Source organism: Schistocerca gregaria, chromosome 10 (genome assembly GCF_023897955.1).
Source record: "Schistocerca gregaria isolate iqSchGreg1 chromosome 10, iqSchGreg1.2, whole genome shotgun sequence".
Taxonomy (NCBI): domain Eukaryota; kingdom Metazoa; phylum Arthropoda; class Insecta; order Orthoptera; family Acrididae; genus Schistocerca; species Schistocerca gregaria.
The window spans coordinates 148,678,069-148,750,157 of NC_064929.1; the positions used below are offsets into that span (position 1 = coordinate 148,678,069).

The following is a 72,089-nucleotide window of genomic DNA, read 5'->3' on the forward strand; positions in this document are numbered from 1 at the left end:
CCTCGTTTTGCTTTTGTTGACGTTCATCTTATATCTTCCTTTCAAGACACTATCTATTCCGTTCAACTGCTCTTTCTAGTCCTTTTTCTGTCTCTGACAGAATTACAATGTCATTGGTGAACCTCAAAGTTTTTATTTCTTCTCCATGGATTTTAATGCCTACTCCAAACTTTGCTTTTGTTTCCTTTACTGCTTGCTCAATATACAGATTGAATAACATCGGGGAAAGGCTACAACCCTGTCTTACTCCCTTCCCAACCACTGCTTCCCTTTCATGTCCCTCGACTCTTATAATTGCCCTCTGGTTTCTGTACAAATTGTAAATAGCCTATAGCTCCCTGTATTTTACCCCTGCCACCTTCAGAATTTGAGAGAGTATTCCAATCAACATTGTCAAAAGCTTTCTCTAAGTCTACAAATGCTAGAAACGTAGGTTTGCCTTTCCTTAATCTAGCTTCTAAGATAAGTCATAGGGTCAGAATTGCCTCACATGTTCCAATATTTCTATGGAATCCAAACTGATCTTCCCTGGCTTCTACTATTCATTGTTTTAATGTGGTGCTCCTGTCTTGAGAACACAAGAATAACATCATATATAGCTTCCGTCATTAAAGTTGGTAGTCACGTTTTCTTGGTACTTCATATAAAAACACAAGAAGCACAAACTTTTGTGAACACAGTTATTTGTTCTGGAACTTTGCAGTCTGTGAACAAATTTTCAACTTTTGTTACAAGCTACTTGGGCTTCTTTTGCTGGGGCATCTTCGACTGATAGATACTTCAGAAATCATCTGTGTTGGCCTGACATGGGTCCAACGTATCTGCTGTCGACTTAGTTCAGTGGGCTTTTTTGAATGGGTGTGAGCAAATGTGGGACAAAGAGAACGGCAATATGTATCATGTTTAAATCAGTGATGAGAAGCTGAAAACTGAACTGTGGCAAATTTTGCTTTTTCCAGAGTATCCTGGTGATAGTGCATTGTTGCTGTACACTTCCACCAATTCAGCACAGTTTGTTGCAGTGTTGTTCGCATATCACACAATACTTTAATTTTATCAGTGGATTACGTTATTTTGTGTTGACTCCTCTATTTGCTTGCTACGGTAATGTGGTAATTGTGTACGACAACTGGAGGCGTGTAGGGCTACCTGAAAACAAACACAATATGAATTATTTGACTTTATTTTTTAAGTTGATAATTAAAACTTTATGACTACCCCTTTTTGTTTGTTAAATTGAGAAGTGGCAAATGAACTCATTATTTGTTTTCCTTCCAGAAGTAAGAATTACTGAAGAAACTTATAAGTTCGACAACATACCTGGGATGCCTTTTCAGAGATGTAAATCTTAGTACTGCAGACAGAGTGGTTAACGATACTAGTGACTGCAGTGTACCTGAGTTGTTTTAAAAAGTAAATGTGTTTTGAAATATGGACACTGTATATGAGTTGTCTTTGTGGTACCAGAACAGCAGTACTTACAGATTTGTGACAGTTTTGCGGTGAGTACTGTTGAAGCTGGTATCACTTGTATTAGACAGATTGACTCTGACTGATGTATCATTTACATAGTTGAAAATAAAGTGCTTTCATGTTACCATAGAAGGATTTGCTTTGAGAATTAATGTTAATGTTTTACATTTACTACAGTTTTACCATAGCCAGATGTTGGAGAAAATACTATGAATGCAATGTTATGAACAGATTTCTGCAGCAGGTGCTGGATTTCTGATTTATCTACAGGATGTATCATAATAGTGAAAACTGATGTAGGTGAAAGCGTATGTTTCTAGAAACAAAAACATTTCAGTGAACATCGGTCCTTGAAGGAGCCATATGCGAGAAAATTGCAAGTGTTGTTAAGAGCCATCACTGACTTCAGTATGAAAAATTGTCCTAGTTAGTACGTATGTACCTGAAATGTTAACATACAAATAAATGCTCAAAAAAATTGACCATGGAAACACAAAATGCGTATACATCGTAACAGGAGATGAAACTGACTTATTTGTTAGTGCCGGAAGCCAAGCAGCAATCAATTGTTTGCATAACCCGAGATGAACAGAAACCACCAAAAGTTCGACATTCATGAAACACTTCCAAGAAAATCATCACTTGTTTCTGAGGTTAAGCTGGATGTGTCTCGACCATTCATTTGGAAAATGGAAGGAAAATTAACTGGAATGCTATACTAGCATCTAGTATAAATTCATAGCATTTTTCCACAAGTTTAATAAACACAATAAATAAATGCAGCCGAGGCTTTACCCATCAATAACATATCCTCCTTCACTATTTATAACAGTCTGTCAACATTGGGGTAACTTTTCAATTCCACTACTATTTAAATCACATGGTTTTGAGACAAAGCACTTGTCAAGCCATTTTGGAGTGCATTTTCATGGGGAAAGGAAGTTCCTTGAAGATTGTTCAGTAGAGAGTGGAAAAGGTGTAAATCTGAGGGCACAAGATCAGGTGAATAAGATGAGTGCGGAATGACTTTCCAACCTAACTCTTGTATAGTGTTTTTTGTCAGTCTAGCTTAATGCAGATGGGCATTATCATGGAGTAGCATCATTTCAAACTATCTTCCTGGTCATTGTTCTCAAATTTTGTCTGGAAGACCTCTCAGTTGCTCACAGTAAATGCCACAGTGATGGACACACCTCGGGGAAGCAATTCGTTGTACACCACATTGTCTCTGTTCCACCGGGTGCCTAACATTATGTTTTGTGGAAGTGCACAGGTTTTTGTACTGGGAGTTGCTGCTTTGTCTGGGCTCAACAATTTCTTTCTTTTCCTTATGTTAGCATAAAGACACCATTTCTCACGGCCAGTAGTGATATAGGATAGGAATGGCTGGTGGTGTTCATGAGCCAACTGATGAGCAAGCTGAGATTCACATATGGCCCCCGCTGATTTTTGTGATTTTTGCCTTAGATCATTTGATACCCATATACCTAATTCTTGAACCTTCCCCATTGCTTGTAACTTTAGCATGATGGTGGAATGCTAACAGTTCATCACATTTGCCAATTCTCAAGTACACTGATGTGGACCATTGTAGATTAAAGTGTTTAGGCAGCCTTCATCAAATCCTAAGGTCTTCCTGAACATTGAAAGTAATTAATATCAAAATGATCCTCCATAAAAAGATAAAACCATTTTCTTGCCGTGCTCTCTTGATTGGCATTTTCTCCATGATGACATATGTTTCTAGCAGCCTCCTCTGTTGTCACCCCTCTGTTTAACTCAAACAGATGACAATATTGCAGTGGCTGTGTTATTCCGAATTACAGTGTAAAGTCCCTTCCAGCATGCATGTCCTAATGAACGGAGTCTGCAGTGACTGCAACTGTCATGAAATACATTCTCAATTGTGAATATGGACTACCATCAGCTGTATAATGGCATGATGAAAATGGAAACTTGTGCTGGATGGGACTCAAACTTAGATTTCTCACTTATCATGAGTGGTCATATTGCTATTCGGCTATTGGAACATGACGCACTGCTAGACCAAAACTTCCATGTGTCGTCAACCCTGTGTCTATATCCTGTACTCGTACATCCATTATGTATATTCCCATAGAGAGGAGGCATTATACTTGGAAATCATGTGCTGGGTGTAGGTAGCTAAATGTGATACTGCAGTATCTGTGTGATTCAGATATGCACGCATGTCCAAAGGAACAGGAACTGTGATGGCTACAGCCGTCATGAAGTACATGAAATGTACTCACTGTTGCAATTATGGATTATCATCAGCTGTATAATGGATTCTCAGTCCAACACACGTTTTCATTGTTGCCATTCTATTATACAGCCGATGACAGTCCATATTCACCACTGGGAATACATTTCATATCAAACAGAACAATATGTCGGAAATGATCTGATTTCTCCACAGCTCCATTCACTATCTCCAAGTGAGAAAATGACAATATGTAAACTCAGATAGCAACAGTGAACTACAAATAAAAAGTGACAGTCAGTAAATAAACTCATAGCAATCAGAATACCAATATGCAAAACATAAATGCAACGAACTTATGTTCAGCCTAATACAACTCATTGGTGCACATGTCCACTGTAGTGGACACTTGTCGCTCCTTTGGCATTTTCAATCGGCCATGAGGGTGCAAATCCCCCAGGCCACTCTAGTGGTGCAGCCTGCATGCATTTGCAGCCTCAGGACTGATTGAAAATGCCAAAGAAGTGACCATTAACAGCTGTCCTGTGCAGTGCACATGTGCAGCACAGGGTTAAGAATTGAAGTCCCATTTATAAAGCAGCTTCAGATGTCTGATCATGTTACAGATCATGGCATGCAATCATTGCTGCATTAGATATTGTATACAGTGTGTGTTGCGAATAGAGTTAGTATTAAAGGAGTCATAAATTAAAATGTCATTTCTGATGTTGATGTTCGATTGCATGGACAGCAAAAATGTAGTAAGCAATGAACTTACTTCCTTTCATAATTTTGTGAGGGGTGTCATGAAGATTGAATTATGTGTAAACTTTGTTTGAAGTGCTGTCATTCCAAGTACTGGACAAATGAAATCTATTTGTCTTTGTCTCAAGACAAAGGTGCAGTCTGTAACTGTAATACGTGTCTTATTGTGGTACACTTTTAAGATATGATTATACTTCTAAATGAGCAGATTATGATGACTTTCAAAATTTTTAAATTTGGTCAGTAAGTGTGTGAAATATTGAATGTTGAATTTTTGTTGCCACTGCACTGCAACTGGTTTGTGGGTAGCTGCACTATGGTGTCTCCATTGTGCATGTCAACAAGTAGAGACACCGACCATCATGTTTTTTTTTTTAATTTGAGCTCATTACTTGCTCTCCTCAATTACTCGTGCGTTGGCAGAAGCAATTACCGCACTGCGTATAGTGTACAGGAACTGCTTCCATTATTTCTCAACCTTCAATGGGAGGTCAGGCCTAGTCATATAAAGGCACATTGTGGCATTAAGGGACATGGAGTGGTCAATGTTCTGTTTAAAAGGATACTCGAGGAGGAGGAGCCACTCATCATGGGATCTCAGATGTCAGTATCCTACTAAGAGTTGGAGTAATATTACATGCTCCTTATTGGTGTGAGAAGGGTGTATACGATCCGGGAGATCCGGGAATTTTTTCATCTGGGAGAAAACTGGGAAAAACCCGGGAATTGTTTAGAATTCTGGAAATTTTTCATTGTTTTAGGTTTCAGTTAAATTTATGTGATTTTGACTGGTAAGAACCAATATTCTAACAAAAGATATTACTGTATCCTGCTACTGCAGAATAATACTGCAGCAACAAAACATGAACAGGAGAAAAAAAAGAAAGAAAATAAAACTTAAGTTGCAAAGGAAATGTATCATATACAACAACAAAACAGTGCTCATACAAGCATCTGCCAACAGCAAAGTGTGTCAAATGCTTTAGGAAGACTAAGCAATGCTTTGTAACAACAAATTGCCTCTGATGAGCGGGGCGTGATAACTGTTTAAATTAGATTCGTGTGAGCCGTTCGTTGCAGGTGGCCTCTTGCGCATGCGCAGTTGAGTCACGTATGAGTAGTACCTTCTCCTGCTTCTCGTTAGAGGTGTGTGGCTGGGCGCCACTACTAAATATTGCCCCGGTTCAGAAATTGGTAAATCTGGGGCTGATGCACAGAGCAGTCTGAGTTGTGGTGGGGAGGTGGGTCGTCTCCATGTGACCTGTGTTTACGTTTAGTGATTTTGTTGTTTCCTCTTGTTTATTGGTCTCATGTTAAATGATAACAAAACAGATTTTTGTGGCCGGGAGCTATCAAATGAATTAAAATACGTTCGCGTAATTACGGAAGGCTAAAATATTTTATTAGTTTTAGATTTTATTTCCACCTTTCTGACTGTCAAAACATTAATCGACTTACAGAACAATGAAGTTATTTTGGCCAGTTTGCTAAAGAGATTTGGCTTTTATTAATCTTTTCTGTTGAGGCAGTCAATTTATTTGAAACGAAGTGTTTAATTTCACACTATTGGCTAGTTTCAGCGATTCACTGCATTTCAAGTGCACTTATGGGATTATGCCATAATAAAGAACCAAACATGAGATAATACAGTACTGGTACCCCAAGAAAATTTGCATACGAATTTGCATTTTAAGCACAATTATGCATTTTAGTGTGGTTCACGAAATTCTGATGCTCTTGAAGTATCCTCTGATGTCTTGTTGCTTTTATGACATAATGTAAGATCTTTTACTGTTTTACACGGACGAACATACAAGGTTCCTGCGTCATTGTAGCTGCGCAAGCACGGTGACGCTTGTTATCTGGTGCTCTCTTGCAACTGCTGAAACGAACCTATTTCTAACAGGTCACGGGAAAATATTGCGAATGGTGGTTTGAAAAGTGTTACATTCAAAGGAGATTCCCTTTTACGTAAGATGAGCTATGTGCGAGAATGTACGATGAATTTCTTAAATCACAAAGCGTTTGACTGTCATTTAAAAATCAACTCTTTGAGGACGAGCATTTAGAAGAATTTCGAGCCCAGAAGATCAGACATTTACGTTGTTATTAAAAATTTTACTGGCACATTTGTGTGATGTATCTTAAAGTGTAACAAGCGCAAAAAAGATAAACATTATATGTGGAAGCTTTGCTTCTCTTCCAGCTTATTAATCTTCGAGACCAATATTATAGGTGAATGCTATGTATATTACTTTAAACGATTAACTTTTCTTACTCGTGTGTTCGCGCTACATTGGCTGACTACATCATGTGTTCTATGCTGTCATCAGCTGGCGAGATCACGTGACATGAGCTATGAGTGGCTTACAAAAGTGCATCGCAATCTCGATTTCAATATTTTGGAAAGTGACATCACAGTCTAACGTAAGACTGTGGTGACATGCAGTGTTTGGTGGAATTCAAATTTATACCTTCGTAAAATGAAAATATGCAGCGTACATGTTGCTGCACATCAAAGGTCTTTCAAAACGTGTTTTTCTCCCCCCTGAGTTACATTTTCTAAAGTGCCAGGTAATTCTACTCCGGCATATAAAATCATTAACATTCAAAGGATTGATCACTTTTACAGTACCGAATAAGAGTATTAACATGGAAGAAGTGTATTTTGACTCGGGAGAAAGTGTATTTTTAACCGGGAAAAATCTGGGGATTATTTTTCCTTGTCCACGTATACGCCCTGTGTGAGAGAGTTGTCTGATTAGTGATGTGCAATGCCACTGTTGTATCGTTATTCAGAGATTATAACATCTAATGATATTATGTAGCTGCCACACGTGTGTATCTGCATCTTATCTTCATTGAATTCATTAACAACTGTTACCTGTTCAGTTCTTTCTGGCATATAAGGGGAGAAAATAAATTTGTACTAAAACATTACAGTTGTGTTTTTCCAAGGAGGTAACAGTGTCATTCTTTCTCTTGGGGACTTTCCATAAGACAAGGAGGTAATATTGATACTAATAAGCAAATATCTATTGAGTGTTCTCATAACAGCTGCTTCCTCACACAGATGGAAATTTCCAAGTTCCTTCACTTAAATTAGTCAGACTCTATTTGGGGAATGACATTGATTGTTATTTTGGTGAGGTCTGTCCTTAGGCCCTACTGCCAAATAAACTACCTACAAGTAGAGTGAGGTGCTGTAAAGTGAGTACAATGTGGGAAGAGCTTGTTTTATTCAAGTTGGGTGATAACAGATTTCAAACAGTAATGAGTAGTCGAAGAGATAAAAATTGGGTTAGGTGCTGTGGTTGCATTAGCATTACAGAGAGAAAGTTCTTTATTTTCAGTGCTCTCATTGAAAATAAAGGACTTACTGTCTGTAAGAAGAATAACTCTGAGAGTAAAATTTAATGGTGGAACAGGTACTGCGATGGGGCCAAGGGAAAGTAAAGACTTAGTGTTCCACATTGTAGCATATCACTTACTTGTATAAATGTGCCTTCTGTAGCTGTGCTGCATGGAATGTTGCTGAAAAGTGTGAGGTATAACATGCCATTCATAGAATGAAATGCTCAATGTCCTTTCGTATCCATTGATGATCGAAAGATGCTTTTGGGTTAAGGTAGGCAGTAAGTAGGAAGCACCTCACTTTTGGGAGGTTTTTTGATGGTTTGTGCAGATCAGAATTGTACCGATCCTGTGCTATAGATGATGCAGGTCACAGACTGACTCTTCTACCAGCTGGGTGGAATTGTTCTTCCTGTGAGGCCACGAGGGAAGGCATGGAGCACATGTGTCCTCCATAATGCTAAAGAAATCATCATGGTATGGATGATCGGATTTTATTTTTCTATTGTTCTGAGCCTCATGTGGGACAGACAAATCATGATGTCCAGCTGGAATGTGATGTGTGTATTTGATTCATTAAGAGAAATTAGAGTTGTATTTTATAGGAAATACATTGAGTTTAACTTTTGTGAATGTTTTCTTCCAGTGGAATGAGAAAAGTTTCTTTCTTCGACACAATGGATCTAAGTCCACAGGGCAGAAATTGTGTCACAGTTCAAGAATATGGAAGAGCAGGATCTTTGCAGCATCAATATTGTATGTTGACCACAAGAAAATGTAAGAGAAGCAAAAAACATAGCAAGATACTGAAGTTACTGATCAACTACTGGACTGTTTCAATGGCCTATTCCTTACACCCCCCATTTGGGAATAAAGATGAAGGAAATGTTCCAAGTAGCGGTTGAAAGTAGGCTATTTTAAATGATGTAGTCTACACCAAGTTTGCAGTTCAAACATTTTACATGCATGTGGTTGCTGAATAACCTACAGTTTATGGCCAGATCAAGTCTTGTTCACTTGAACTGCAGTACAGATAAAATAGCTAGCCACATACTACACTCGGTAGATTTCCTATGGTGTGATTATTTGAGTACAATGATCCAACACTGAAGTGGCACTAAAGTCCATATATATATGGATGATGTGACTAACCAAACGAAAGTGCTGGCAGGTTGATAGACACACAAACAAACACAAACACACATACATACAAAATTCAAGCTTTCGCAGCCAACGGTTGCTTCATCAGGAAAGAGGGAAGGAGAGGGAAAGATGAAAGGATATGGGTTTTAAGCGAGAGGGTAAGGAGTCATTCCAATCCCGGGAGCAGAAAGACTTACCTTAGGAGGAAAAAAGGACAGGTATAAATTCTCTCGCGCGCATTCATACACACACACACACACACACACACACACACACACACACACACACACACACACACACCTGTCCGCACATACACAGAGACAAGCAGACATTTTAAAAGGCAAAGAGTTTGGGCAGAGATGTCAGTCGAGGCGGAAGTAGAGAGGCAAAGATGTTGTTGAAAGACAGGTGAGGTATGAGCGGAGCGAACTTGAAATTAGCGGAGGTTGAGGCCTGGCAGATAACGAGAAGAGAGGATATACTGAAGAGCAAGTTCCCATCTTCGGAGTTCTGACAGGTTGGTGTTAGTGGGAAGTATCCAGATAACCCGGACGGTGTAACACTAAAACACACACACACACACACACACACACACAAAATTTTGAGCTTCATCAGGAAAGAGGGAAGGAGAAGGAAAGATGAAAGGATATGGGTTTTAAGGGAGAGTGTAAGGAGTCATTCCAATCCCAGGAGCAGAAAGACATATCTTAGGGGGAAAAAAGGACAGGTATACACACCACACACACACACACACACACACACACACACACACACACACACACACGTCCATCCATACATATACAGGCACAAGCCATTAAGGCCTTTGTCAACAATAAACAATACACACGCACGCGCACACACACACACACACACACACACACACACACACACACACACAACTTGAACACCCATCTGTTGTCTCAGACAACTGAAACTACACTGCGAGCAGCAGCACCAGCGCATGATGGGAGTGGCAACTGGGTGGGGGTAAGGAGGAGGCTGGGGTGGCCATTCACCTGGACAGACAGCTTGTTGGTTGTCATGCCTACATAGAATGCAGCATAGTGGTTGCAGCTTAGCTTGTAAATCATATGGCTGGTTTCACAGGTAGCCCTGCCTTTGATGGGATAGGTGACGTCAGTGACTGGACTGGAGTAGGAGGTAGTAGGAGGAAGTATGGGACAGGCATGCCGTCAAGGCATTACCTACAAACAAATCTAGGGTACGGATATGGGCACTCACATGGCACCATCCTATGCCAACCTATTCATGGGCCATCTAGAGGAATCCTTCCTAAAACCCAGAATCCTAAACCCCTCACCTGGTTCAGATTCATTGATGACATCTTTGCTATCTGGATTGGAGGTGAGGACACCCTATTCACATTCCTCCAGAACCTCAACAACTTCTCCCCCATTTGTTTCACCTGGTCCTACTCAACCCAACAAGCCACCTTCCTAGATGTTGACGTCCACCTCAGAGATAGTTACATCAGTACCTCCATCCGTATCAAACCTACTGCCACCCTTTCCATACCAAGAGGTCCCTCCCATGCAGGCTAGCTACCTGTGGTTGTCGCAACTGCAGTCCCTCTCAGAACATACTGAGGGTCTCACTGAAGCCTTCACTAACTGTAGTTATCCTCCCATCCTTGTACACAAACAAATGTCCCGTGTGTTATCTTGCCAGTCTCCTACCACCTCCCCAAGTTCCACAGTCCGACCACAGAGGAGCATTCCCCTCCTAACTGAGTACCATCCAGGACTGGAGCAACCGAATTACGTTCTCTGCCAGGGTTTTGATTACCTCTTGCCATGTCCTGAAATGAGAAATGTCCTGCCCACTATCCTACCCACCCCTCCTACCGTGGTATTCTGCCACCCACCAAACCTACACAGTATACTCATCCATCCCTACACAACTCCTGCTCCCAATCCCTTCCCTCATGGCTCGTACCCCTTTAATAGACCTAGATGCAAGACCTGTCCCATACATCCCCCTGCCACCAACTACTCCAGTCCGATCACTGTCATCACCTATCCCATCAACAACAGAGCTACCTGTGAAACCAGTCATGTGATCTACAAGCTAAGCTGCAAGCAATGTGGTGCATTCTATGTAGGCATGACAACCAACAAGCCGTCTGTCCAGATAAATGGCCACTGACAAACTGTAGCCAAAAAGCAAGTGGACCACCCTGTAGCTGAATACGCTGCCAGACATGAAATCCATCATCTCAATGACTACTGCTTCACAGCCTGTGCCATATGGATCCTTCCCATCAACACGAGCTTTCCTGAATTGTGCAGCTGGGAACCTTCCCTGCAATAAATCCTACGTTCCCGTAACCCTCCTGGCCTCAACCTTCGTTAGTCACTGTCCTCACTCAAACAGCCCCTTCCCGTTGCCATTCCAGCACTACACAGCCTTCATTTCACCACCACACCCAGTCATTTAATTTCTATTATTTCTCTCCTTTCCGCTACTTACCCCCTCCGCACCTTCTCTCCTGCTCTCCATCTAAACTGCAGCACTTCACTGTCTGCCACCCCCTACCATACTATCCCTCTCCCTCCCCAGCCCAGCCTCTCCTTACCCTCACCCAGTCGCCACTCCCATCATGCACTGGTGCTGCTGCTGCTTTCCACCCTGGATTGTCCATTGTTTAAAAAAATATATAATTAACACAGTCACTGAATACAGTTCTAAAACAGTGTCCCTGAAGTCTAACAGTACATCAATACGAAAACGATGTGCACTGCAAGTAACTATTGAAAATAGCACTGTTCATAGGTTGATGCTATTGCACAGTGGGCATTATTGAAGATAACACAGTTGATAAAATTAGTTTCAAGTTCACAGCCATTCATCAAAAAACAGTTACTGAGTTATGTAGGGATTCCTGGACACGAAATTTAGATAAACTGTGATTTGCTTTCTGACTTGTAACTTGTATTACATTGTCTGCAGTACATTGTCCCATATTTTTGGACACATGTCTTGCATGTTTGATAACCTTCAACAGACTGGTGTAAAATGGCTTCTGAGGAGCCTCTTTTATAAGATCATAATATTTAAAACTATACTTACCTTTTTTTTTTTAAATTGCAGTTAAATTTTTACATTTCTGATTAAATGAATAGTAGAAATATCTAGCGAACATGTCTTCAAAATAGGCTTTATAAGTCTTACAGTTATTTATATATCTTTTTCATCTGCTTCATCAGGGAGTACATTAATCAGGTTTATGTTTGTATGTAAACAATGACAGTAATCTGAAATTACTGATGTTTGTACTTAGCATGGTTTTTAGGTCTAAATTAACCAAAAGACTGTGGTAGAGACTAAAGTCAAGTTGGCTAAGTCATTTTCATGTACTATGTCATCATGTTTGGCATCATATCGGAAAATTTACTAATAATAATAATAATAATAATTTAGGGGGAGAAAACACAACAGATGGACGGAATCCGCTTGAACAACTTTTTACTTGTGAGAACATATAGAAAATAAATATAGATGAAATGAAGCAGTTGAAAGGGTTCACCTCATGAAGGCAGAGGTATTCACCTGTTACAGATGTGACAACCAGGATCAAACACACACAAAATGCAGAATACGATTAAGGAAAGTGACTGCTGTCAATCCCAGCACTTTCAAGGATAATTGTAAGAAAATGGAGCCTTTGCACATAGGAAGATGCTTGAAGTGCTATTCTGTAAGACGCAGAGGTCCATGTAGTAAATTGAAATCTGTAATATGCTTTAAATGTAAAAGGATAGGCTACTATGTGAGAGACTTCACTGAATGTGCATGCCAGGTGCAGCTATGAAATAAGGTACTGGGAAACTGAACAGTGAAAAGGCTGCACAGTTGGTTGTTGTCACCTTGAGCAAATCTATTATAAGGATAATTGTGCAACCAAAAAATTATTTCCTTTCAGTATACTGTGTAGAAGTTCAGAAGAATTTGAAGCTACTTGTTGACACAATTGTGCTTCCTGAAAGAAACAAGTATTCCTGTCAATGTTTAACTTAAGCTGAACAGAGCAGAACGTCTTTGATTAAAATGTATTACCAGCAAATCAGTGAGAATGATAGGTACAGTGAGAATACACAAGGGAAACACTGGTGAGCTAAATTTAGGACACAAATTTCACATGTGTGGAGGATTGTTAGACGTCTGTATAACAGACTAATTGGGAGTGATTTTCTTATGTGACAGAGAGCAAATATTGATTACGCAGGTAAAACATTGTGAATACAGGGACAACAGATTCTCTTGCTTGTAGAGAAGGGACAAGTTGATTGCAAGTTCAATACGCAAATCAGACTACATGAAGAGAAAATAATACTACGCGAGGTAGACAGTGAAGTAATCAACGTGAAGAAAAATGAAGTGTTGATTCTGAAGCAGGACATCACATGAGGAGTGTATGTTCCTGAAGCATCAATAAAAGTACAAGTGGGCAATGCATAGTAAGTGCAATGAGCTTGTCTGAGGACAGGATTCAGTTAAGAAACATTTGGCTCAATGATGGTTACAATGTTTGCACTTACATGGTGACTGTATGTTCACATTACAGTATCCTTCAGACATGCTTGCACGTCTGAAGGGAGAGGCACTGTTCTGGCAATTACAGCTGCAGTAATTATTACAAAATTTATTCACATTTTGTGAATCAGGATTGATGTCACCTGTTTGGACAAATGAAAATTTCTGCCAGGCCAGGACTCGAACTTGGATTTCCTGCTTGCCACAAGTGGTCATCTTAACCACTGTGACTATCCATGCCACATTGAGGTGCGGCACTTTTTTTAATTTTATTTTTTGGTCAGAAACAGCTGACATAAGTCCAAATTCACAAAATATGAATCCATTTTGTAACACTTACCACAGCTTTAATAGTCAGACGTGCCTGCATGTCTTAAGGACAATGCATTGTGAAAATAAAGACGTTGTATAAACAGAGACATATATGAATATATGAAGGTGGTATCTGTTGTTTCGGACATGTCCGAAAGAACAGATACCATCTTCATATAGTTTAGGCTAACCAGCAATTGACTTTCTTCTGAACGGATGCACACGCATTGTCCGAACTCTTACTGGACTCGGTAAGATTGTTTGCTGTGAGTAATGAGTGTAATGGGCAGGGGCACTACGAATGTCGTGTGTGGACATTAAGTTGGGAATGTGGGTCTCATGGATGGCTCAGAGGATAGAGCGTCTGCCATGTAAGCAGGAGATCACAGGTTCGAGTCCCGGTCAGGGCACACATTTTCAACTGTCCCTGTTGATTTATATCAATGCCTGTCAGCAGCTTAGGGTCTTGATTTAATTATCATTTCAAAAACAGACATTGTGACCCTCGTTGATGTATCCACACCTCAACAGGCTAAATTGATGATAAAATATCTCTCTCTCCCTGTGAGGGAATCACAAAATACGCGAGCATAAGGGTTGCGGACTGCATGACGTGTGAAAGTGTGGATCAGTCCTGAAGGTGTGCTCAGATAACCAAAGTGGTTAAGACAACTGCTCACGATAAGCAGAAAATACGGATTTCAGTCCTGGCCCGGTACAAACAGTTTTTCAAAAACAGCTAAAATCATTCCAAATTCATAAAATGCAAGTACATTTCATAAATGTAAGGCTGTTAACTGTAATGTTAAGCTGCTAATTAAAGTGTGCCAAGTAAATGGTGCTACCAAAGTCAGAGCAGTGGTCAGAAATTGCACTAGTTTGCTAAGGGAGCATTTGGAACAGTTCATTTGAATGTGGTTGAGAAAGGCACAGTATTGGAGGTCCATGCAGAGAACAAAGATCTATTTCATTGCCAGGTGATAAATTGTCATACACTTTAACAGTGAGCCCTAACATACCAATATCCCCCTCCATTTCTGAGGGATCAGTGCGGCACAATACCATGAGAGAGGCCTGGGTTTGATTTCAAGCCATGTCAGAGATTCTCTCTGCTTGCATAGCGGGTGTTGTGTTGTCTTCATCATCGTCTTTCTCATTGACACACAAGTCACTGATGTGGCATCAACTAAAAAAATTTGCTCTAGGCAACTGGAGTGCTAGCCCCATGCACATTTCAGTGCTGGAACACAAAGGAAAGATGGTAAATGTGAGAACTTACCATTTTCCTGAAGCATAGAAATCAGTCTTGCAGGAGGAGATAAAGCAGATGCTGAAGGATGGCATAATTACTGATGATGAAGGATGACATAATTACTGAGAGCAAAAGTGCTTGGATTGCTCCTCTGTTACTAATTCCAAAGAAGACAAGATGCAAGTGGAAAGCAAAAATGAAGATTTGTCGTAGTGATTAAATGACATCACTGTAAAAGAGGCATTTCCACTACCATACATCTCTGAGGTATTAGATCATTTAGAGCAAGCAAATGTTTCTCAAAATTTGACATGGCAAGCAGTTATTACCAGATACTAACAGATGAGAGAGATAGGCAGAACACAGCTTTCAGCTCTATCAGCATTAAAAGTACAAGTGAATGTCCAAGGGACTGAAGGGCCCCCCCAGGGTGTTTCCAAAGGCTCATGACTACAGTCTTGTCAGGATTAAAGGGAGTAAAATGTTTCTTATATCTGGACAACATGGCATGTTATGGCTGTTCTTTGGAGGACCACACTGAAAAACTCCAGTCAATATTTGACAGATTGTGGGAATACAAATTAAATTCTAAATAAAAATTGCTGATAAAATTTTGTTTCTTTAAAAAACAATACTTGACAACCAACTGCATAAATGTAACACATACAAGCAACTACTTTATGTATAATTAATGATATATTAACTATACATGTACCTGTATTCATAAAAAAATTTGCTTCACGTAGAAACATTTATTTATAAGTACTTTTAGTGTACTGTCATGTTCACACGTTTTACAGTGTCACTTAACTTCAGTGTAAAGATCTTTAACTTTGGTGTAAGCTTCTTAAAATATCAAAACTGAAATTGTCTTGAGTAACTACACTGAAGCACAAAAGAAACTGCTATAGGCATATGTATTCAAATGCAGAGATATGTAAACAGGCAGAATATGTCACTGCAGTCCGCAACAAGTGTCTGGCACAGTTGCTTTATTGATTACTGCTGCTGCAATGGCAGGTTATCAAGATCTGAATGGGACTGAACATTGTTTTATAGTTAGTGCACGAGCGATGGACACATCATCTGCGAGGTGGCGATTAAGTGGGATTTTCCCACACAACCATTTCACAAGCGTACTGTGAATAGCAGGAATCCGGTAAAACATCATATCTCTGACATTGCTGCGGCTGGAAAAGGATCTTGCAAGAATGGGACCAATGACAACTGAAGAGAACCATTCAACGTGACAGAAGTGCAACCCTTCTGCAAATTGATGCAGATTTCAATGCTGGGCTATCAACAAGTGTCAGTGTACGAACAATTCGATGAAACATCTTCGATATGGGCTTTCGAAGCTGAAGGCCCACTCATGTACTCTTGATGACTGCACCACACAAAGCTTTACATCTAGCGTGGGCCCGTCAATAGCGACATTGGACTGTTGATGACTGGAAACATGTTGCCTGGTCAGATGCGTCTTGTTGCAAATTGTATCGAGCAGATGGACTTGTACAAGTATGGAGACAACCTAATGAATCCATGTATCCTGTATGTCAGCAGGGGACTGTTCAAGCTGGTGGAGGCTCTGTAATGGTGTGGGGCATGTGCAGTTGGAGTGATATGGGATCCCAGATAGGTGACACATATGTAAGCATCCTGTCTGATCACCTGCATCCATCCATGTCCACTGTGCATTCCGACGAACTTGGGAAAATCCAGCAGGACTCTGATGCCCCACACGTCCAGAACTCTACATAAAGACTCCAGGAACACTCTTCTGAGTTTAAACACTTCCACTGGCCACCAAAGTCCCCAGACATGAACATCATTGAGCATATCTGGGATGCCTTGCAACATGCTTTTCAGGAGATATCTCCACCCCCTCATACTCTTACAAAATTATGGACAGCTCTGCAGGATTCATTGTATCAATTCCACCTAGGACTACTACAGACATTAGCCGAGTCCATGCCACATCATGTTGCGGCATTTCTGCATGCTCGTGGGGGCCCTACACAATATCAGGCAGATGTATCAGCTTTTTTGTCTCTTTAGTTTATGATGGAGAGCTTTGCTTGGAAAAGAAATAACTACTTATTATCAGTTGTGTTCAGACATGCCAAAGTATTCTCTGAGTTCAGAATTTCTTGTTGCATGTCTCTCCATTTAGCAACTTCATTTTCTGAATAATTAGTGACTGCATTGTTGTGATGGGGATTGCATGCCGCAATGAAAGTTTCAAACTGTATTCTCCTAACCCTGTTCCCCACCTGCAGTGAGCAGAGTGTGGATGTGCCCAAATGACTCAGCATATAGCATGCTGTCACAGAATGTGGCAAGTCCATGTTTGAGTCCTGACCTGGCATAAATCAGTTTTTAGTAATTTCTTTGATATTTAAACACTGTTAAGAATTTGAGTTCATTGTACTGACTGTTTTTTTACACATGAGCAGATTTCACTAGACATGGCTTGCACCTCAACAGGTATGGGAAGGGGAGGTTGGCAAAGCTTATAGGTGACAGCATAGGTGGGGTTGGTGGGATCACTCGTGGGAAAATTCCTGCAGTAGTGGGTGTTAGAGCTGCACCTTTTTTAGATTGAAGTCAGCTGATAGGTATTCCTGCTTAAGGGAAGTCTCTCTAACCAAGGAACCACTTTTGACAAAGCTTAGGTATCCAAGATAAAGTTAGTGAACTGCTTATAGATGTTGACTCTGAAATTATTGGTATATCTGAACACTTCTTAAATACGGAGATAATTCAGAGGCTTCCTTTACCAGGATACAGGTTGGGTGGCAGCTTTTCGAGGAGCTCTTTGCAGTGTGGGTGGTAGCCATGTATGTGAAAAACGGCATCCCATTTGAGTCAATTGATGTTTCAAAGTACAGCACTTAAAAAGTGTTTGAATGTTGTGCAGGTGTGGTTAAATTAAATGGAACTAAACTTCTAACTGTTGTTATTTATAGATCCCCAGACTCCGACTTCACAACATTTTTGCTAAAGCTAGAGGAGGTTCTTGGTTCACTTTATAGGAAATACAAAAAGTTAGTTATATGTGGTGACTTCAATGTTAATTGTATAAGTGATTTTGCAAGGAAGAGGATGCTGGTAGACCTTAATTCATATGATCTTATGCAAACCGTATTCTTTCCAACGAGAGTGCAAGGGAACCGTAGAACAACCATAGATGACATTTTTGTTCATTCCTCATTACTAGAAGGGCATTTTGCTAGCAAAAAGGTGAATGGCCTTTTTAACTCTAAAAGATTTTTGTGCTCCAACAAGTGTTAAATATAGTCATCAGCTGTTTAGGAAAACTGATCCAGTTGCTGTAGAGACCTTTGTAAACCTTATCAAGGAACAAAAGTGGCAAGATGTTTATAGCACTGATACAGTAGACGATAAATATGATGCTTTTCTCAAGACTTTTCTCATGCTCTTTGAAAGTTGCATTCCGTTAGAACGTTCAAAACAGGGTACTAGCACAAACAGGCAGCCTGGGTGGCTGACTAGAGGTATAAGAATATCTTGTAGAACAAAGTGGCAATTATATCAAAACATTAGAAACAGTCAAAATCTAAATGCAGCAGCCCATTACAAACAGTATTGTAGGATGCTTAAAAATGTTATTAGGAAGGCAAAAAGTATGTGGTACGCAGATAGAATAGCTAAGTCTCAGGATAAAATTAAAACCATATGGTCAGTCGTAAAGGAAGTGGCTGGTCTGCAGAGACAGGTCGAGGATATAGAATCAGTGCGTAGTGGGAATGTCCGTGTTACAGATAAGTCACACATATATGTACAGTATTTGATAATCACTTTCTGAATATAGCAGGTGAACTAAATAGAAACCTAGTCCCAACAGGAAATCATATAGTGCTCTTAGAAAAAAGTGTTCTGAGACTGTTACCTGAAATGCTCCTCCATGATTCTGACAAGAGGGCGATTGAGTTAATAATTAAATCACTAAAGACCAAGAACTCTCATGGATATGACGGGGTATCTAGCACAATACTGAAGTAATGTTCTATGTAAGTTAGCCCAGTACTTAACCATATCTGTAACTTTTCCTTTAGGAGTGGTCGGTTTCCTGACCGATTAAAGTACTCGGTAGTGAAGCCACCTTATAAAAAGGGAGACGGGGATAATATTGACAATTATAGACCTATTTCTATGCCATCGGTGTTTGCTAAAGTTATCGAGAAGGTTGTATATACAAGGTTACTGGAGCATTTAAATTCACACAATTTGCTGTCAAATGTACAGTTTGGTTTTAGAAATGGCTTAACAACTGAAAATGCTATATTCTCTTTTCTCTGTGAGGTTTCGGACGGATTAAATAAAAGGTTGCGAATGCTAGGGGTTTTCTTTGATTTAACGAAGGCTTTTGACTGTGTTGACCACAAAATATTACTGCAGAAGTTGGACCATTATGGAGTAAGGGTATTAGCTTACAATTGGTTTGCCTCTTATTTTAAGAACAGGAAGCAATATTGAGAGTGGTAGTGATGTTCAGTCCCAATGGGGCACTGTTAAGTGGAGTGTGCCCCATGGGTCAGTGCTGGTGCCACTGCTGTTTCTTATTTATATAAATGATATGCCTTTAGTATTACAGGTGATTCAAAAATATTTCTATTTGCTGATGACACCGGCTTGATAGTGAAGGATCTTGTGTGTAATATTGAAACAGTAACAAATAATGTAGTTCATGAAATAAGTTCGTGGCTTGTGGAAAATAATTTGATGCTAAATCACAGTAAGACTCAGTTTTTACAGCTTGTAACTTACAATTCAACAAGAAACGATATTTTGATCAGACAGAATGAGTATATTATAAGCGAGACTGTACAGTTCAAGTTCCTAGGCGTTCGTATAGATAGTAAGCTGTTGTGGAAAGCCCATGTTCAGGATCTTGTTCAGAAACTAAATGCTGCCTTATTTACCATTAGAACAATATCTGAAATAAGTGACACTTCAACACGAAAAGTAGTCTACTTCACATATTTTCATATGCTTATGTCGTATGGTATAATTTTGTGGGGTAGTTCTTCTGATTCAAAAAGGGTATTTTTGGCTCAAAAACGGGCTGTTTGGGCTGTATGTGGTGTAAATTCGAGAACCTCTTGTCGACACCTATTCAATAGTCTGGGAATTCTGACATTGCCCTCACAGTATATATTTTCTTTAATGTCATTTGTTGTTAGCAATATTAGCCTATTCCCAAGAGTTAGCAGCTTTCACTAAGTTAATACTAGGCAGAAATCCAATCTGCATGTGGAATGCACTTCCTTGACTCTTGTGCAGAAAGGAGTGCACTATTCTGCTGCATCCATTTTCAATAAGCTACCACAAGAACTCAAAAATCTTAGCAGTAGCCCAAACTGAAGAGTTCCCTCATGGCTCACTCCTATTCTGTCAAGGAGCTCCTGGAAGAGCTAAAAAATTAAGTAAATTCCAGTGTTACAGTGTTGATTTTCTTTACTTAAATTTATGACTTGTCACCTGAATATGTTTTTTTTTTTTTTTATATTTCATTTTATCTGTTTCTAATATTGTGTTATAAATTCATGTATTGACTCATTCCATGACCATGGAGACTTCTCCTTAATTTGGTCCCACGGAACAATAAGTAAATAAATAAATAAATAAAGATAAATCAAACATTGTCCTTATTGTACACAATGTTTCTAGATGTTCTTTCTAATTGGGTATGAACTTATGCTAGGCAAGATACAGAAAGCATGCTCATCTGACATTCCTCTTAGTTCTGTCATTCATAGGTATTGTATATGTATCCATAATTTACACACAGTATTTCAGTAATGGTCCCTCAGTTTGCAATTACAGGAACACGCAGAACTTTTCTACCTGGAATGTTCCATAACAGTGTATTTTGTGCAGGACACAGTCTGAGGTATAAATGTTATATTCTGCATTCCTTAGTGTATCAGATATATTTCAGATAGATTACTGGTTTACAGTAAAATTCAAATCGAAGCACTTGAAGTTGACTATGCATACGAATCATTGAGACTTAACACTGGAATTTTATTTTATCTTACACATCTAGTTCTGTAGGACCCAATAGAGGTGCAAATCTTCATAATCATGGAATGTGTCAATACATGAAATAACAACAGAAAAGTAATAATAGGTAAAGTAAAATGGTTATGACTCCTGAGAAGGTGACAAGCCATAAGTATATATAAATACAATCAAACAATGGAAAATCCGGAATGGAATGTGACAGTATTATGACAATACTTGTGACAGTCTTTTTGTTGTGCCTACCTGCGACTCAGCATCTCTGCTATATGGCGAGTAGCAACTTTCCTTTCGTAATATTGTTATAAACACACTCAACAATGTAACACAGGAATTAACTTAATTTTTCAAGGAATTCTCAACAGAGTGCAATGAGTGACCCATGAAGAAACATATCAGTTTGGATTTGAAAGTGTGTGGTTTACTGCTAAGATTTTTCACTGCTTCTGATAGGAAATGGATGCTGCAGAAAAGTGCACAACATTCTGCACAAGTGTCAAGGAGATCTAACAGCATACCTATTCCTTAATCAATCTTTTCATAATATATCCCCTTTTCAAATCAGCAGTCTACTGCATGAACATGGTATTGGAAATAAATAATAACCTACATGAAGAGTGAAAATCACTCACATAGTTCTGGAGGTGTGTCCATTATTCAGGAATACACACATGTTCACTAAGTTGCTAGTAGCCTTCTTAACTTTAGCAGCTAATAAAATTCATTGTAAGGGGGGCCAGAAGATTTATTGGTGGCCACCTCCAACTTTAATGGCAATATTATTAGTAGAACCAGTTGATGCATATACTATTAATAACATCAAATAACAGGAATTCCATACAAATGTGACTACTGCACATTATGTGCAGCAATGAAATCTGTGAATGGGTTGCAACAATAGACTAAGAATTATCTTATGTAACTAAGTATACTTACATTCAGATGTTTGTGACAAGTGTGTTATTAATTTTTGAATGACAATCTTATCTGTATTTCAAACAATGGGAAAGGCAGGATGTAATAACAATATGAACTATGATAGGTTGCTACCTACCACACAGAAGAGGTATTAAGCAGTGGACAGCCACATCTAAAAATAGACTGTATGATGTTTTATAGCTGTCAGACAAAGGTCTTTTTCAGACGAAGGTGGGAAGGTGGAGGCATTACTATTCATGTACTCCAAGAAGACACACAGTTAGGCAGGTGACAGTGGTAGGAAAATCTACAGAAGTATCAAGACATTGTGTGAGTTTCAACAGATATTCACTCATTTTGGGTCGCTGCCAACCTCAGCCCAGCATGCAGTGAAGTGTACACTGGCACGGTTGTCACCAGTCTATGATGAAGTGAGTTTTGTTTTGGGTGTCATTGACCCCATGCGTCATGCCCTCTTTTATTTACAAAAGCAGACTGTATGCTAAACTCGTTGGTGTGTGCTAATGCAGGGAGTTTTAGTTGGTAGTGAAGGAAAGTGGTTTGTGCTGTTCGAGCGCCTTCGATTTTTACAGTTTAGACTGGCCCAGTCCCGATGATCCATTACAAGGAGATTGTCAATAGTTGCTCTTGAGCTACTGTTAATTCCCTAGCATAAGTATACAACCTCATAGACAATTGAACATCATTACATATGGCTTCTAAAAGAAGAGCAATGTGGCATGTTCATTTCCTATATGCGAATATTTGACGTTCATGTCGGTTGGAAACAGGCTTTGTGACTTATCTACATCTACATCTACATCCGTACTCCGCAAGCCACCCGACGGTGTGTGGCGGAGGGTACCCTGAGTACCTCTATCGGTTCTCCCTTCTATTCCAGTCTCGTATTGTACGTGGAAAGAAGGACTGTCGGTATGCTTCTGTGTGGGCTCTAATCTCTCTGATTTTATCCTCATGGTCTCTTCGCGAGATATACGTAGGAGGGAGCAATATACTGCTTGACTCTTCGGTGAAGGTATGTTCTCGAAACTTCAACAAAAGCCCGTACCGAGCTACTGAGCGTCTCTCCTGCAGAGTCTTCCACTGGAGTTTATCTATCATCTCCGTAACGCTTTCGCAATTACTAAATGATCCTGTAACGAAACGCGCTGCTCTCCGTTGGATCTTCTCTATCTCTTCTATCAACCCTACCTGGTGCGGATCCCACACTGCTGAGCAGTATTCAAGCATTGGGCGAACAAGCGTACTGTAACCTACTTCCTTTGTTGTCGGATTGCATTTCCTTAGGATTCTTCCAATGAATCTCAGTCTGGCATCTGCTTTACCGACGATCAACTTTATATGATCATTCCATTTTAAATCACTCCTAATGCGTACTCCCAGATAATTTATGGAATTAACTGCTTCCAGTTGCTGACCTGCTATTTTGTAGCTAAATGATAAGGGACCTATCTTTCTATGTATTCGCATCACATTACACTTCGCTACATTGAGATTCAATTGCCATTCCGTGCACCATGCGTCAATTCGCTGCAGATCCTCCTGCATTTCAGTACAATTTTCCATTGTTGCAACCTCTCGATACACCACAGCATCATCTGCAAAAAGCCTCAGTGAACTTCCGATGTCATCCACCAGGTCATTTATGTATATTGTGAATAGCAACGGTCCTATGACACTCCCCTGCGGCACACCTGAAATCACTCTTACTTCGGAAGACTTCTCTCCATTGAGAATGACGTGCTGCGTTCTGTTATCTAGGAACTCCTCAATCCAATCACACAATTGATCTGATAGTCCGTATGCTCTTACTTTGTTCATTAAACGACTATGGGGAACTGTGTCAAACGCCTTGCGGAAGTCAAGAAACACGGCATCTACCTGTGAACCCGTGTCTAAGGCCCTCTGAGTCTCGTGGACGAATAGCGCGAGCTGGGTTTCACACGATCGTCTTTTTCGAAACCCATGCTGATTCCTACAGAGTAGATTTCTAGTCTCCAGAAAAGACATTATACTCGAACATAATACGTGTTCCAAAATTCTACAACTGATCGACGTTAGAGATATAGGTCTATAGTTCTGCACATCTGTTCGACGTCCCTTCTTGAGAACGGGGATGACCTGTGCCCTTTTCCAATCCTTTGGAACGCTTCGCTCTTCTAGAGACCTACGGTACACCGCTGCAAGAAGGGGGGCAAGTTCCTTCGCGTACTCTGTGTAAAATCGAACTGGTATCCCATCAGGACCAGCGGCCTTTCCTCTTTTGAGCGATTTTAATTGTTTCTCTATCCCTCTGTCGTCTACTTCGATATCTACCATTTTGTCAACTGTGCGACAATCTAGAGAAGGAAGCACAGTGCAGTCTTCCTCTGTGAAACAGCTTTGGAAGAAGACATTTAGTAATTCGGCCTTTAGTCTGTCATCCTCTGTTTCAGTACCATTTTGGTCACAGAGTGTCTGGACATTTTGTTTTGATCCACCTACCGCTTTGACATAGGACCAAAATTTCTTAGGATTTTCTGCCAAGTCAGTACATAGAACGTTACTTTCGAATTCATTGAAAGCCTCTCGCATAGCCCTCCTCACACTACATTTCGCTTCGCGTAATTTTTGTTTGTCTGCAAGGCTTTGGCTATGTTTATGTTTGCTGTGAAGTTCCCTTTGCTTCCGCAGCAGTTTTCTAACTCGGTTGTTGTACCACGGTGGCTCTTTTCCATCTCTTATGATCTTGCTTGGCACATACTCATCTAACGCATATTGTACCATGGTTTTGAACTTTGTCCACTGATCCTCAACACTATCTGCACTTGAGACAAAACTTTTGTGTTGAGCCGTCAGGTACTCTGTAATCTGCTTTTTGTCACTTTTGCTAAACAGAAAAATCTTCCTACCTTTTTTAATATGTCTATTTACGGCTGAAATCATCGACGCAGTAACCGCTTTATGATCGCTGATTCCCTGTTCTGCATTAACTGATTCAAATAGTTCGGGTCTGTTTGTCACCAGAAGGTCTAATATATTATCGCCACGAGTCGGTTTTCTGTTTAACTGCTCAAGGTAGTTTTCAGATAAAGCACTTAAAAATATTTCACTGGATTCTTTGTCCCTGCCACCCGTTATGAACGTTTGAGTCTCCCAGTCTATATCCGGCAAATTAAAATCTCCACCCAGAACTATAACACGGTGGGGAAATCTACTCGAAATATTTTCCAAATTATTCTTCAGGTGCTGAGCCACAACAGCTGCTGAGCCCGGGGGCCTATAGAGACATCCAATTACCATGTCTGAGCCTGCTTTAACCGTGACCTTCACCCAAATCATTTCACAATTCGAATCTTCTTGATACTATTGCACTTCTTATCGCTATAAACACGCCTCCCCCTTCACTGTCCAGCCTATCTCTGCGGTATACATTCCAATCAGAGTTTAGGATTTCATTACTGTTTACGTCTGGTTTCAGCCAACTTTCTGTTCCTAGTACTATATGGGCGTTGTGACCGTTTATTAATGAGAGCAGTTCTGGGACCTTTCTATAGACGCTTCTGCAGTTTACTATTAGCACATTAATATTGTTATTCCTTGTTGCATTTTGCCTACTCCTGCCTTGCCGCGTCTCAGGAGGCGTCTTGTCGGGCCTAGGGAGGGAATTCTCTAACCTAAAAAAACCCCATGTGCACTCCACACGTACTCCGCTACCCTCGTAGCCGCTTCCGGCGTGTAGTGGTGGGTGTCACTAAGAAAGGAAAAAATTATAGTTCATTACTAAACTGTGTTGTGAATACATAGAGAGAAGGATCCTTTATTGTATGATTATATGATAGTGGAACAAACACTGGTAGCAGTTACTTCTGTAAAATATCTGGGAGTATGCGTACGGAACGATTTGAAGTTGAATGATCAAATAAAATTAATAGTTGGTAGGGTGGGTGTCAGGTTGAGATTCATGGGAGAGTCCTTAGAAAATGTAGTCCATCAACAAAGGAGGTGGATTATAATCCACTCGTTCGACCTATACTTGAGTATTGCTCATCAGTGCGGGATCCATACCAGGTTGGGTTGACAGAGGAGATAGAGAAGATCCAAAGAAGAGTGGCGCATTTCGTCACAGGATTATTTGGTAAGCGTGATAGCATTACGGAGATGTTTAGCAAACTCAAGTGGCAGACTCTGCAAGAGAGGCACTCTGCATTAAGGTGTAGCTTGCTGTCCAGGTTTCGAGAGGATGCATTTCTGGATGAGGTATCGAATATATTTCTTCCCCCTACTTGTACCTCCCAAGGAGATCACGAATGTAAAATTAGAAAGATTCGAGCGCACACGGAGGCTTTCCGGCAGTCGTTCTTCCCACGAACCATACGCGACTGGAACAGGAAAGGGAGGTAATGACAGTGGCATGTAAAGTGCCCTCCGCCACACACCGTTGGGTGGCTTGTGGATTATAAATGTAGATATAGAGCCTGGTGGCTGCTGCTTGAGCAGAGGGGAGAGTTTCCAAAAAAGTGCCAAAATCCTTGTTGAAGGGTTAAGCTGAACAGCTTGTCCCATTGCTTATCATTTTGGCAGTCTTTCCAACTCCTTGCTTGTGGCACCTCAACATCTCTGGGCTACCAGACGGAGGCAGCTTAGCAGCGTACAAGTTAGACACTATTTCTACTCACCTTCTCCATGACACTGTATGTGTTGATATTAATATGAGATGACCTTCCTTCCAGCACATAACCCAACTGATTAAAGGAAAGGCTATAAAGTATAGAACTGTATACAAGTATGTATATAAGTGGGGAATTAACGCAGTATCATAAAGTAAAATTTGATGTCAGAAGCCTGTAATGTAACTGTATAGGTCATCTCCAAATGAAATATGTGATACTTGAGTGGTCTACAGAATTGGATACTAACATGCGAAGCTGATGAATGTAATGAACACTTACTGTAATGGTGCTGTGAGGTCAATTCAAGTTTGTTTGCATACTTTGAATGTAATTATCATTATTTGTAATTAAAATGTCATGAGGCTTAGTTTTTATCAAAAAGTATGCTCAATGAACATAACAAATACTGAAACAGAAATTTATAAAATACATGCAGAAAAACTTATTTCTTATTACTGTTCCGTGTAATAAAAAGACCCAGGAAACATGTTAGTAATAAAATCCATCCTGTAATTAAAGAGTTATGTAAGTTATGTATTATTCTAAATGTATATTTTCTGTATTTTGGCAACGTAAATGATATTCTCACAACTTGTTTATTATTCTGGAATATTAGCAACTATTTATGCATCTAAATTCTGAGGAACTGTTCATTTTCTAATTGAAATCATCAAAATAACTACATCAAAAAATATAAACAGCTATTTTTACACTGTTAGAAACCCTGGCACAAACAGGCAAAAACACACAATTTTGTTAAAGATTTGGTCACGGGCAGTTGTAGCTATGATTTTGTGATGTGCCATTTTGTGGCATGTTTCTAAAAAATGTGTGTGATCCAACCTTGTATTGCAATAAAGGCGTTGCAACACAGATTTATACATTTTGGCTACATCATGCAGCAGAAGCCGATTAACTAGGACAAAGATTGACAACATAGCAAATCCAGGCTTTATTATAGGTGGAGAAAAGTTGCAGTGAGCAAACATCGCGTATCTTCAGTATCAAGAACAAAGGCTCTGTGCCAATTACCACAGCCCAACAAGATGGTTACATTTTAATATGATGGAATTGCTGGCTAAGAAATTACAATTACATTTCTTTTATGCAGCTGGTTGCTGATAATTTCAATATATACAACTACAGATGCTGAGGATGGATAAAATACTAGAAGTAATTATACGTTTTAAGACCACAAACTGAACTAAGAGTGCAAAAAGAAAGAAAGAAAACATACAGATTGCTATTAAATATAAAAATGAAAGATAAAGAGAAAAGCAGTGAAGATATTGGGGAATAAATAAGTGTATACATTTTATGAAAACAAATGCATATAAAATATGTAATCACATTCATGGATAAATAATTGTGATATTCTTTGTTGTAAATATACAGGGTGTATCAAAAAGGACCAATTCGACTTGACATGTCTGTATTTCTGAAGCTTCTAAACATATGGAATGAATGTTGGTTTTTGATGAACAGGAAACTCAAAAAGTTTTTTTCATATCTTTTCATAGGTGTTCAATATGCCCCCTTGAGATGCATGGCATATTTCAATGTGGTATTCAAATTGTTCCTACACTGCAGTGAGCATGTCTTGAGTTAAAGCTTCCATTGCTGCTGTTATGCGATATCTCAGTTCATTCATTGTTGTTGGTAATGGAGGCACATAAACAGAGTCTTTTATACACCCCCACAAGAAATAATCACAAGTAATGTAAGACTGAATCATTTGGTTCAGTGTGACAGATCCCTCATTCAGTAACCCTTCGATTTAAAAATTTCCATACTTACAGATGCCAGTGTAGTGGTGCCTCATCCTGCTGGTAAATAAAGTCGTTTGAATCAGTCTCCAACTGTGAAAAAAGAAAGTTCTCAAGCACATCGGGATATGTGCTTCCTGTAACAATGTTCTCGAAAAAGAAAAATGGACTGTACATCTTTTCTCGAGACTGCACAAAATACATTAAATTTTGGAAAGTCCCTCTCATGTTGTACAACTTCATGTGGTTGTTCCTTACCCCATATTCTCACATTATGATGGTTCACCTTTCCATTTAAATGGAATGTTGCCTCATCACTAAACACTAAGTGTGGAAGAAAACTGTCATCCTAGTCTTGCCAAGATCGAAATTACAGAACTCCACATTTTGTTGTTTGTTACCTTCATGAAGATCTTGCTGTAGCTGAATTTGGCATGGGTTAATGTGTAAATGTGAATGTAAAACATGTCAGACAGACATTGGGGGCATGTTGAGCTGCACGGCGAATGAATTTCTGTGGGCTCCTTGTGAAACTGTGGTGGATGGGTTCGACATCTGTGTCAGACACTCAGGGATGGCTCAGCGATTTGTCTTTACGCAGCAACCTGTTTCTTGAAATTGTTCGTGCCATTGTCTAATGCTTTGTGCTGTAGCAGGATCAACACTATACCTAGTGTGAAAGTCACACTGAACAGTTATTACTGACCTGCTCTGCGCAGAACGTAGAACACAAAATGCTTTGCGTTGTCCTGGCACCTTTTTTTATTAGAATTGGAGCAGGCGCACACTGCTGCTGCCCAGTGGGAACCATGTAAAACTCGAGAGTTTATACCCTCCAACAGTACGTTGTCGTGCACATATCTCATATAATATAATAGTTATGATTTTTTTTTAATCGTCTTTTTGATGCACCCTGTATTATGCATGTACTACAATTAAATCTCAAAAGACTGAAATTATAGCCAAACAGAAAAGTGTTAAGGTACATACTTTATCATGAAGCCTTCTTTTTGTGTATAAAACTGCATTATGCACCCTGATACGATTGACAATTCTCAGTGAGTGTCCAAGGGCAAAAAACAAGTACTGTGAACTGCTTCAGTATATTTGTGTTATTGGGACTGCAAAATAAGGGCACTTACCTAAAATTGCACTAACCATCTCACATAAAATTAAGTCATAGCAAGTGAATTATGTTAAGAAATGATGAAAATAAGAGCTTGACAAAACAATTTGAATGATGATTATTTGAATTATTGGCCTTCTCCGTATCAAGTAACTGCTGTATGAAAATGTAGGGACATGCCATTGTAAAACCAACTTCTAAATTCACACAGGACTACACACAGCTTACTTGTACAGTTGTTGACAGCTGGTGCTTCAGTGTAAATGAGTCCAGGCTTAAAACTGTTTACCTATGACAACAATATGTCTCAGTAAGTATGCTGAAAACTGTGTAAATATGCCTTGGCTCTATTTTTCACTCACATTCTTAATACTATGGTCAATGCAGTTTATTTGGAGGGTTATGTTAAAACACACAATGAGCAAATTGTACAAGATTTGATTTTATTTCAAAAGAATGTTTAGTTTCTCAGATCAGGTAATGAAAAGATTGAAACAGTCAGTCAGAAAATATGGGCCACATAAAAATGCCATCAATACAAAGAACATTTACATGTTGATAGTAATTCAGCAACAAATATGTTAATAATAACTAATGTACACATTTCTGGAGGTACAAATTTGTTTGACAAAAAATAGGCTGCTGGGTGGTGGATAAAGACAGACCACTTTCTCTGAAAGCTGGGCCTTTCAACTTCCAGTTATGAACAAAAGTAGAAAACTAAACTACTTTTTATGAATCCATTCACCACTCAAAAGAAGTGGTGACATGTCTCCTCAATCTCATTCTGTTTGATTCAATGCTTTTCACCAATGCAAAAATATTGCATAGATAAATGAATACATTTCAGCTAAGTAAAGGGAAAAGAAGGATACTTAAAAGAAGCACACATAGCAACCAGTTGCATTATGTGGCAATTAAATGTTGGGCCAAATCCCAGAGATTATATATTTCACAACATTAAGCATAGGACTAGTACTACAATAAATTTTCTATTGAACCAGTTAAGTGCTCACATTGTTAATAGTTGAGATACATTCTTTTATGAATTCTAAATATTGGTAATCACCAACATCCATTTACAAGCAACATCTTTTGATTCATATTACTTTTTGGGAACAGAAACTGGACATAATTATTGTTTTGCATAATTATAACTTCAATTGAAAAAAGAAACACTATTAATGTAATTCTGACAAGCAGCTATGGCATAAAAACTGAATCAGCATGTGGCCAACAACATTCTAAGTTGTTTTAAATCACTATGACATACAGGGTGGCACACAAAATGTGTTACCAATTGTTTCTTTCACAATTTACGATGCGTATTAGATATCCCACTGGGATCTCTACAGCAGTACCAGCAGAGCTTGGAAAAACAAATGAGTTATGAAATGACATGTAATTCACGATACTGCCGCTAGGAGACTAGTAAGCAGCAATGACTGACAATGGAAGACTGAAGACACAGCAGTGATCGGCAACTGTGTTACTTTTTCATGACTCAGAGGTGTTTACAACAACAGTTTAAAACACAATGGGTCCCTTGCAGGAATACCATCCACAGGTTGTACGATAAATTTGTACAGGAAGGAACAGTATTGGAAGTGAAGCGACCTCGGACTAAGCCTGTTCGCTCACCGGAGAATATGGAAGTATTATGAGTTGCTGTACAGAGAAGTCACGGGAAATAGTGTAGAAAGGCAACAGTGCAACTGGGAATATCCAGATGCTCCATTCAACACATTCTTAAAAGTGACCTCCATATGTACCCATACAAGATTACCAGAAGCTCACTGAAGAACGCAAGCAGCAGAGACTACTGTTTGCTCAGTGGACAGAGAATGGGGAAGAAACACTCAACAACATTTGGTTTTCAGACGAGGTGCATTTTCATTTAGACAGTGTGATTAACAAACAAAATGCACGCTTTTGGGCCACTGAAAACCCACAAGTGCTTCATGAATGACAACATTATGCTCCGAGGATTACAACGTGGGCAGCAATTTCCAGTTACGGACTTATTGGACCCTTTTTCTTTGAAGAAACTGTGAACAGTGAGTGTTATTTGAGCATGCTTCACAATAGCTTCATTCCACAGCTTATTGCTACTGCCTTGCCCTTCAACACACAGTGGTTCATGCAAGATGGAGCAAGGCCACATACTGCAAACACTGTGTTGGAGTTTTTACATGAGCATTTCGACATGCAGATCATTTCACTCAGGTTTCCAGGTCGTTTCAATGACAGACGAAATTGGCCACCCAATATTCCTCAATCCATGTGACTTTTTTCTTTGACGGTACCTAAAGGAAAAAATTTTTCTGAAATGTCCACGCGATTTAATGGAGCTCAGAAGACTTATTCTTTACGCTTGCAGTGAAATTGCGGAAGACATGTGCCGTAGGGTAATCACTAACTTCAGTGTTCGTTTGAAGGAAGTTAAGAAACAAAATGGTGGACATATTGAGCATGTGTTGAGTTAGGACAAATCTCCATGGATGGCTCTTCATTGTAGTATATGTTCCTTTCAGATTGTATTGACAATAATGTTCATATTCAAAAACAAAATGGTAACACATTTCGTGCACCACCCTGTACTCGCTGAGGCAAGCTGACTGTGTATCACTGGTGCCTAGTGGCTTCAAAAGGCTTGCCCACGGAATGAGTGTGTCTCAAAGATGGCTGTTGCTGAATATTTACTGCTTCTGTTATCACATGCTGTAGTTTTCAGCTGTGAAATAATGTTTTGTTCTGGGTGTGAGGATACTGGAAGCAGATTAAGAGGCACCTCTCCTTTATCACTAATTACTGTTTATAACAAGGCTACCATTGTACAGGGTGAGTTCTTTCTGGCAGAGGATGAGCTGCTGTGGTCCACAGTCTCAGCGATGTCACTTCTCACAGTGTGTCAGTGGATGTGGCTTATGACACGGCACGGCATGTCGACCTTTGATGTGTTGCTCACTTCATGTAGCACTGAGCGACTCCACATCTATGTCGTTAATAGTGTCTGACATGTATCTTCATATCTTCATAACAGGTGCACTGCAGCAGTGACAGTTGTGAGGAGTATGCTGAAGGTCGATGTCTCTGACCAATGTGCGCCATGTCTGTTTGTGGCAACAAATCCGCACTGAACAGCTGTTCAAAAGCAATAGAATCTTCCTCTGCAGATAGTCTTGTTAATTTGTTTCCCTATTGATTGCATACTTCTCGTCTGTTATGTGGGGACCTTCTTCGATACAGATATCTGAAGTATCACTGCCTCCAGCCACTGGTGGTGGTGTGATTCACAGCTAGGTTTTATTAGATGTGACCACAAACATTATGAACACTAAAATGAGTGTGCAAAATGACAGCAAGGATACAATTTACAATGTGAGAGATGTTACTCATAATTACTACTGCGACAGTCCCAACTGAGTTGTAATTTCTTTGTCCACTCTGTTACCACCAACTACACAATAATAAGCATGTATCTAGATCATGTTATCACAAAAATAGGAAATACAAGGAAATGATTCAATGCAAAGAGAAGGCATTATAATGAAACAATAACCACCAACATTGAAGTAATATTCAACAAGAGACTGTTAATCTAAAAACAGCCTCCAATAAAAAAAAAGTACCATCACATTTTTGGAAAAGAGCAACCATTATAACATTAAATATACTCTGGTGACTCCATTGAACACCACAGGAAGTACTTCTTGTCTGAAGTACAAGACAAAAAATGCCAGAACTGCTCCCAATTATTTCAAAATAGTTAACTATTAATCAAAATTTTTACAAAGCACTGGTTTATCCCATCCAAATGAAGTGTGTGTGCAATTACATTTTAATTGCTTTAGACTCATCCAATAGGAGTAGGTATGTTGTTGTTGTTGTTGTTGTTGTGGTCTTCAGTCCAGAGACTGGTTTGATACAGCTCTCCATGCTACTCTATCCTGTACAAGCTTCTTCATCTCCCAGTACCTACTGCAACATACATCCTTCTGAATCTGTTTAGTGTGTTCATCTCTCGGTCTCCCTCTACGATTTTTACCCTCCGTGCTGCTCTCCAATACTAAATTGGTATTCCCTTGATGCCTCAGAATATGTCCTACCAACCGATGGTAATGTAATTACTTGGCACTTGTTCTCCAGAGAGGTGATCAATACAGACTGTCAATGATCGTGCTAAAAGGTTCCACTTTTACTGACAAAATGAACAGTTCCAGATCTCCATTTCCAAAACACAAGGTAGCAAACTGGTGCCATAATTACCAGCAACACCCTTAATTGGTTGGGCTTTAACAACAGATTCCAAAAGCAGTAACTAAAAAAAGAACCTTATTTTAATAAGCTTCATCTGGTGATATTTGTGCATACTAGACTTATGCATTTATAATTCTTTCTCTTATGGCCAGAACACACATTACCTGAAGGAAGTAACAGTCAAGCTCCCTGCCGTGGGCAAACATAGCGAGTAATTCCGCTGAGACATATTTCTTTATCATATGAGACAACTTCTTTCACTTAAAATGTTGTTATTCTCACAGAACAAAACCTACACTGGCTGTAAAGGTAAACCAATTTTTCGTGGAACAGTCATTCCAACAATTTTCCAGGGGAGAACAAGAGATGGAGAAAGAGTTCACTATACAATCCATCTTCCAGTTGTTTCCAAAAATGCCTGTTCAATCATTTTACATTGCTTCCCATCATTCATAAAAATGTCTCTTTGATCATTTTGATTTAAAAGATGTCAATCATGACAGAAGAGACCAAATTTGAATGTTTCCAGAAATTCAAAGATTGAAAGCAATGGACTGACAAACACAGTGTGTCTTTATATTAGAAAAAGAAAAAAAAAATGTTGACTGCATAAGACAGTCTGGTCACATGTGGATACAAACAGGAATGAATCAAATAAGACAGAAAGTGGGAACATAATACTTACAGCACAAGGTATAGAACTGACTGACCCACATGAAGTGTGTTCCACTTTAGAACAGTGTTATGTTAATATAGTTCAGGAGCAAATGAAACAAAATGAAGTACTGACTAAGAAAAGTATAGTTCCACAAGAAATAACAGAATGTCTATTCCTGTTTCCAACATGTGAAACAGAAGTTACAAATATAAGTCAGTGACTGAAAAACAAAGACACAGAGGGCACAGATAGAATATCTGCAGAAGTAAGCAAACACTGCTCACAGTAACTAGTTAAGCCTCTGACATTCCTTTCAAACTTGGTAATGGGGAAGAGACTGTTCCCCACATGTCTGGAAAAGAGTAGACAGTTATAAAAGGCAACCTAGAAACTACTCACCTATAACAATTACACCTGACATAAAAATTGTAGATGTAGCTATGACAAGCAGAATTATAAATTTCATAGAAGAACAAAATATCTTGGATGAAGCATAGCATGAATTTCAGAAAGTGTGGCAAATCTCATGACCCATATAATGAGAGCTTTGGAAGAACAAAAGGAAGGAAGTTTATAGCATATTTCTTGATTTCTCAAAGACATTTCACTGTGTATGCCATTCTACTGTGTTACACAAACTGTACAGATATGGTACCTGTGAGAATGCAGCCTGTCTAATAAAATCATTTATAGAAAACAGAGAACGAAGTTTAGAATTACGATACAACATAAACTATAAGATGGAGACCTTTTACTCTGACTTTCAAGTGCTAATGTATGGAGTAACACAAGGCTTAATACCTGGTCCACTATCGTTGATGTAGCATGAAAATGACACGCAGGATCAGTAAAAGAAAATGTAACCATGTGTGCACATGATACAGCCCTTATTGTAAGTAGTAGCTCAATAAATAATTTAGAAACAAGAATTGTCATGGACACAGAAAGGGCAAATGAATATTTAAGTGAAAACAATCTGTTTGTAAATGAAAACAACATACATGGAAATACTAGCAACGAGACCAACAACTTATGTGAAACTACATATAAGACTTAAGGGAACAGTGCTAACAAAGTTGGCAGTTATGAGTTCGTGGGGTTCACAATAGACTTTTGACATGGAAAAACAATATAGAAAAACTCAGCTCAAAAATAGGCAGCAGTGTATTTTCAATGAATAAGAAAATATCCTACACAGTTGATGTAGAGTCATTGTTAAACATGTATTATGGACTAATTTATCCAAATTTATCATACTGTATAATAATATGGGGTAGGACAGCAAATGTGCATATGAACAGACTGAAAAAAGGAAAGCAAACATATGTATTGGAAGGCTACGACTAAGAGAGCCCTGTAAAACCAAATTCAAAGAATCTAAAATTATGACCGCACCCTCATATATTTGAAACAGTATAATGTATCTCAAATTAAATTGTACACCAGTTCTACACAGAGAACTACACAATTACAGCACACGAGTAAAAGATGACTATCATGTCAATATTACCTGACTGCAACTGGCCAATAAAGATCCTACTAAAGCAGGGTGCTCATTATACACAGCTTACCAAGCAGTTTAAAAGATGTAAAAGCACCATCAGTTTTCGAATCACAATGAAGACAGTACTTAAAATCAGCATATTTGTACAGTGTTAATATTTTGAGGCCAGTCCAAATGAATTAGAAAGATTTTGCTGCACTAAATCAGTAACTTGAGAACTGAGCTACATACACTGTGTAAACAAAAAATAAACTTGAAATTTTTTCTTATGCCTCAACCATTGCAGCAAAAACTGAAATTGGTTGCCTATATGCAGTAAATTAAATGTTTACATTAATTATTTTACATATATGTTTAACTCTATTGTGAAAAATAATATACATGCTCAAATTGTAATTTGCACTTTAGCTGAAATTGTAAATGTACATTGACGTATCCAGTATGCTTCTAAACAGTGATCAAAGGATGAACAAGTAAATGAACAATGTCACACAGCATTTCTTTTTATGTCATCATTAAGGACTTTATCCCTCTAAAACTAAACGAGTACAAAATGTGACAATGCAGAATAATAATAATAATAATAATAATAATAAAATTTTATTGTCATCCAGCTCATTATAGCAATAGATAAAGTCAACACCATACATTTCGCCAACACCATACATTTTGTAATGTACTGTAGTTTGCATGAAATGGGCAATAGTAGAAACCAAATGTTACAAAGCAATATTTTCATCTTCAAAAAATCCATGAAGAGTGTGAAAAGGATAGTTAACTAGTAGCTTATACAATTCGGCTTTAAAAATATTTACAGGTAATTCTTTAAAATCTTTGCTTAGTCTGTTAAGCATCCTTACTCCATGGACAAGGTAGGAGTTCTACTACTACTACTACTACTACTACTACTACTACTACTACATAGTCTATGATGTGGCATATCTATTCAGGTTTTATTTCTAGTATTATAGCTATGAATATCACTTCTCAATACAAATTTTGAAACATTGTTTCTAATGTACAACAGAAAATTATAAATGAATAGGTTTGCCACTGTCAGACATTGCAATTTAACAAACACAGGTTTACAGTGTTCTGATTTACTGGAATCAGTAATTATTCTTAATAGTTTCTTCTGCAAAAGTAAAATTACATTTATGTGACACTAAATTCTGTATGATATAATGTTTTGGAAGAAAGCCAAATATGCTGATCTCACACATTTATATGGAACATGTCCTTTTAAATTCATAATGAAATAATTAACTCCTGAAAGTCTACCTGATATATTTTCGATGTGTGGTTCCCAGGTAGGCTTTTCACAAAATAATACAATGTATGTCCAACATCCTGCAAGAACTAAAGTACTAGAACCAAGACTGGAATGATTTCACATTTAAAAGAAAATTATGAAGTTAAAGGTCTATGAGGTAGACACTTACAAGCAAATGAAAAAACTCTAGATACACAATATAGTACATAAAACTCACATATAAATAACAAAACATAAAAGAATAATAGCAATACAAGAACAAAATGTGTCTCCATTCATTAAAACCATATTTATAAATACTTCCATAAGAAAATCTTATAAATTTAAGCAACAAATACCAATCTCTCTTTCTTCTTCTTAGGTGTGGTTTCTATTATATCTAACCTAATCTTTAACTTATAGTTTATGTCTTTATTTTCACATTTTATTTCGTTCTCTAACCAATAATTCGACACATAATAATCATCTATATTTTCAAACATCAATATATATCTATCTCTACCATAATAGCTTTTTGCCTGAATATGCGAAATAAGCAAATTATCACCATCTTTCAAATCTTCTAATGTTTTGCAATCTTTAACCTTAATTTCAGATTCTATTGTTCCCATTTTTATATTTTCTATTTCTGCCACATCCTCTTTACATATTAAAAGCTGATTTATGTAAGAACTGTTTGTTATTTCAAAAGGTTTTATTTCTGATGCATTAAAAATTATGGTTCCGTTAGCAGTAAATTCAAAAAAATCATCTTTCACAGGGTAATATACTATTTCCACACTACCATAGTAAAACATAAATCCTTTTTCTTTTAGATTGTCTCTATGACTGTCAGCTCCATTGTAACACCCTTTAAGAAAATATACCACTTTTTCATCACCTTTTCTCCCAAGAAAACCAACATTTATTAATCCACTTTCTATCTTTAGAATAAGTGCATTTATTTTGTAATTTCCAGTTATATCAAAATTTATCAAACCATTAGAAAAATAATTTTTAATTTCTTTCTCTGTTTCTTTAATTTTTTGATATTGCTCTATTAAATTTTTATTATCTTCTAGTACACTCCTCGTTTTATTCAAGAAATCCTTTTTCCTACTCTTTATGCTTATTTCTTTAAATTCTCTGTCCCTCTTATTTCTAGACTGGATGTAAGCTTTATTAATGGGGTCTGTCTCTTTAATTTCATATGGAGGTTCCATTCTAACACTGGGTCTTTTGCGTAAAATTAATGGTTTAACATTAGTTGTTTCTATTAATCCAATTTTTTTTATATCAATGCCTACAGGTATTGTAGATAGATGGCACCTAGATCTACTAAAATATGTCTCTCCCTCCTCCTTAATAAAGCATTTCTGTATTATCGATACGACATTTAACTGCTCTGTATTTTCTAAAATTTCTAAGTAGTTAAGTGGCAATGATTTAAAACTGTAAGCAGACAATACATAGTTTATACATTTTGTTCTTTCTGTCTGATTTCCTGGTAACTTTATTTGTATTCCAGTTAATTTTTTTGAAATAGTATTTCCCCAGTATGCATATTGTAATAAATTTTTAGAAACAACACAACAGCTATTTTTTAATTTGTTTGTTAATTTTGTCCACATTTTAGAAAGTGGGACTGAATAGAATGGTGCACTTTCGAAATATTTTTTGTTGTCTTCTATTATGGCGTTACAATTATCTAACGGAAGAGCTTCATGGGTTGCTCTAAATTTTGGATCTGTATAGTTATAGATTGTAGCTTCTAATCTAGTAATGCCATTATTTGCTGCCCGACGATCGTTAAATGTTTGTTTTAATCTTGCATTGGGACAATTTACTAAATTTATTATATGGTTTCCGAGTTGTTTACTCATTCCAGGATTTGTTAGTTGGCATATATATTTGCTGTAAATTTTAACCCTAGAACTACCATTCTTCCACGTTAAGCAATCTATTCCAGTATTTTTATCACCATCTACTATTACATTGCAATCCTCTTTATATTCACTTTGGAAACAAAAATTATGATTCTTTCTGAGATAATCAGACATTTCAGCCTTGTTAAATATTCCAGCAAAATCCTGCGTTATATCGAAGTCTAATAAATAGTAGTGTTCTTCTTCGAGCTCTCCTATTATAACAGCTAATTTAGGTAAGAGATTGTCCAAGTAGACATCCGCAAGTTCTATTTTATATGGAATGACTACTGGTTCTTTGTATTTTTCCTTTACACTTTCTATTTTCTTGCCTATAATTTGCTTAACACCTGTAACTACCTGGGAATCAGAATCTAGTTTATATGGTGGTTTGGCAACAATGGCCCGGCTTCCTAAGTTAAATATCTTAAATTTATCTCTAAGAACATTGTTAAACTTGCCACATACTTCTTTTTTAGCCAAAAGCTTTCCATTTTTTGAGTAACAGTATTGAGAATCTGTAATTACAACCATCATAATGTTATCGCAAAATGTCTCTGAAATTGGTTCAAATTTTTTTAGTTTTTCTTCCCCATTTGTATAATCTATTTCTCCGATATTTGTTAAAAGGTTATCATTATCTAAATTTTCTTTAAGTAACCATAACCCGAAATCTTCGATTGTTGGTTCAGCTCTATTTCCAAGACATTCTTTGATCGAACATTCATATACAGCAGCGATTTTTTCCTTCTCCATTTATATAAGGGAGAAACTGAGCGCCAAAAATGGAAGTAGCAGCGGAAATCAATCTGTAAAAACAAGACGGAAATACGTTGATTTAGAGAGCCAAGATAGTAAGTAAACTGAGTAGACGATAGTATAATAAAACGACGCGTTAACATAACGCCTCAAAATACACTTGTGTGGTCCCTATACAAGACTGTAACTTATGAAAGAAGAATCCCGAATACTTACGGAAAACTTATAATGAAAACGATGCCTTGTGGAATAGCGACGCCTGCACAGCGATTCCTGCAAATATTATTCCAGTCGAGCGGTCTGGACACATGAAAGTACAGTAAAACAATCCATTAATCTGGCGCCTCAAAATACGCACATACCGCTATATATGTATAAGAATGTACGAAAGAAGAAACTTCGAATACTTACAGGAAACTTATAATGAAAAAGATGCCTGGTGCATTGGCGACACTTATGCAGCGATTCGTGGAAATATTCTTCCACTCGACCTTCCTGCGTACATGAAAGTGCAGTAAAACAACACATTAGTCTGGCGCCTCAAAATACGCACATACATATGTGCAAGAATGTATGAAAGAAGAAACTCTGAATACTTACGGGAAACGTAATGAAAAAGACGCGTATGCAATAGTGACAGATGTGTATCGACTCTTCCTCTTGGACGTTCTGGTGATGACTGCGGCTGGCTAAAGGATATGACTCATTGATTACGCGTATCTCCTTAGTAGGCACAAGCCGCTTTGCTTCGCAGCCGCTACAGCGTTTTGCTGCGCAGCCGTAAAAACTGTTTTAAAGTGCACTGTAACATTTTCTAAAAATTGGCTGTTTTGACGTCGTTTTTATCTTAGACTGCTCAGGATTACTGATAGACGAATCTGAAACAGCTGGATCATTTTTCCAGAACTACTTGGTTTTTTACAAGTGTGTTTCGTAAAAGTGAAATTTTTCTTTCAAAAATTATTTTGAAAAACCTGGCAATTACTGTTACAGTAGTTCATTTTCAAGGTCTGGTGCAAGGCTTCAGTTAAAAACTAAACATTTTTTTAGGAGCAAATTATGGTATTTTCTTTTAAAAAATGATATTTTTCCCAGATGTTTTAGTAGTTTTCTGGCTCAGGACACTATTCTGATTTCTACGCAGCAAGATTTAGTAACCGAACTTGTCAAAAACAGCGAAGAATCAGCTGTTTTAATTTTTTTTATCTATTTACATACGTTTTTACTGTCGTTTATGGCGCAGGACATATTTAAGTTGGTCCCCTCGTTTCTGTTTTATTACCGATCGCTTCACGAAACTAAAAAGCCTCTGGAAAAACCGGATTGTCTGGAGCTGCGCTTTAAGTTAGTTCAAGTGCAACCTAAACGAAGAACCTGACGCAATAGTAACCAAGCGGAAGTGTATTGGTACGGACCTCAACCGGTGACATTTGGTGCAGCTACGAGACCATCCAGTACTCCCATTGGCAAGTATCGAGAAACAATATCCGCTCTCCGAGCAGTCTAAAAAGGAGGCAATGAACTTCCATTAACAATTAAAGAGTAACCACTGCTTAGAAAAAAAGTACTATCGGCAATGAGGAGCAGAATTATTTCACAGCGAAGATATCCATACCGCTCTGCCGGAAGCACTATTCACGATAGCTTTCCAATCCAGATGAAATCCCGAGCAAGTTTTTCTTACTAACTACATAATTATGTGTCACTGAGCGAACTAAACCGCATCAGTTCACTTCCTAACTGCATTAAAACCGCAGGCATTTTTGAGACTAATGGACAAAAACCTATCACACAAAGCTGCAATGGAAAGAATCTGCCGGTCGTTGTGGCCGAGCGGTTCTAGGCGCTTCAGTCTGGAACCGTGCGACCGCTACGACCGCAGGTTCGAATCCTGCCTCGGGTATGATGTGTGTGATGTCCTTAGGTTAGTTAGGTTCAAGAAGTTCTAAGTAGTAGAGGGACTGATGACCTCAGATGTTAAGTTCCATAATGCTCAGGGCCACTTGAACCATTGTTGGAAAGGATCTAGAACACTTCCTGGAACATGTGGCGGAGATAGTCAAATACACAACCATCTGACGTTTGTAGGCCATTAATCCAACGGACGCGCCATTTTATACTACTGGCCATGAAAATTGCTACACCACGAAGATGACGTGCTACAGACGCGAAATTTAACCGACAGAAAGAAGATGCTGTGATACGCAAATTATTAGCTTTTCAGAGCATTCACACAAAGTTGGCGCCGGTGGCGACACCTACAACGTGCTGACATGAGGAAAGTTTCCATCCGATTTCTCATACACAAACAGCAGTTGACCGGCGTTGCCTGGTGGTACGTTGTTGTGATGCCTCGTGTAAGGATGAGAAATGCTTACCATCACGTTTTTGACTTTGATAAACGTCGGATTGTAGCCTATCGCGATTGCGGTTTATCGTATCGTGACACTGCTGCTCGCGTTGGTCGAGATCCAATGACTGTTGGCAGAATATGGAATCGTTGGGTTCAGGAGGGTAATACGGAACGCTGCATCCCAACGGCCACGTATCACTAGCAATCGAAAAGACAGGCATCTTATCCGCATGGCTGTAGCGTCTCGTGCAGCCACGTCTCGATCACTGAGTCAACAGATGGGGACGTTTGCAAGGCAACAACCATCTGGACGAACAGTTCGACGACGTTTGCAACAGCATGGACTATCAGCTCTGAGACCGTGGCTGCGGTTACCCTTGACGCTGCATCAGACAGGAGCGCCTGCGATGGTGTACTCAACGACGAACCTGCGTGCACGAATGGCAAAACATAATTTTTTCGGATGAATCCACGTTTTGTTTACAGCATCACGATGGTAGCATCCGTGATTGGCGTCATCGCGGTGAACGCACATTGGAAGCGTGTATTCGTAATCGCCATACTGGCGTACCACGCGGCGTGATGGTATGGGGTGCCATTGGTTACAGGTCTCGGTCACCTCTTGTTCGCATTGACGGCACTTTGAACAGTGGACGTTACATTTCAGATGTGTTACGACCCGTGGCTCTACCCTTCATTCGATCCCTGCGAAACCCTACATTTCAGCAGGATAATGCACGACCGCATTTTGCAGGCTCTGTACGGGCCTTACTGGGTACAGAAAATGTTCGACTGCTGCCCTGGCCAGAGCATTCTCCAGATCTCTCGCCAACTGAAAACGTCTGGTCAATGGTGGCCGAGCAACTGGCTCGTCACAATACGCCAGTCACTACTCTTGATGAACTGTAGTATCGTGTTGAAGCTGCATGGGCAGCTGTACCTGTACACGCCATCCAAGCTCTCACCCATTGCCCAGGCGTATCAAGGACGTTATTACTGCTAGAGGTGGTTGTTTCGGGTACTGAATCCTCAGGATCTATGCGTGAAAATGTAATCACATGTCAGTTCTAGTATAATATATTTGTCCAATGAATACCCGTTTATCACCTGCATTTCTTCTTGATGTAGCAATTTTAATGGCCAGTAGTGTACATAGCCGCCAGTACTGACTGCGAGACGGAACGGCGGACTATCAGCTACGTCTACATATTCTAAACTCAGAGGCCACTCAGTGGCGGCCGCTGAGGCTTTCCATTGTCGGTGCCAAAAATACTTAGTTTGGTAGCATCGAATGTATTACGGAATTTTGTGAATAATTCATATATTTCATAAGATATTATATCAAAAGAAAATGTATGGGGGAAACAGAAACAAACACTTATTACGACAGCACTCTTCTTGTGCGCAGTACTGTTGGAGAACATGATAGCAAGCGTTTGTATACGAGTGAGAGAGAGAGAGAGAGAGAGAGAGAGAGAGAGAGAGAGAGAGAGAGGGAGGGAGAGGGGGAGTGATAGAGAGGGAGGGGGGGGGGGGAAGGGAGGGAGAGAGGCTGCTTTAGCTATCTTTTTCGCTCGTCTGCATGAGATATAAAACGTAACACTAACTACGAAAATCTCACAAGTGCACGCGCGCGCACACAGATCAACAGCACAATTCTTCACTGCTCACGGGGTATGTGGGGACCCTCTTACGTTGCGGTCGTAAATAGAGGCTGTTTTGTTGTACGGTTGCTTAAGATATCGGTGGAGATCGGGCCTGAACGACCACGTTAACGACACTGCCAACCTTAACTTACAATTATGCTCTAGCCGTGACCGAATGATTTATGTGCTCTGCTTTGCTTTGAATTGTGCTTGCTGGTTGTTTCCTTTTCTTATTTTGAAATGAGTGCAGAGAGCAATCTTGCGCTGTCACAGGGTCCGTATACGACTCTCACAGTACCAGATGGAATCAGCTATCGATATTTACATTATCATGTCGGTTCTGGCTTAACCACGAGCACAGAACACTCCAGTCTTCTCCCTACGACAACCAGAATTCCTCGTTTGTATAAATTATTCGAATCTGTAATCTGGATTTTACGAAGCAAATTTGATCAAATTACCACCGTTTGTAACTAAAAGCATTGTACTCACCAAAAGCAGCAGCTCCTTGACTTTGGAAACAGTTCCAAAATAACTAATAGGAACGGTACTGGAAATCCATTCGCCGCTCCTTTTTGTTGGCAAATCAATCTGTCACTCTTGAATTGAAATCTTCAGTTTTACGCACAAATGACTCTTTACAGGATAGCATCCCTAAGGCAGTCAGTCGTTCTTTTTTCATGATGTTTCGCAGTTACATTTTAATTCTCTTGAGCTTTGAAAAGCACCGCTCAGTTTCTGATGTCGAGACAGGCATCGTGATAAGCAGTTTCAAAACTTTTAACAGTGTCTTCGAATGTGCCACAAAGCTCATCCCCTGGAATCAGTGAAAGAATAGCTACTGCGCCAGAAACCGCTCACAGCTCAAGCCTAGCATAGAAGACCTACTTTTTTCCAGAAATAGAAATGTGTCGGTAATTTCAAGGTATTTAACTGGAAAATTTATTATGTACTTGTCAAACTGATTTACGTCGAATAACCTGGCTGCAATGAGGTGTCTAGTGAACAAACAATTTTATTTAAAAAAAAGGATGGCATCGCACACTTCCAAAGCATCTCTTTTTTTATGCTCATCAAGAATCCGTGGCTTCTTGACAGACATTGTTTCGCCATTTTCGAAACTAATCTTGTTAAGGATCGAGTCAATGTCATCTCTGACGTTTTGCATTACCGCTTCAAAATTCTGGATGTCTTGTTTTGCTTTGGTCGCTTCGGTTTTCTTCTTCCGAAGCTGATTGAAAAGTACGTCCGTATAAGAAATTGTCTTATAGAAAAATGATGGCCAGAAAATGAATTCGTTACCTTGCAGTCTTGTAAAAACGATGCAGGCTTTGTGATTCACAGAGGTCGCCGTAGACATACTGAGGTTGAACTGATCCGCATAACAATGGACGTAGTTTGGGTTTGAGTATTTGTCTTTAATTAATTTTTGAAGCCCATTCGACTTGCCGCTCATAATGTGCACCGTCGTAACTCTAAACTATTAGTTTTTCTCGGTCCACGCCAATTAAAGGTCCTTTTTCGTTCGGAATACCCTCAGGTATAATATGAGCATTCTGACTTCCTGGACTAACAAAGTTCCAAAATCTTCGAACACGTCACGTTTTACCTCAACATCATAACGCAAAACAATAATCAGTTGAAATTCCCAAGACACATATGTGGTTTCATCCATGTTTATTGCAACACAGTCGGCACGTTTTATTTCTTTACGAACTACATCGTGGTACACAACAGGCATTGTAGTAGTTCTTTCTGAGCGGTCTCAGAAATGCCTTTGAACATTGATGCGTGACTGAATGAAATTGAAGATCTTTCTTCATTTCCGCACTGAACTGAATTAGCTCACGAAAAACCGCGTTATTTTGAGAGGCATCAAATTCATGTTGGCCCCTTAGAGCCTGTTCCAAAGCACCACAGAACCGAATAGAGTTTGCAATTAATTTCGACATACATCTATTCTTTTCTATACATTTGTTATGGCTGTCAATGTTTGTCTATATTGCGAATCTAATTTCTGCTGAACGTTGGTTGTGCCTTGAAATGAAATACTCAGCACATTATTCACGTGTCGCTTTGATATTTCGTGTACTTTCATTGTAGACCATACATGCCCAATATCACTTATTTCGGTCTTACATCAATGAACATCTCCCCCCCCCCCCCCCCCCATTTAATACACAGGTACACAAAAAACCGCAGTACTTTCTTTACAGCCACAAATTCATTTGTTCTTTTGGTAAATTTGTAGATTGAACTTACGGCATCGATTTTTGCTTGCTACTGCAGATTCAGATTCGGGAGTGGCCTACCAAGTTTTTTATCTGAATTTTTTCACTGAGAGTCCTGACCCGTTTTTAATAACTCACTTATTTAGTTCATGTTTGCTATTTTTACAGTCAACTGGTTTTTTCCTTATAAATAATACTGTGTGCACAGTTATATACGGTCAAATACCTGACTTCACAATTACTGCAAACATGTTTGGACGTAACTGTATTACACGAACATAATGAGTGTAAACAAAGATAATACACCGTTGTTCGGAAAACGGTGCAACAGGTGGTGCATATATTAGTTTTATTCTTGTGTACCAATAGCCCTGCTGTTGTGAAATATACCAATATTGAAGTAATGCCTCTTAGTTTCAAAATCTGAAGGCATAATTATATTCAAATTATATACAGCTTTCTGTAAAGATATTTAGGTGTACTAGTTCTGTATTCGACTTAATTAAGCATGAATTTGCGTTTACAAATGCAATAGCATTAACTTGCAGAAGGATTGTAAAACTGGATTACAAGAAATTTGCGCCCCGATGTATTCTAACACGATCTCTAGACGGCAGATCGTGCTTCTATAGGTTCTGCAGTTTACTGCTCTCTGGCGGGAGAATCGTAAAGCTCTGAGTCAGACAGCCGTGGTGCTATTTCTGTCACAAGAAGCGTGCAAAAACCGGCTGCCAGGCATTCACTGTGTTACGAGGGCAGACAGTTGGCTCCAAGCTTCAGAAAACAACCGCGAGAGCGCGCGCGGCGAAACGCGCCACTTCAAATCAGAAAATCCATACTCCGGAACAATGTTTTGTGCGCATTTCGCATAGATTTCGCTTTCTTTCTTTTTAATACAAGTGGTACAGCGGGGCTACCTCAGTAGCCGCCCCTTCCTACCATTCTGCCACTCTTTAGGGTCTCTCCCTATCATATACATGTATCAAGCTTTAACATGGTCTTACCTCTTACTCTTATTAAATTATGAACTGTGTCAATATTTCTGTTAGTTATTATTGTGTTAATTTAGCACTGTTATTATTATTTTAATGAAATTGTCTGGATGTGGCGTAATATTGCTACAACTGAAAAAAAGCAAAAAAAATCTAGCAACGCTATGCGAATTCTGTCACATACGACTGATATCTTACGAACATATTAAAACACAAGCTAATGCACCTTGATAATTATTCGTGACAAAATGTGCTTTTAGCTGTCATTTTGCTTTTAAACGTGCTAGGTCAAATTTAATTTCACTTTTTGTAATGAAAGTCGTACTCCTTTGACGTAGCACAGGTCAGGGCCTAACTTCATACAATACCTTAAAATGACTGGCAAATTCGTAATTTAACTGCCTGTTCCAGGCCTCTAGCTTTGCTACATGAACAATTATTAAATAAACTGCTCTGATAGTAACGCGTCTGTACAATGATAATACAAACTTTAAATGTGCCACGTAATGGCTGCGGACTGCAACGCTGCAGCGGTGCTGTTTTCTCCCCGCCACAGACAATGATATAATTCTTAAAACTGTGATTATTTGACATCGCCTTAAAACTTCTACAAATAAAACTCAACCCACACTTTAACTTATAATCTATCTGACACCAACTCAGTAAATTAAATTTAATTACAGACCTGAACGAGCAATACATATACGCAATAACGATTCGGGAGATAACCAGAGAGAGAGACAGAGAGAACCTTCACATTTCTATAAATCGGTTGAAGACCGCTGATGAACCCTAGTCAGTACAATGATATCGTTTATTTTTCAAATACATCATTATTGTGAAACTTCCTGGCAGTTTAAAACTGTGTGCCGGACCGAGACTCGAACTCGGGATCTTTGCCTTTCGTGGGCAATTACTCTATCTTTTTTTTTAAATCTCATTTTGTTCGTTATCGTTCGTTGCATCTGCTCGGGGCGGACGTCGTAAGACACCCGTTTAAGTTCGTCGTTGATCGATTAATTCAGTTCTTTTATTACAGAAGACAGCTAACCCTCTGACCGAACATGCTGAGCTACCGTGCCGGCGCCCATCTGAGCTACCCAAACACGACTCACGCCCCGTCCTCACAGCTTTACTTCTTCCAGTATCTCGTCTCCTACCTTCCAAACTTCACAGAAGCTCTCCTGCGAACCTAGCAGAACTAGCACTCCTGGAAGAATGGATATTGCGGAGACATTGCTTAGCCGCAGCCTGGAGGATGTTTCCAGAATGAGATTTTCACTCTGCAGCGGAGTGTGCGCTGATATGAAACTTCCTGGCAGATTAAAACTGTGTGCCGGACCGAGACGAGGCACTGGCGTAAGTAAAGCTGTGAGGATGGGCCGTGAGTCGTGCTTGGGTAGCTCAGATGGTGCCGGCATGGCAGCTCAGCGTGTTCGGTCAGAGAGCTGAAAAAAAAAAAAAGACGGTAGAGCACTTGCCTGCAAAAGGCTAAGGTCCCGAGTTCGAGTCTCGGTCCGGCACACAGTTTCAATCTGCCAGGAACTTTCATATCAGCGCACACTGCGCTGCAGAAAATCTCATTCTGGAAACGTCGTTATTGTTTTCGTTTTTAAAACTATTGGTTTTGTAATTGTTCTCAGAACACACTGTCTTTTCTACATCTCACTTCACTTGCGAGAAATGTAATTGTGACAGATTGGCATAGGGACTCTATAGAGCACGGCGGGATGGCTACTTAAACACCTCTGTGCGCGCTTTAGTCAAGGCGTTTTTAGAAGATGCAGCATATCTAGCAAAGAGACTGCCTACGCTACGCTTGACTGAGTGAGGTGGCGCAGGGAGTACAGTTCAAACCCATGTCCAGTCATCCTGATAAGGTTTTCCGTGATTTCCCTAAAACGCTTCAGGCAAGTGTCGGAATGGTTCAGTTCCTTTGCACTGACATGGCCGACTTCCTTCCCCACCCTTTCCTAATCCGCTGTTTGGTTCCATCTTCTAAATCAACCAACAAATACTAAGCTTGCTCGTCCTCTTCTAGAGTACTGCCGCGCGTCACGGGATCGTTATCGCACAGGACTGACGAATTACATAGAAAAACGTCAAAGAAGGGCAGCTCGTTTCGTATTATCACGAAATAGAGGAGAGAGTGTCAAGGACATTCGACTTGAGATAGCAACCATTTCATTGCAGTGAGATCTTTTCACGAAATTTTGCTAGCTAACTTTCTCCTCTGAATGCAAAAATATTTTTTTTTTTGCGCCTGCCGACAAAGGGAGAAATAATGATTTGTAACAAAATAAGAGAAATGAAAACTCGCACAGAAACAATAGAACCATGGTGTGAAGGTGGTTTGGATGAAGCATCTGCCAAGAACTTAAGTGTGAACCTAACCTAACCTAGCCAATAGATGGAGACGCATATGTAAATATTGTCTTCACAATCGCTACGGGAGCAATACATGTCTCAGTTAATACTCTTGTAAGCAAGGTATAATGTAACATATTAGTATTATTTTTTCTTTCTTTTCTTAACAAAATAAGAGAAATGATAACTCCCACGGAAACAGTAAAACAATTGTGTGAATGTGGTCTGATGAACTATCTGCCAAGAACTTAAGTATGAACCTAACCTAACCTATAAATGGAGATGCAGATGTAAATACTGGTGGTGGTGGTTGTTAGTTTTTAACGTCCCGTCGACAACGAGTTCATTAGAGACGGAGCGCAAGCTCGGGTGAGGGAAGGATTGGGAAGGAAATCTGCTGTGCCCACTCAAAGGAACCATCCCGGCGTTTGCCTGAACCGATTTAGGGAAATCACGGAAAACCTAAATCAGGATGGCTGGAGACGGGATTGAACCGTCGTCCTCCCGAATGGTAAATATTGACTATATATAAAATTTTTACCGTAGGTAACATAGACATACAAAAAAAAGGGGTAGAAAGATGCTCTTAAATTTTTTACTTGCTTTAGATTCATCTGTTCGTCTCAATAAGTGATAGCGGGCGGACGTATTGCATGTTCCGTCGAGCTAATATTGTTAAAAGAAACATGTATTCCTATTGTGCATTAAAGAGTGTTATCAAGATATCAAAGTTTATTTGCACGGTCATATTCTGTTCATTATATTGCGACGTGCCGAAAATCCTGCATCAAGAGGATCGAAGCTAACAAGAATAATTCGCATGAGCAAAGGAGGGGCGATGCAGAACCAGTATTGTCATACCAATCTCCATGCACAATAGCGGTAACAAGAAAAGGATGTATGTAAATTTACCAATGTTAAATGCTGACTATATGTGTTGAATATTGAATCTCTGTTTATATTAGAGTCAGTTAAACTTCACTCAGGATATGTGTACCAATTTTTTCTCAATCATTTTCCTTTTAATTATTTAAGCAGCAATTTTTTTTCAGTTTCCAATATATATATTTCCAATATATATATTACTTTTCAGTTCCCCTGGCCCTATTCAACGGTTTTGCTGTAAGTTTTATGGTTTGTTTCTGTCTTCAAGAGATAGCCAGTTTAGTTTCTTCACCATCTCTGTGACACTCTCTCACAGGTCAAATAAACTTGTGATCATTCGTACAGCCCTTCTCTGTAGCCGGCCGCAGTGGCCGAGCAGTTCTATGCACTTCAGTCTGGAACTGCGCGACTGATACAGTCACAGGTTCGAATCCTGCCTCGGGCATGGATGTGTGTGATGTCCTCAGGTTAGTTATGTTTAAGTAGCTCTACGTTCTAGGGGACTGTTGACCTCAGATGTTAAATCCCATATTGCTCAGAGCCATTTGGACCATTTGAATCCTTCTCTGTATACGTCCAATATTCCCTGTTAGTCGTATTTGGGATGGGTCTGCCACACTTGAGCGGTATTCCGGGGTATGCCGCATGAGTGTTTTGCAAGCAATTTACTTTGAAAACTCATTTCATTTTCCGACTATCGTATCTATGATCTGTAGTCTGTCTGCTATACTATGACAGATAAGAGAATGGTTCAATCAGACGTGTCGATACCTACCATGAAATTTTTCACACGCGAAGAATACATGGAAAGATATGCACCGTCAATATGTCAGGTGTTAAGCCACTGCAAATATTTTAAAAATGTTTAAGTAACTCATTTTTGCCCCACGAAGAACCGTATAACAGCAGTTTGTGCAGCCCTTTCGGCGTAGCGCGCTAATCGGCGAATAAACAGAAGCAAGCCGTGACATGGGAACTTAGCGTCCGAAGTGCACATTGTTGCAGATATAATTATTACGTAAGTGACTAGAGAATTAAGGCAGGGTATGGGTCACATTGTAGACGACTTTCATCAACCGGGACTTCTGTTTGTTGATACGAAATATTTTATAATTCCTGTAGCACAGTTCTTATGATTAATTTTTTAATAATGTATATTTTACTGATAATAAAGCAGTTCTTTGTTTATTCTCCGTAGTAGTCACAAAAATACGAATTTGCTGTTGGATGACGAAAACTATAATTTGTAGGCACATCTGACAAAAGAAGAATTAATGCATTCGGACACTTCATAGAAATTACTAGTTTTATTTAGACAAAACTGGGATGGAGTAAGAAATGGTCGTGGCCGCTGTCCTGCTTTGTGCGCTCCTTACCAGCCATACTTGACCGAATTCGTAAACTGTGATGATACAAACTGGCAGAGCAGAAATGACTGAACTTTAACAATACTGTTCCGCTGATAAACCTGACATGACAACCGCTATCGGAAATGGCATTGTCCAACAATTTTTTATATAATGTTTTATACTGATGAAAAATTTCTTTAACCCTTAACTACTGCGGATGGTCTCTCTCCCAAGAGGGTGGGGGGGGGGGGGGGGGGGGGGGGCTGGCAGCAGCGTAATAAACTGCTCAACAGCCTACAGAAAGGCTAAAAAAACATAATGGGAATATAAACAAACAAGAAAAGCAGGTGATAAAACGGCGACATTGTAAATAAAACTGTAAAAAGGTGAAAATTTGTGGAATTTAAAATACAAAAACACTGCGGTGAGGATGTGGATGAAGCTACACAAGAAGGAGACAGGCACAATTAAAAGAACACGGCTACAGTCTGGCTTCTGTTTGCACAAGATAAAAAACACAACTAGCGACAGTGTGGTGGCTGTTCGCAATGACTGGACGAACAACGCTGAACGCTCACTTATAACAGCACTACACAGGTGACACGGCGGCAGATGGGGGGAGGGGGAACCCAGACCTAAGAGGGGGCAAAAGGAGGGAGCGCCGTATCTCATTTGACATCCTGTTTTTACCATACTACCACCTCGTTTTGTTAATTTCATTACTGGTGTCGCTGAGTTGCCACCTTGCCTGCCCGTGATTGGCAGGAGCGGCGCTTGTCGATATAAGCCCTGGCGTATTATCTTTGCTCACTGCTATTACTTTCCAGTTGTCGTGTTTTCGGAGTTAGTTCGGATCTCCCAGTGAATTGGGAGGCGCTAGCAATGCAGTTAGGACCTGCCAGTGTTTGACTTAGGACACGGCAGAAGTTCAGTTGGGGCACGGCTGCAGGTGAGGTCCGGACAGCCATGACTCGCCCAACGGTTGCCGATACATATCTCTTGAGTGCGGACCATCTTGGTTGATCATCGATCAGTTGTCCTGTCGGACGACGTGTATGTTGGCGGGCGGTCGCTTATGGGTTGCCTGTGTGTGCCGACTCGTGATTCGTCCTTGTTATTGCACATTCACTGACATTGTCTAGTCCTTTTCGCAAGTGTTCGTGAAACTGTGTTTAGCTTGTGATGTCAGCTGATCAGTAGTTTTAATGCTGTCTCCATGCTGATGTGTGGCAGTCGGTTGGTTGGTGTGGATCAGCCGGGAAATACCCACGCAGCGCAGCGGGCTGGGCATGCTGGTGGTTTCTATGCAGTGTCGGAGTGCTGTTCCGATTGCTACGAGGTTGGAGGCTCACCAACCCAGGACATCAAAGTTTAATGGTGATTTAATTACCAAAGGCAGTCTGTTCACATTGTGCCGTTGGTTTTCATGGTTGGCTGTTGGGAGTATACCTGTGAGCAACAGCGATTGTTCGAGATGGCGAAAGTGTGGCCACCATCCAGTGGAGTTTAAATGTATTTTGGTGGATTGAAGTCTAAGTGCACCAGCGGAATTTTCTGCCTTGTGGCCACTAGCGTTCCGGTTACCTGCCCTGGCCACTGTCGTAAAATTCAGGCAGTGTCCTTTCCTCACCGTGTTGTCGCTGTCCAACAGGTGTGTGTAGTTTTGACAACTTATGCGGTTGTGGGCAGCTATGCCTTTTACGTTTTGGTTTTGGAGTTCCTTGTGTACTCGTCGGGTGGAAAGCAAGTCATTTTGTTGGTAGGTCCATTGACTGTCTCTTGGTTGGGTTGCTGGTGGATCGAATATAGTTTGGCTGACTACCTGTCTCCTCTAAGTGAACGTTAATATTTCAACTGCAGACTGACCTCCGAAAACTTCTGATCGCCGCTGGCTGTACTGCCTTTTCTTATTGGTGTTTGATTGTGTATTTTAATAACTCATAGCCGACGGTTTGAATCTGTATGCTATTAATTCGGTTTTAAATAATGGGCCTTTAGCCATTTTAAAATTAAAGTTCCTTACATGTTAAGTCTTAGATTGTTTGGGCTTTCAGCCTGATTACAAAAAAAAATCTGGATAAAGCTTTGGGCCTTCTGCCTTTTGAAAATTTATTGTAGTTGTGATTTTAAATTATGGACCTTCAGCCATTTTAAAATTAAAATTCCCTACTTGTCAAGTCTTAGATTGTTTGGGCCTTCAGCCTCATTCGAAATATTATTTAAGGGTAAAGCCTTGCGCTTTCTGCCTTTTGAAAATTTATTGTAGTTGTGTTTTACATCATGGGCCTTCAGCTGTTTTAAAAATTAAAGAGGTTGTGTCCTTAAGCTATAATATTATGTGACATATTCAGTCGATAGTTAAGCTCGGAAATTTCCGCTGTAATGTTTGGGCAGCTAAATATAGTTATATGTGTTCGAGTGTAACTGACAGCCGGCTCATTTTTGGCCCCTTACCACAATTCCAACTACCTGTTCTGTCCTGCGGATTTAACCAGAAGTTTCACAAAGTTCCCTTGCGAGTTCAACAGCCATTTACAACTAACAAACTATTCTACACTGTACTGTAATTAACAAATCATCTATGTTATCAAAACATACAAACATTTAATTTCAAAGATAGTATTATGGTTCGATAAGCTTTCCTTTAGAATTCAATATAGATTTAACATAATATTGACTTTTACCAATATGCATTTATACTCAAAAAGTATTCAAATTTTCAACGTAGAGTTACGTATTTGGCTTTGTTTTCTCACAAACTGAATTTCTGGACCACAGCGTCAATAACACGAGGCTATCTCTTCCTGTGACACACTTGGTAATACTATTTTTCCTGCCACCAAATCCAAATAGGAGGCTATTTTAAAAAGAATATTGAATTAATGAAAAATAGCAATACTGAAAACGTAAGAAACTTGGAAATAAGATCAGCATAGTGCTTCCACTTAGGAAGGTGAAGTAGAAAGAACAGTATGAACAGTAAGATTTACTGTCCAGTCAATAAGATGTAGCAAAGCTCGGACTGGAAATAGGATACGGAGTTATGATCTTACCAGTGTGCTCCCTTACTCAGTTAGTCTGAGGTAATAAATGCATCCAGGTGTAATGAAAGAGCTGTATTTTCCAGTGCGTTTTGTTCTTGTTTTATAAGTGACACTGAGAACCCAAGCATTAGCATGTTATTCGCTAATTGTACTACCAGTTTTGAACAAAAACTAATAGCAGCTTTTGTTCGTGGTATAGTAGGATGTGATGCCAGTAATGTTGCTGTCTACAAATACTTTCCCATTTTACAACTGTAGCATTAGTAACCACCGCAGTGGGTGACATTAATAGAGAGGAACAATAAGGTCTTCTTTGCATATAGGCCACTAGATAAGAATATTTATTCTTCAATGATATATTATACACAACACCAATCTTATATTCAGGAAACTGTTGTAATTGATACTGTGCGCAGATGTGGTAGTTTTTGAATTGTTCGTAGCTTTAGCATATACGACTTCTTATACTGTAAGAATTTGTTTTTAGTTATTCGTAGCAAGATGCTGTTTTCGAAGTTTTCATTTTGTGTAAACTAGCATGAGATGTGTGTTGTAAAGCTAGAACAGAAACTAGGTCAAGTTTATAGTCACTAATGTTGTTTCCTTGTATTTTTGAACAAAACAGCACAAAGATTATTCTAGAAGTCCTTATTACTGGAATACGGGTCCGCTTACGTCCTTTGCCAAAGTAGACAACTGGGACTTCATCTATTACTTTGTAACCCGTAAAGCATGTTGAACATCGCGTACGCTCCATTTAAAACCTGCAAAAGATGTTTACATAACACATTATTAACCCTAGAACGCTGAAGGGGGAAAAAGGTTACATTGTTACTAAACAATCGTAAAGTGTACTACTCGACATATTATTCAAAGGAACTGATAATTAGTGTGTCATGCATTAGTTAATAACGATTATTATATCTCCAATGGTATGTTAAATAACAAATTAAGTACAAAATGTCCTGTTTAGTATCCTACTGCAAGCGTGAATTTTACGAGGGTTTAGTAATCTAACGTTAAATGTTTCGAATGTTTAATAAGAAATATGGAATAAGATACCTATTAACAAATATTCAGCATATACTATTAGCTACCGTAAGCAAGATGCTGATCTCAAAGACCTGCACTTTTTCGTGTCAAGTAACCTCTTCTTCTCGTCGGTTTACGTGGTCCTCCATTTCTGAGTTTCACGCCACCCTCGTCCCATAGCTTCACTTCTTTTACACAAAAAATCTGGCCAGTGAACTGTGCGTTTATCTACAATTGTTACCGTTACTGTTTCCTGTTAGGGTACTGCTACTTGATATGTTTTCCTATGTCGAGTCAGATACTAGTGACAAGTAATACTGACAGTGGCGTTATGTTACATACACGAGGGAAAATTTTCAGCGAGCGTTCCACAAAGTTCAGTAATGTTTCATCTGATGTTCCTGATAGCGCATGAGATTCCTACTAGAACGTGGGAATGACTTACTTCTTTATTTAATCAAGAGGAACGGGTTTTTCTCCGTTTCCTCTAATATTGAAATTAATATTTACGTTTTCAAATGGGGATCATGCGTCAGCGACAAAAATAGCAAATAATATTTGTGTGAATGTTGATAATTTCCATGGGAAAAATTGAATTGTACAAATTGTATCTCTACAAACTATATCTAGTTTTGTAGACTGAAATGTAAAACACATTGAACGAATTTGAGATGCCAAAAGGAAACACGAAACAGAGTGGACTTCTGTTGATACTATTTAAAAATATTCCATTATGTTTTTTATTTCACAAATACCCTTGCGTGCGAAACCTAAGGACGAAAGTAACATTCACATGATGTGTCACAGCCAATATAGTTGGCTGAAATGTGGACAGTACGTAGAAAGAACTGCTGCAGTATATTACAGAATGCAGCTAAAAGAAATGCACAATGAGACGAAGATAAATGACGCTTTTATGCAAAGACAATAATTACAAGGGTTGCCCAGAAAGTAATGCACCGTATTTTTTCTCAGCCGAAAACAATGCTACGAATGCAAAACGTTACATTTGTATTATCTGAAGCCTCCTGAGTGAGTGTGAGAAGTTTCTGTTACTTACGGCAGATAGCGTCGCTGCAGGACAGTTCCAAAATGGCGTCACTAGATGATGTGCATTACAAGCAACATCATTGAATTTTTCACTGCAGAGAAAGAAACTGTAGGAAATATCCACAAACGCTTGTGCAAAGTCTACGGAGCATCTGCCGTCTACAGAAGCACAGTTAGTATGGAGGGTGATGTCTTCAGAAGGAGGTTCGGGGGAGCTCGACGATTTTCAGCATTCGAGGAGATCACCCACAGCTGTCACACCTGACACACCTGACCTAGCCCCTTCGGACTTTCACTCGTTTGGGCCATTAAAGGATACCATTCGTGGAAGACATTTTGAGGACGATGAGGAGGTGATTCACAAAATGAAGAATTGGCTCTGCCATCAGGACAAGGATTGGTACCGACAAGGCATACATGCCCTTGTTTCGCGCTGGAGGAAGGCCACAGAACGGGATGGAGATTACGTGGAAAAATAGACTGTGTTGATGAAACACCATTCTTTCGTGTGTGTAATTCTCGTTATCTTCAATAAAGAATTGTTGAGGAAAAAAATTCGGTGCTTTACTTTCTGGGCAACCCCTGTACATTGAAGTCACGGCAATTTATGATTGTCTCCTCGACATTATAAAAGGCGGGTCTTGGTTGTTAATAGGGTATGTGATCACTGCGGACAGTAATGAATGCTCTGTAGCCTGCGTGTTGACCGCAAGGTTGGTAAGGAGTTGTGGTAGGGCGTTCCATTCGTTCACCAGGGCTGTTGACAACTGCTGGATGGCTGTTGGTGCATGTGGACGTGCTGTAATGCGGCTCCCGAACGCATTTCCCACTGACTTCACGGGATTTATGTCTAGGGGAATGAAAAGACCCGCACGACAATTTCATGAGTGTACTGTGAATATCAGGAATCTGGTAAAACATCAAATCTCCGATATCGCTACCGCCGGAAAAAGATCTTGCAAGAATGGGACCAAAGACGACTGAAGAGAATCGTTCAATGGGACGAAAGTGCAACCCTTCCGGAAATTGCTGCAGATTTCAATGCTGGGCCATCAACAAGTGTCAGCGTGTGGACCATTCAACAAAACATCATTGATAAGGGCTTTCAACGCTGAAGGCCCACTCGTGCACCCTTGATGACTGCCCGACACAAAGCTTTACGCGTCGCCTTGTTTATTTTTTTTTAATTTATTTGGTATGCGTATTCCATAGATCCGTACATGCGAGTGATTCGCCTGGATGTGGAACGTGTCAATACAATTGTACAAATACAATTAATGCTACAGAATAGTAATATAATACAATGATATAGATATTAATAAGTATCACTTTTTTTCATTTACAAGCTGTCATTTAACTAGTATAGCAATTCTCAATATAACATTATAACTATAACATTAACATAATATTGTATCTCCATCTAATAACTAAGAGACTAAATACATCTATTATTAAGAGAGAGCATTACTTCTGGAAAAGAATTCATCTAACGAGTACAGTGGATGGCCAAGCAGGTATTTTTTTTAACATACTTTTGAACAGCGTTTCATTTTCCCTTGTAAATTTAATACAATTAGGCAATGCATTACAAGTCTTTATAGCAGCGTACTTTACTCTCTTCTGTACAAGTGTCAAATTTTTTAGTTCAACGTGTAGATCATCTTTACCTCTAATATTGTAGTTATGGTATGAACAATTTGTTTCATACTGAGCATAGTCTTTATTAACTACATTCATCATCAGAGAGTATATGTACTGACATTGTGGTCAGAATACCTAACTGTGTAAAACGTTTTCTACATTAGGTTTGTGGAGGAACCCCACACATGATTCTGACTGCTCTCTTCTGAGCAGTTAAGATTTTTTTGTTTTTGATGCTGGTGAATTACCCCAGAATATTATGCCGTAACTCATTAATGAGTGAAAGTACCCTAAGTAAGCTGATTTTAAAATGTTGATGTCCCCAAAATGAGTAATGATTCTTAGAGCAAAAGTTGCTGATGAAAGCCTTTTTAGAGTAAGGGACATATGCTGTTCCCAGTTGAGCCGATTGTCAATGTGACCCCCAGGAATTTAGTGGACTGCACCTGTTCTAGTTCCTGGTTGTCATGACCAATTACTGTATTTTCTAGAGTTTTATTTTTTGTGTGGGACTGTATAAAATTAGTTTTTTAATATTAACAGAAAGAGAATTAATTGAAAACCAAGCTGTAACTTCTCTGAGTATATCATTAACATCAGTCTCCAGATCAGCAGTAGACTTACCATTTACGACAACGCTTCTATCATCAGCAAACATTGTGAATTCACAATTTTTACTAATAGACAGGGATAAATCTTTAATATATATTAAAAACAGCAAGGGACCAAGGACAGATCCCTGGGGAACTCCATGCTGAATTTTACACAATCAAAGGCCTTGGAAATTTCACAGAAGACACCAACTGGTGACTTCTTACTATTTATTGATTCCAAGACATCATTTGTGAGTGAATATATGACACGCTCTGTGGAAACCCCTTTTTGAAAACCAAACTGTCTGTGGTTAATAATATTAAGTTTATCAAGATGTGCCACAATCCTGTTATACACTGCCTTTTCAAGAACCTTTGAAAATGTTGATAAGAGAGAGACAGGACGATAATTTTCGACATCTGTAGCATCGCCAGACTTGAAAAGATGTCTCACAATGGCATACTTCATTCTCTCTGGAACAACTTCCTCATAAAGAGACGTGTTGCAAATGTGAGCAAGTACTACACTTACATCATTACTGCAGGCTTTCAATAGTTTACTAGAGATGTTATCTACACCTGAAGATCCTTTACTTTTCAATGAGTGAATTATTTTTTTATTTCATTAACAGTTATGGGTGTTACATTTATATCATTAAAACATTGTGGGAGGTTAAGTTTCAGAATATCTGCAGCTTTCCTTAGGTCACCACTGCAACCTATTTGAGAGGTGACACTTAGAAAGTGGTTGTTAAATGTGTCTGCTATCTAGTTACTATCAGTTATTTCAAAATCGTTAATTTTTAGGACAGCAGTTTTTTCATTGTCAGTTGGTGCAGTACCTGTTTCCCTCTTTATTACATTCCAAATCGTTCTGATTTTATTGCTTGAACAGTTAATTTCAGATTGTGTGCACATACTTTTAGATTTTTTAATGACTTTAGTTAAGATTTTGCAGTATGTCCTATAATATTTCATCTGGCTCGTCAACACCGACACTGGGCTTTTGAGGATGTTGGTGAGTGGAAACATATTATCTGATTGGAGGAGTCTCGTTTCAAATTGTATCAAGCGGATAGAGGCAGTATGTCTCCCCAACGCATCCCACACTGGGTTGCTGGGATTTATGTCTGGGGGAATGAAAAGGCCCACCCATTCGCCGAATGCTCTCTTCTTCCAAGAGCTTCTCTATTTGTGCTGTTCGATGAGCTCACCCATTATCATAAAAGAATAAAACAAACTGCGTACTAGAGAAAGTAGTAAGAGAATAGAAACAAAAAGTAAAAGAAGAGAGGCTATCACCAATCAGACTGGGAATTAAAAACAAAGGTATTGAAATTCACTGTTTAGCATTTGTGGACGATTTTGCCATTCTTCCTGAAAACCTAACAAATGCTAGAATAGAAATCAATCTCTTAGAAGAAATAGCCAACAAAGCAGGTTTAAGAGTAGCTGTAGAAAAAAACAAAATTTATGACAAATATACAAAAATGCTCCGTAATCCTTAGCAATAGACATTCGCCAGATAAAGAGGGTAAATAAATTTAAATATTTCGGAGAAATTATCCAAGAATTTGGCTTAGAAAAATTCGCTATCGAAGAAAGAGTACGTAAAATGGACAGAGCTTGTGGAATAATTAGGAACGTCTACAGCAAAAGGTGTCTGTCTAAAAATTTGAAGATACAGCACTACAACACAGTAGTAAAACCAGAATGTCTTTATGCGAGTGAATGTTTAGTACTGAACTACAAATCACACAAACTTCAAGACCTAGAAAGAAAAATCATTCGAAAAATACTTGGACCACCGGAAAATATAGAGGTATGGAAATTAAGAAGCAATGAAGAAGTTTATCGCGACATACAAAACATTAATGAAACACTACGAAAGAGGCGACTGCTATTTTTTGGACACTTTTTTGAACAGCAGCAGGTTAACCAAACAGATTTTTAAATATCTTTAGGACAAGAAGTCAACAATGGTCTGGATTCAAAAAGTTAGAAAATATTTGGAAAGAAACAACATAAGTGAAAAAGATGAAACAGAAGGAGAGATTTTCAAGAAAGTGTTAAAAATGGAAGAATTCCAAGGCAAGAGGGAGAAGAAGACAGGGTCAAAATGGTCTGAGGAGAGAAAAAAGGTACATAGTGAAAAGATGAGAGAATACTGGAGGAAAAAGAAAGAACAACTAAGAAGGAAGCATTGAAATTGAAGTGTGGTCCTTAGATGACCCAAACGAAGAAAGTGGCCAGATGAAGTGTTTAAACTCAGATGAGTGTTCCTGGAGTCACTCTGTAGAAGGACATGTAGTGTGTTGCATTGTCCTGCTGGAACTACCCAAGTCCATCGGAATGCACAGTGGACATGAATGGATGCAGGTGATCAGACAGGATGCTTGCGTACGTGTCAGCTGTCAGAGACGCGTCAGGGGCCCCATATCACCCCAACTGCACACGCCCCACACCATTACAGAGTCTCCATCAACATGAACAGTTCCCTGCTGACAGGCAGGGTCCTTGGATTCACGAGGTTGTCTCCAAAGCCGTGCACGTCCATCCGCTCGATACAATTTGAAACGAGACTCATCCAATCAGGCAAAATGTTTCCACTCATCAACATTATCAACATTCCAGTGTCGGTATTGACAGGCCAGTGCGAGGTGTAAAACTTTTGTGTCGCACGTTCACCAAGGGTGCACGAGTAGGCCTTCGGCTCTGAAAGCCCTTATCAATGATTTTCCGTTGAATGGTTCGCACGCTGACGCTTGGTGATAGCCCAGCATTGAAATCTGCAGCAATTTGCGTAAGGGTTGCACTTGCGTCACGTTGAACGATTGTTTTTAGTCGTCTTTGGTCCCGTTCTTGCAGGATCTTTTTCCGGCCGAAGCGATATCGGAGATTTGATGTTTTACCGGATTCCTGATATTCACGGTACACTCATGAAATTGTCGTACGGGAAAATCCCCACTTCATCGCTACTTCGGAGATGCCGTGTCCCATCGCTTGTGTGCCAGCTGTAACACCACGTTGAAACTCACTTAAATCTTGAAAACCTGTCGTTGTAGCAGCCGATCTGACAACTAAGCTAGACACTTGTTGTCTTAAATAGGCGTTGCAGACAACAGTGCCGTATTCTATCTGTTATCGTATCTCTGTGTTTGAATACACATGCCTATACGAGATTCTTGGCGCTTCAGTATATTGTATTACTTTATCTAGCTTGTCCATAAGTTTTCTAGGGCAGTGTAGATACGACGAAATTTTTAAAATCAGTACAGAACCATGAAAATTTGCTGGCTACTTAAAACTGTCTGCGCCAGACCGAGTCTCAAACTCGGGACGTTTGCCTTTGTTGGCCAAGAGCTCTACCGACTGAGCTGCGTCCTCAGACCTTGACCTCCGCCGGTACCTCACACCAACCTCTCAAAATTCCCAGATGTTCTCCTGCTTTTGTGGCTCAGTCAGTGGGGCACTTGCCCATGAGAGGTAAAGCTACCGATTTCGAGACTCAGTCTGGCGCAAACACTTTTAATCAGCGAGGAAACTTTCATCTCAGCATACACTCTGTAGCAGCGTGGAAAATTCACTCTCGGAACTCTCCACGAGATGCGGCTAAGCCATGTCTCCCCAACATCCTTTCTTCCAGGAGTGCTGATCCTGTAAGTTTCGCAGAAAAACCTCTGAAAGGTAGGAGATAAGGTACTGTCCGAAGTAAACTTTCAGGGTGGGTCGTGAGTCGTGTTTGAGTTGCTCAATCAGTTGATCACGTGCCCAAGAAAGACGAAGGTGGTTCAAATGGCTCTGAGCACTATGGGACTTAACATCTATGGTCATCAGTCCCCTAGAACGTAGAACTACTTAAACCTAACTAACCTAAGGACATCACACAACACTCAGTCATCACGAGGCAGAGACGAAGGCGCCGAGTTCCAGTCTTGGACTGGCACACAGTTTTAATCAGGCAAGAAAGTTCCGTATCAGTGCAAACTCCACTGCAGAGTGAAAAGTTCATTGTAGTACACAATTATATTTTCCAAGTTTCCATTTGATAGTTTCATATGATGTGATCTAGTACTATTCAATGAACTGTCGCTGCAAAAACCGTCCAAAGACTGTTGTTATGATAAGCTTATGTGTATTTTTGGGTAGTTTCTGTCGACTGACAACTGTAACAGACATTAATTACGAGCATTCCCCGGAAAGTAGTGTACCGCATTTTTTTTCTCACAGCCAAAAACAATGCTACGAATACAGAACGTTACGTATGTATTGTCTGAAGTCTCCTGAGTGAGCGCACCAAGTTTCCGTCACCTCTGACAGATACCATATCTGCAGGGCAGTTTCAAAGTGGCGTCTGTAGGTGATGTATGTTACAAGCAACGTGCTGTCACTGAGTTTCTAACTGCAGAGAAAGAAACTGTGGGGAATATTCAGAAACGCTTGTGAAAAGTATATGGAGCATCAGCTGTCGACAGAAGTACAGTTAGTCGCTGGGCACGGAGGGTGCGGTTATCAGAGGGCGGTTCGGCGGAGCTCCATGATTTGCAGCAGTCGTGGAGATCATCCACGGCTGTCACACCTGACCTAGCCCCCTCGGACTTCCGCTTGTTTGGGACATTAAAGGATGCCATTCGTGGAAGACAATTTGAGGACGATGAGGAGGTGATTCACACAGTGAAGCACTGGCGCAGCCACCAGGACAAGGATTGGTACCGACAGGGTATACACGCCGTTGTTTCGCGCTGGAGGAAGGCCATAGAATGGGATGGACATTACGTGAAAAAATAGGGTTTGTAGATAACAAAGTATTCTTTCATGTGTGCAACTCTCAATATGTTCAATAAAGAATTGTTGAAGACAAAAATGCGGTCTATTACTTTCTGGACAACCCTCGTACATAAATGTTTTTCAAATATATCCAAATATTGTAGGCATCAAGGCATTATACAGAACATACCTAGCCTAAATCAGCAGCCTGTTTAAATACGTGGCAACGTAGCAAAAAATTATAAACTCAACTGTTTATTTATGGCCATTATTCAGCAAGCTAATTTTAACCCTCCCCGGCCCGAGCTGGGAAGAGGAGGCCATCTGTTCCTCGAGCAGTGGATAGTGGTTTGCTTTCCTGAACAACAGCTTGGTGGTATACAACTGTCTCGTTCTGGACTGATTAAGCACCAACGACACAGCGGACTGGTGCGTGCAGTGGATCTGTGTGCATGCTAGCAATATCTGGCCCTCACGGTGTATGCAGCCTGTCACTTGTGAATTGCTGTGATGGCTGTATAGACTAACTGGTACTGGCCTTCAATGTTGCTGTAATTGATTTGACCTTGGTTCGGTATACTGGTCTGTGGTGTTCTTTCAAAATCTTTCCAGCGCCTTTTAATTTTATTGCCAACCAAAATGTCTGCAATTTTAAAATTTGGCTGACCTAATTGAGGCCCACGTGTTTCAAATCAATTTTAAGTTTGATTTATTGGTTTTTATGAAGTCAGTTTCAAATTGTTTGTGTCTACTAAATCGCTGAAATTTTGGTCGAGAGATTTGTTTTGTAAATAAACTTGTTCTTGGTCTACCAAAAGCGCCTGGTCACAGCTGAACAAGCCTTCCATTCCTCATCCCAGCTAGTCGGCCAGTCAAATAATGGTAACCCTATAGGCCTGTTATTTATTGGTAGTAGAGCATTGTTCTATGGATTGTGGCTAGGAGTTTGGTAGTGTTGACTTGTAGCTTAGCTTCAATTCAAGACTTTGTCCTTGAATGTATCTTCGACATTTGATTTATTGTTGCCAATGTACTCTTTATCAGTGTGACTTTTTAGGAATGGCGGCACGAATTGTGCCGGGTTTGCCGACTTGTGAGGGGAAGAGTTGGCTATGAAGCCACCATTAATGGATTGCAACCCGCTGGCGGATTATGCCTGTGCATTGTGGGAGTCGTTAGATTGGCCGGTGGTTGTTTCTGCTATTTCAGTGAAAGAGATGAGTGCATCTGTATCCCATATTAAGCCATGTTTAAAGAAATGGTCCATATAGTTTCTTTCCTTGAAATGGATCATCCTCTGTGTTGTCATGATTTTTGAAATGGCCAATGACCAACAAATACGATTACTAGGTGGATTACATTTTAAATTCTGGTTCGTGTTTGCACTTGATAGTTCAGGTTTAAGATGGCAAGTGTTTTATCCATTCCAGTTAACCTTATGTCTGATTTTGTTCAGCACGTTGGTCTCCTACCAGAATGGAGGAAGAGGATATTTATCTTCATATTTTTTCATGGTTATAGCCAGCGTGGGATTTTGTCAGGCAGAAAACTTAATTTTCTTAACGGTGGCCATTGCGACATCTTTGGACTCAGTCACCTCATACCCCAATAAGATACTCAATTGCGGGATAATTGATGATTTTATACCACATAATTTGCTATAAAATGTACAGTTCGGCTTTAGAAGTCGTTTTACAACTGAAAATGTTTTACTCTCTTTTCTCTGTCAGGTACTGGATGGGTTAAACCAAAGGTTTCGAACAGTAGGCATTTTTTTTTTATTTAACTAAGACGATTGATTGTGTTGATCACAAAATATTGCTCCAGAATCTGGACCATTACGAAATAAGGGGAGTAGTTCACAATTGGTTCACCTCTTACTTTAACAACAGTCAGAGAAAGGTCATTATTCACAGTGTTGAGAATGGCTGTGATGTGGGGTCTGAGTGGGGTATGGTCAAATGGGGGATGGCCCAGGGATCGGAGTTGGGGCCGCTCCTGTTCCTTATTTAAATAAATGATATGCCCTCTAGTATTACAGTTAAGTCTAAAATATTTCTGTTTGCTGATGACACTAGCTTGGTAGTAAAGCATGTTGTGTGCAACAGTGGCTTGGTTTCAAATAGCGCACTACATGACCTAAGTTCATGGCTTGTAGAAAATAAACTAACGCTAAATCACAGGAAGACTCAGTTTTTACAGTTTCCAACACACAATTCAACAAAACCTGACGTTTTAATTTCACAAAGTGGGTACATGATTAGTAAAACTGAACAGTTCAAATTTCTAGGTGTTCAGATAGACAGTAAACTGTCGTTGAAAGCCCACGTTCAGGATCTTGTTCAAAGCCATTTTTACTATTCGAACGGCGTCTGAAGTAAGTGATTGTTTGACATAAAAATTAGTCTACTTTCCTTATTTTCATTCGCTTAAGACATATGGTATTATATTTTGGGGTAACTCTTACCATTCTAAAAGTATATTTTTGGCTCAGAACCTCTTGGCTACCCTTGTTCACTAGTCTGGGTATTTTGAGATTGGCCTCTCAATATATACATTCTTTCTGTCGTTTCTTATGAATAATATCAGCTTATACCCAAGAGTAAGCAGCTTTCACTCAGTCAATACTCGACAGAAATCCAACTTGCATTTGGATCGGACTTCCTTAACTTTTATGCAGAAACATATGCAGCATACTGGTACATCCATGATCAACAAGCTACCACAAGATTTCAAAAGTCTTAGCAGTAATCCAAGAGCTTTCAAATCGAAACTGAAGAGTTTCCTCATGTGTCACTCCTTCTATTCTGTTGAGGAGATTCTTGAAAAGTTAAGCTGATTCTTATATTATATTGTTGACTGCGTGTGCTTAAACTTATGGCTTGACTCTTTTTGGTTTCATAAACATTTTATTTTAATTTGTTATTACTTTTATGTTGTAATTTCATAAACTGACACATACCATGTGCTCCTCAATTTGGTCCTACGGAACTTGACGTGCAAATAAATAAATAAATAAATAAAATAAATAAATATGCTTTACCTACAAATTGTGGGTGACCAAGGAAGCTGAGTATGAAAATCAACTCATGGATCACTTACCAGGTAGGCATACACCTCAATGACTTTCACTATCAGGAGCAAATCACCCGAAGAACTCTTGATCAAGTGCTTGAGGAGGTACTAATGGGCCCATCTACTTCAACACACATTTTGATACCAAACAGGCAGTGGTAAGTCAGACCAATAGCCAATTAATTTTTGTCAGTCAATCTTCTTACCTAATTTACATTCTTGTTTCTGGCAATTTGGAGAGGCCAAACATTTTACCACCTTAGATCTCGACCTGGCTTATTACCAGATACTTTGGCGGACGAATCTAAGCCGCTGACTTTATTTGTCAAGGATTGCTACTTTTATGCCTTTCAACAAGAGCTGTCATTTTGTTATATCTTTTGGATAAAATTTGGTCTAGGTTGAAATTTAGGTTTGTATACCATTATTTAGATTACCTTGTCACTTATAGTGCCTGTGTTGATGATATTCTGCACCATATTGCAGTAGTCTTGGGGCGGTTTCGTCTGGCAGGATTAATGGTTAAAACTCGTCAAGGCCGTGCCTTGTCGAACACACTATTCTGCGTCCGATTCCTAAAGTTAAGAAACACTGGGAATTTTTTCTTCAGAAATTTATACCGAAATTTGCCCAAGTTGGCAAATCTCATATATGAACTTGGGAAAAGTGTAAAAAATTCCAATGGGTGAAGTTTAAGAATTTGCACGGTTTTCAAAATGCCTCGGGCAACGCGCAAGTCCTGGCAATTGAACATTTCTCTGACTAGTTTGTACTTCAGTCTGCCACATCTACCTGGTGATTATAACACGGAAACTAATTGCAGTAAGTGTACCATACTTGGTAGCATTAATGACCAGAGTATGGAGTGCACGATTTCAATGCATCACAGCGCCACCGCCCAGTTCCAGCTATGGCCACCTGGTGCCGTGATCAGTCATCGTGATTCATTGTGTCACACACACCTGACCAGTCGCAGTTTTCTTGTTGACATGAGCTAAGCTTGGACGAAAGGAGCAGGGCATTGTTGGTGAAGCTCTGTTATCAAAACAATGGTAATGCCGCAGCTGAACTTCGAGAATATCACCGGCTGAAGGATTGATGAAGGGTCCTCTTTCTCCACTTGCTGTGTGGACATGATGAAGAAGTTCGAATCAACTGGAGAACTGGGCGTCGCTCCGGGAAGAGGCCGACGAGCGGTTGCACCACAGGTGGTTGATGGAATCGCTGTTGCTATGGCAGACAACGCTGCTCGCAATTCTCGATCGTCAGCCAGTGTGCGTGCTGTGTCATGACAGTTAAACGTCCCACGGTCCAATGTACGGAAGGTGCTTCGAACCATTCTCAAGTGGTATCCGTGCATGATCCACGTCGTGCAGCAGGTTGCACCACACGACGCACAATGACGTGTTGACTTCACTCTCACTTCCCGCAAGAATCGAGGTTGATGAGGGCTGCCCCTGAACTATTCTTTGGACAGACGAAGCTCATTTTTCTCTGATGGGTGAGGCGAACACACAGAATTGCCGAGTTTGGGCATCTTCACTTCCAGTCACTGTGCATGAAGTTCCTCTGCATGATGAACGTGTCACCGTATGGTGTGGCTTCACAGCTACGTTCATCACTGACCCATTCTTTTTTCATCAAAGACGTACAGTGTGACTGGCCAGAGTTACTGCGAGATAGAAAAGATCCAACGGAGAGCAGCGCGCTTCGTTACAGGATCATTTAGTAATTGCGAAAGCGTGACGGAGATGATAGATAAACTCCAGTGGAAGACTCTGCAGGAGAGACGATCAGTAGCTCGGTACGGGCTTTTGTTGCAGTTTCGAGAACATACCTTCACCGAGGAGTCAAGCAGTATATTGTCCCTTCTACGTATATCTCGCGAAGAGGCTATGAGGATAAAATCAGAGAGATTAGAGCCCACACAGAAGCATACCGACAGTCCTTCTTTCCACGAACAATACGAGACTGGAATAGAAGGGAGAACCGAAGAGGTACTCAAGGTACCCTCCGCCACACACCGTCAGGTGGCTTGCGGAGTATGGATGTAGATGTAGATGTAGATATGCTTCGCCAGCATGTCATACCTGACCTACGTCTACATCTACATCTACATGGTTTTCTGCAATTCACGCTTAAGTGCCTGGTAGAGGGTTCATCGAACCATTTTCATACTACTTCTCTACCATTCCACTCTCGAATGGCGCGTGGGAAAAAGGAACACCTAAATCTTTCCTTTCGAGCTCTGATTTCTCTTATTTTATTATGATGATCATTTCTCTCTACGTAGGTGGGTGTCAACAAAATTTTTACGCGTTCGGAAGAGAAAGTTGGTGATTGAAATTTCGTAAATAGATCTCGCCGCAAAGAAAACCACCTTTATTTCAGTGACTGCCAACCCAACTCGCGTATCATATCAGTGACACCCTCACCTCTATTGCGCGATAACACGAAGCGAGCTGCCCTTGTTTGCTGCCTGGTAAGGATCTCATACCGCGCAGCAATATTCCAGTAGAGGACGGACAACTGTAATGTGGGCTCTCTCTTTAGTGGGTTTGTCGCATAGTGTTCTGCCAGCAAACCCCAGTCTTTGTTACGCCTTCGCCACAATATTATCTCTGTGATATTTCCACTTTAAGTTTCTCGTAATTGTAATTCCTAGGTACTTAGTCGAATTGACAGCCCTTACATTTGTGCGATTTATCGTATACCCGAAATCTTTCGGATCTCTTTTAGTACTCATGTGGATGACCTCGCACTTTGTTTTGTGCCAACTGCCACTTTTCTCTCTAGATCATTTTGTTCCTCCCCCCATGAACCATGGACCTTGCCGTTGGTGGGGAGGCTTGCGTGCCTCAGCGATACAGATGGCCGTACCGTAGGTGCAACCACAACGGAGGGGTATCTGTTGAGAGGCCAGACAAACGTGTGGTTCCTGAAGAGGGGCAGCAGCCTTTTCAGTAGTTGCAGGGGCAACAGTCTGGATGATTGACTGATCTGGCCTTGCAACATTAACCAAAACGGCCTTGCTGTGCTGGTACTGCGAACGGCTGAAAGCAAGGGGAAACTACAGCCGTAATTTTTCCCGAGGACATGCAGCTTTACTGTATGAATAAATGATGATGGCATCCTCTTGGGTAAAATATTCCGGAGGTAAAATAGTCCCCCATTCGTATCTCCGGGCGGGGACTACTCAGGAGGATGTCGTTATCAGGAGAAAGATAACTCGCGTTCTACGGATCGGAGCGTGGAATGTCAGATCCCTCAATCGGGCAGGTAGGTTAGAAAATTTAAAAAGGGAAATGGATAGGTTAAAGTTAGATATAGTGGGAATTAGTGAAGTTCGGTGGCAGGAGGAACAAGACTTCTGGTCAGGTGACTACAGGGTTATAAACACAAAATCAAATAGGGGTAATGCAGGAGTAGGTTTAATAATGAATAGGAAAATAGGAATGCGGGTAAGCTACTACAAACAGCATAGTGAACGCATTATTGTGGCCAAGATAGATACGAAGCCCACATCTACTACAGTAGTACAAGTTTATATGCCAACTAGCTCTGCAGATGATGAAGAAATTGAAGAAATGTACGATGAAATAAAAGAAATTATTCAGATAGTGAAGGGAGACGAAAATTTAATAGTAATGGGTGACTGGAATTCGAGTGTAGGAAAAGGGAGAGAAGGAAACATAGTAGGTGAATATGGATTGGGGCTAAGAAATGAAAGAGGAAGCCGCCTAGTAGAATTTTGCACAGAGCATAACTTAATCATAGCTAACACTTGGTTTAAGAATCATGAAAGAAGGTTGTATACGTGGAAGAACCCTGGAGATACTAAAAGGTATCAGATAGATTATATAATGGTAAGACAGAGATTTAGGAACCAGGTTTTAAGTTGTAAGACATTTCCAGGGGCAGATGTGGACTCTGACCACAATCTATTGGTTATGACCTGTAGATTAAAACTGAAGAAACTGCAAAAATGTGGGAAATTAAGGAGATGGGACCTGGATAAACTGAAAGAACCAGAGGTTGTACAGAGTTTCAGAGAGATCATAAGGGAACAATTGACAGGAATAGGGGAAAGAAATACAGTAGAAGAAGAATGGGTAGCTCTGAGGGATGTAGTAGTGAAGGCAGCAGAGGATAAAGTAGGTACAAAGACGAGAGCTGCTAGAAATCCTTGGGTAACAGAAGAAATATTGAATTTAATTGATGAAAGGAGAAAATATAAAAATGCAGTAAATGAAGCAGGCAAAAAGGAATACAAACGTCTCAAAAATGAGATCGACAGGAAGTGCAAAATGGCTAAACAGGGATGGCTAGAGGACAAATGTAAGGATGTAGAAGCTTATCTCACTAGGGGTAAGATAGATACTGCCTACAGGAAAATTAAAGAGACCTTTGGAGAGAAGAGAACCACGTGTATGAATATCAAGAGCTCAGATGGCAGCCCAGTTCTAAGCAAAGAAGGGAAGGCAGAAAGGTGGAAGGAGTATATAGAAGGTTTATACAAGGGCGATGTACTTGAGGACAATATTATGGAAATAGAAGAGGATGTAGACGAAGACGAAATGGGAGATACGATACTGCGTGAAGAGTTTGACAGAGCACTGAAAGACCTGAGTCGAAACAAGGCCCCCGGAGTAGACAACATTCCATTAGAACTACTGACGGCCTTGGGAGAGCCAGTCATGACAAAACTCTACCAGCTGGTGAGCAAGATGTATGAGACAGGCGAAATACCCTCAGACTTCAAGAAGAATATAATAATTCCAATCCCAAAGAAAGCAGGTGCTGACAGATGTGAAAATTACCGAACTATCAGTTTAATAAGCCACGGCTGCAAAATACTAACACGAATTCTTTATAGACGAATGGAAAAACTGGTAGATGCAGACCTCGGGGAGGATCAGTTTGGATTCCGTCGAAATGTTGGAACACGTGAGGCAATACTGACGTTACGACTTATCTTAGAAGAAAGATTAAGAAAAGGCAAACCTACGTTTCTAGCATTTGTAGACTTAGAGAAAGCTTTTGACAATGTTGACTGGAATACTCTTTATCAAATTCTAAAGGTGGCAGGGGTAAAATACAG

The 72,089-nt window shown here is 39.7% G+C and overlaps 2 protein-coding genes across 3 annotated transcripts in view; one reads left to right on the forward strand and one right to left on the reverse strand.

Moving 5' to 3' along the window:
• The window catches only part of LOC126293384 (complex III assembly factor LYRM7), a 29,994-nt gene extending 28,389 nt beyond the window's left edge, over positions 1 to 1,605 (forward strand). For both annotated transcript variants that reach the window (XM_049986592.1, XM_049986591.1), the window contains exon 5: positions 1,279 to 1,605. In XM_049986592.1, the coding sequence (XP_049842549.1) occupies positions 1,279 to 1,352 (74 nt within the window). In that variant the 3' untranslated portion in view covers positions 1,353 to 1,605. The remainder of the gene's footprint in view (positions 1 to 1,278) is intronic.
• A 34,064-nt stretch (positions 1,606 to 35,669) lies between these two features.
• On the reverse strand, positions 35,670 to 40,750 carry LOC126293493 (uncharacterized). The gene is made up of 4 exons (XM_049986745.1): positions 40,564 to 40,750; positions 40,375 to 40,458; positions 40,180 to 40,263; positions 35,670 to 40,013 (listed from the first exon to the last, which is right to left on the reverse strand). The coding sequence occupies exon 4, from the start codon at positions 39,958 to 39,960 to the stop codon at positions 37,624 to 37,626; it is 2,337 nt and encodes a 778-aa protein (XP_049842702.1). The 5' UTR covers positions 39,961 to 40,013; positions 40,180 to 40,263; positions 40,375 to 40,458; positions 40,564 to 40,750; the 3' UTR covers positions 35,670 to 37,623.
• Between the last annotated feature and the right edge of the window lie 31,339 nt (positions 40,751 to 72,089).

Excerpts from the sequence above, each read along its gene's own strand:
- LOC126293493 (XM_049986745.1), bottom strand. The coding sequence starts at position 39,960 with ATGGAGAAGGAAAAAATCGCTGCTGTATATGAATGTTCGATCAAAGAA.